The following is a 72,089-nucleotide window of genomic DNA, read 5'->3' on the forward strand; positions in this document are numbered from 1 at the left end:
GCGTTTCCGGTCAGTGCGCCGTCAGTCATCAAGCGATCTGAGCCTAAACGGAGGAATAATAACATATAAGAGACAATCGCACTGGTGTATCCTCCATCACCGGGGCTTATCGGGTACAAAGGGATTAAATACACAAACCCATGTAATTAATGTCTCATTTATAGCGCTATAATCAGGGGTCACAGCGGGCCGGACCGAATCCGTAAGTTATGCTCGCGGGACATAAACAGCTTAGCTAGCGCTACTGAAGAGGAGCGAGCATGAAGGGAGTAACGTGTGTCAGGTAAATGCAGCGTTTCTAAATGCTCAACAAATATCAGCAAACACACAAAGTGTGTGCAGTTTGTCACACAGTGTGTCTGCTAGCTAAAAGAAGAGCTGCTGCATTTCAGGGAGAGCAAAGAGAGAGAAGTTCACTCAGAGATGGAGAAAGAGGACAGGAGAGGAAGAAGAGAGGTTAGATTTAAAGGTAAGGACTGGAAAATAAACTGAAGTATGCTGACTTTGTGTTATTCAAAGATTGGATGAAAATACTGCAGTTTAGTACGTAATAAACAGGTTATCTTGTTGTACTGTATTTACAGTAAAGCTCTGTGTTGGTGCACTTTGTGTTGATGGTCAGAGTTACAGGTTACATCAGTGCAGCAGAGATGAGTTTGAATCAGAGCTGCTGATGCTGAGATTCATTCACTGAATCCAACATTTCTACAGCCTGTATGCTGTCAGTGTAGGGGATGGAGATCAGCTCAGAGAGCTGTGAAATACTGAGTTACATCTTTGTGAGTTCAGTTCATCCACACAGAGCAGTAAACCTCAGAGCAGCAGCAGCAGCAGGTCAGCTGATCACAGCCTGCACACCAACATCATTTACTGCAGCTCATAATAGAAAGCTGTGATTCTTCTCCCCATGCAGAGCCACTACAGCTGATCTTAGGGTTCCTCCAGCTTCTGAATCCCACTGTAACCACTGAGTATCCTCATGTTGGTGTTTAGGTGGAGGCACAGTCACCCTCTACTATGGAGGACACAGAGAACAGAGCTGTGTTTAAATTCCCTTTCACAGTTTGTGATTCAAGCTGAGGACATTCATTAGAATTAAAATTTAGATTGGAATAACGTTTGTGTTCTCATGTATTATTTTATATTATTACAATAATATATAATAAGGTTCAGTTAGCTTTACACAAAAATAGCAGGTAGAAACGTCCTCCAAAGAGCTACTTTTACTTTCTTACTTTGAGTAAATTTCAGAGCCTGTACTTTTTTACTTTTACTTAAGTAAAGAAGTTGAACCAGTACTTCGACTTTTACCAAAGTATTTTTTAACACAAGTACATGTACTTCTACTTAAGTACAGAATGTTAGTACTTTTGCCACCTCTGAACACTGTAATGGCAAACTTAACACTGAACCTTTTGTTCACAGCATTAGAGCAGTGAGGAGAGGTTTTACAAAACAAAACAGTGTTTTGTGACATCATGTCTACTTTTGTTACTTTGGGCTAATCTTATGTTGTAATCGCATGTTATGAGTAAAACAGTGGAGTGGAGTGAGTAAACCAGTGGTTGTACCTCATTAACAGAGGGCACACTGGCAGGGCTCTGTGCTGCAGGAGCAGTTGTGCGGCACTCTGCTGTCAGAAGCTCTTTTACTCGCTCCCTCCTACCTGCATCTCTCAGTGTGAATTTTGGACAACTGACAGCTGCAAGAAGGGCATCTTTGTCATCCAGCACACTGGAAAAATGAATCTGGATAGCCTGAAATATATAATTGACATTTTTATGCCTACAAGGCCTACTATTATGTCATTGAATTACTTGCAAACCATGCCTAATGTTGGATCAATATATTATGGATTGAATTGTCTTTTAGGTTACTTACTGACATTTGTATTTGTTTTAATATTCTTTTGCAATATTCTTTTTCTGCTCCATGTTCATGAATGGTGTGATACAAGAAATTTTAACTAGCTTAAAGATAGACCTGCACTATGGCATCTGGAAGGCCTGTAGTCATCCTGGAGAGAGCATCTTTCACAGCCAGGGTCTTCAGCATCAGAACATCAAGTGTGGGTAGTAAAGTCCCATAAGGACAGTCACCTTGTAAAATGTCCAGTGCTACAGTCAGAGGCTTCATGACGGTGCAGTACTCATGCAGGAACTGGTACTCTCTGTCTTTGAAGCACTTAACTCCCAGCTTGGTGCACAGAGTACTCAGCTCACTCATGAGGATTTCTCTTTTCTCTTTACAACATCAAAAAAAGGAATTCACACATCACACACAATTACAATTTAAGATCTCACACACATAATTATGACTAGTCAAAATTACGTTTTAGATATTTGAATTTAACGATTGCATGTAAGCCCCCTTGTGCTGTACTGAGCTGTCCAAACGATTGCCTGTGTAGAATTTCAGGTGGCTGCAATGGCGCTGGCTGTTGTGGACAAAATTGTAATAAAATGCAACAATATAGAAAGAGCACTTCAGTATGGGATATGCGGAGAGCGCGAGAATCGTGTACTTAAAGACTGCTTAAGAAATCTGCACAGTCTCTCTGATTTTATGGCAGGCCGTTGTAACAAACTGCCTTATAAACATAAAATGCTCCGTAATTCAAGATATCTCAGACGTCATTCTGACTAGTCAGAATGTTAATTTAAGATATCTTAAATAGAAAAGCCGTCTAATTCAAGATATCTAATTCATTTGGCGATATCTTAAAAGGCTTTTTGACTAGTCAAAATTACATTTCTAGATATCTCTAATTTAGTTTTGCCTAGTCATTATTTGCTTTCAAGATATCTAGAATTTAATTTGCACTAGTCAAAATTATATATCGCCTATCTAAAAATACATTTAAGATATCTTTAATTAGTATTATGAATAGTCAGAATAAAAAACAAGATATCTCAAATTCACTTTATGACTAGTCATAATTTAATTGTAGATATCTGAAATGTGTTTCAGATATTCAGTAATTCATTGAAGATATCTTGAATTGAAGCCGCCATACAACTCAATGGTAAATCTGACGTCATTTCGACTAGTCAGAATGTAATTAGCGATATCTCAAGTAGGTATTTTGTCTAGTCAAAATATAATTAGAGATATCTTAATTTACTAATACGTCTAGTCATAAATCAATTTTAGATATCTGGAATGTAAGTGTGGTGAATCAGATTTTATGCCTGCCATATACTCCCAAATAGCTTCTGTTGTTAGCAGTCCAAGTATCTGCGGTAGTTGACACAAAGTCGACCTCATTCAGCGCAGCCTTCAGCTTTCTCTCCATCTCTGCATGCTCCTTCTCCAGGTAAGAAGAAAAAAGCTGCTCTGTGAGGCAGCTCGGCATTGATGGTAGTAGGGATCTTGCTTATTATGGCACAAAACGAGGGCAAGTCAACTGTGTTTAAGAGCAGCATTTCCACTACTACATACAGTCTGCCCAACTTTTTCAGCTCTCCCCCACTTACTGGTTTTGCACCGAAGTCCAGCTTTTGTTGTTTGGGTGCTGGGGGGCCTCCTGCATTAGCCACAGCTCTGCTTCGGACCACCTGGTGGGACTTGCTCTGTAAGTTTGACTGCAGTGCTGCGACTCTAAATGTTTCTTCAAATTTGACGTAGTGTTTTTGAAGCTAGATAGCACTTTGTCACCAGCACAGAGTGCACAACTAACCTTGATATTGTCATCTTTAGCTGACACAAACTCACAATAGTGCCTGTATTTCCAGCTAGAAAATGTGCATATCTCTCCTCCCTCCATTGTTTGTTTGTGTCGCTGCGACATATTACACGTGAGTTGTCCTCATGCTGAAAACGTGACTTAATTGTCACATAGGCCAGACGTCACTCCCTGAGATGCAAGAAGAAAGCAAAAATATATCTTTTTACTAAGGAAAATGACAAAAATAGTAATGCACAGTGACTTGGATAAGTAACTTTATTCTGATTACTGGATTGGGAATAGTAACTCATTAGATTACTCGATACTGAAAAAGTGGTCAGATTATTGCCATATTGCCATATTTTTTGATTGGTTGATGCGGTGCAGTTTTCCACCAGTAGGAAAGATGATGTTGTGATTTTTTTTTTTTTTTTTTTGGAGGGGGGGTGGGGGGGGGGGGTCCAAATGCACATGTGAGGACTATATACAGGAAAAAAACATGATGTCAATTATTGATCATAACTCTGGTTTTCCTTGGTCTACACAATTACTTCCCCCAATTTATAAACTGGTATGTAGTTTGAAGTCTGCAGTTTTGACAAGTTGAAACAGAGGCTCACCGAGGTCGTGTCCTGCTGCTACATCATCTTAAATCGACAATATCATTGGACAAAAATGTAATCACGTGATCTAGGGGTCACTGACCATCTTTTGTGCAAATTTGGTTTGAATCGGACTGCTAGGTTTTCTGCAATATTGTTAACAAACAAAAATACCAAAAACAATAGGACAGGAGTGGGCGCTTGATTGGGGAAGCTGCCATGTTCCCTCGCCATGAATACAGTGGCTTTCACATTTTATGTATGTGGCTATAGACTGGCCACATACATATCTTATAAATCACAAATAGCACTTTCAAATATAAGATTATTTGACATTTTGTACATGTGTATTCGTCTCTTCTTCATTGTGCTCTCTCTCCTCCCTCATTTCCACCTCCTCCTCTTCCTACTCACCTCAAGCCCTGGAGACAGCTGACAACAAGTCGGCTAAACAACAACAGCAACAGCTGGTTATAGGCTAACATTATGGTAGTTAATGTTAGGCTTGAGCATCATAAAAATCACACTTTCCCTCTAATAAACAGATACACAGTGATTATGTTCTCACATCATATGAGGGTTTATTTGCTAAGTATCCAAGTCCAGCAATGTTAGATCCACTACAAAGACGGTGTCTCTAATGCTGGCTAACAGCAGCAGAAGAACAGTAGTGCTTACCGGCCAAAAGGTTCAGCATATCCGCAACAACTCACCTCCATATCACTTTCATCGGACAGAAGTGAGCATCACAGACTCATCGACTCGTATCTGACTCCTATCACAAAGGGGTGAGAAAACAGTTTTCAGTTGGCTGCTGGCCTCTAGCAGTGAGATTTTACACAGTGTACCTTTTAAAAAACTGCTTATTTAATATATATGCCTGTGTTTTTAGTACAAAGTGAACATGGGAAGTACTCAAGTCTGGTGGAAAAAGAAAAAATGTGATAAGGTTTGTGTTATTTAGTTTCAGGAAACATGTATAAATTTGTTTGTTATTGGCAAGGGAAATACAATGCTCAGCCAAGCATGTGTGCCGCATTCACAGCCATAAATAAAATACTGAGATTACACACAAATACAGAGACATTTACATTTGAACAGAAGAGTAAGATGCAGTCTTGCCAATAAGTAACAGACTTACACAGGTACTGCTGCACATTTTTATATTTCCACAACAGCTCATAAATAGTACATTTCCTTCCAGCATACTATTTAAATTCCAATTAGCGATGTGTGTAAATAGTGGAGGGTGCCATAATGGAAACCATGCAGGTCTCTAGTTGTTATAGCATCCAATATCAACATTGCCAATCTCTAAGCTTAGAGCATAGAGAATCAGAGAAAATTAAGAATTTTCTCAAATTGGCACAAAAATTTATTTTGGGCTCTATAGATAATTTAACACTGCTGCATCACAGAACGAAGGTCCTGGGTTCAAATCCATCCTCTAGCCTTTCTGTGCGGAGTTTGCATGTTCTCTCCGTGTCTGCATGGGTTCTCAATGGGCACTCTAGCTTCCTCCCACAGTCCAAAGACATGTACTTAGTGAGGTTAGGTTGACTGGTGATTCTAAATTGCTCATAGGTATGAATGTGAGTGTGAATGGTCGTCTGTCCCTCTGTGTTAACCCTGCGACAGACTGGCAACCAGTCCAGAGTGTACCCTGCCTCCTGCCCTAAGGTAGCTGTGTAGACTCCAGCCCCCCTGCAACCCTGAATTGGATAGGTGGAAGAAAATGGATGGATGGATGGATGGATGGATGGATGGATGGATAAAAATGTACCAGGCTGATTTTTTCCTTTTTTCAAATCCAACACATCACAACAGCTGTCGGGTAGGCTTTAATTTTCTTAATTCAAGTCACAAAACTGGACTTCTACAGTGTAGTTGTGTTATGGTGTTATGCTTATGACTGTTATTGTATTAGTAAGAGAAGTTCCAGTACTTTATTTGCAGGTTACTGCACACTGATAAGCAGGTATCTGTGTCTGTACAATATCATATCCATCATCCATGAATTCTATGAATGCAGTTTGCTAATCAAGCTAACTAGCTCATAATTTAGCACTCAAGCCTCCTGTCCAAATATGGTTACTTTAGCTCCATAAAAAATTAGCAGCTGCCAAAATGCTTACCCTGAGGCTTTTCAAACCAAGCAAACCAGTGGGCAAAGTTGTGGTGGCTTTGTCCATCTCCCAGACTTGTAGCCATCTTCTTTGTTCTTCATCACTGTGTAAAATGTGGTATTCTTTCTCTTTTAAAACAAGAAAAAACACTGTTGTAGCAGAACGTCAGGCTGAAGTTTGGACATAAATTATTTACCCATCAGACTGTGGGAACACAAGCTGATGGCTGTTTTGTTTTTTCTGAAAACCAATCACAGTGTGATAGAAAACAGCTGCGGTGTGTGTGTGTGTGTGTGTGTGTGTGTGTGTGTGTGTGTGTGTGTTTACCCCAGTAGAAATAAACCAAAGACAATGTCAAACTGTCTCAAAAGACAAGGACAGTACACAGATTGAGTGTTAAGTGAGTCCTTTGGATCATTTCGTATTGTATATGGTTTGGCATCATATCTGCATTTGTGTATAAAAGAAATGAAAGGTTTATGTGAGTGCATAAATACATGAGAGGAAGTGTGGGATGTATGTGTGCACGTGTGTTAAATCTCTGCAGGGGGGTTCACACATGAACACCAAAACATAAACACACAGAAACATCTGAATGGTTGATTTACAACTACGTCAGCTGTGAATATCACAGTGTCATAAACAATAAAAGACTGCAAGAACTGTCACTTTGTCGCATGCCTATCTAACAGTTACCACAAAAGAAAACTGTTTGGCAGTGAATGTAAAACAACTGCATGTAGTAACTCATGCTCTCTCACACACACACACACACACACACACACACACACACACACACACTTCTATGTGTAGTCAGACAGTGTGGGTGGGATGGCTGCAGGACCAGATTCACTCTTACAGTTTGATCACATCATCCAGTTGCCTGGCAGGATAAACACTATTAAAGGCATTCAGCCTTGGCCAATGCTCAGAATCCAAACCATTCTCTGTGCGTCTGTGCATGTGTGCATTTGTGTTCAGGCTTCAGCGTGAGACACTCAGCACTAGAATAATGTTGACTCTTGATCCATTTAGAAGCATTTTTATTTGCATTAGTGGGGTTTTGCTGTATCAGGTGATTTTTTTTTTTTTTTTTTTTTTTTAAATAGGCAATCAAAAATGATTTGAATATGCAGTATCTGTTACTACAAATCATTAAAGCTGCACGGCCTCCACGATCAGGCCCAGAATTGCACAACTGTAATAATGTTACCCCTCTAACAGTACCACCAATGTGTGTTTAGTGAGGTTTATATAAGCAGCCTCCAATGTTTATTCTTAAATTATACAGAATATACAACATTTGTATATGTATGCCAGAATGTCTATTAGCCACAGACATTAAGGTTCAGAAAGACTACCATTAAACCAGGCAATACTCAGAGGTGCTTGTTGCATTAACAAATCTGGTGACACTGTTCTACAATAAGTGAGAGTTAGAGCCCCAGGGTGCAGGAGAAATTAGGATCATAATTGTTTCCTTGCTTATTAATATGCAAAAGCTTCATTAGATGTACAATTTAGTAATGTATAAAAGAGTACTCCACCAGTTTAGTAATACATCCTCAGCTAGTGCCTACATTACCAAGGAAGCACTGAAGACATTTACTTTGTTAATTTAGTATCTCATCATCAGACATGAGGATGTCCAAGACCAGTTTTAAATAAACACATCACAGCAATGTTTGCCCACTTCAAAACAATAGTTTAGATTCATCCATATTTTTTTAATCACCCATTATATTAGCAGTGAGAAACACATTGAGAGAAACAGACAGTTGTTAGGTAAGTATGTCTGTATTTGTGTGCATATTTGTGTTAGTCTTCCAGTAACTTCCAGTAATTCATGAATGCTGCTGTATTCCTGTCATGAAGTCCACCGAAATCCACTCTGGCACGCATGCATGGATGCATCTATTGTATGCATGCAGTACACTCACAAGCAAATTGCCTCACAGATGAAATCATGAATGCACACATGCACATGTGCATGCACCCACAGCTGTGAAAGTTTAGTTTGGATTTCCATGAACATACAAGAGGCAAGACTCCAATCTCTTCTTCCAGTACAGGAGACAGCATCAGCCAAAACCAACACAGTTATTGTGTGTGTGTGTGTGTGTGTGCGCGCGCGCGTCTTTGTGTATGTGTGTATACATATGTGGTGGAAAATACCCTTTAGTATTTACATGTGAAATAATGCCATGCATTTGTGTATATGTTTGCACTTTTTTTTAAATGGGACAGCTTCCCGAACAGATGTGAAACATGTCTAATACAGCTGAGGATTCACCCCCACCCCCCACCCTTGTAATGCTCCCAGTCTCGTCCTCCGTCCTTGCTCTCTGCTGGCTCAATATTGCAATGCAATAATTACCCTCAGTGCAAGATTTATGGAGTGGCTTACACTAACTATGATGCTTATGAAGAGTGTTGGAGAGGGAGAGAGACTCATGTTACACAGCATGGTTCCACTTAATACCACCATCAACACATGAGTGAAAAATCATGCTGACTAAACAGTATATAAGTCATTAGCTGTAATCTGCTTAACAATGTACTACGTATGAGTTTATGCAAGACTTTGTGTCTGTGTGTTTTTTGTGTGTTGTCAGTAAGTGAAATTCCAGTATTTTATTTTACCTACTGTGCACTGAGTAGCAGGTGTCTGTGTCTGCAGCTGTGTGCAGCTACTGTATTGTCTCTGTATGTTTGACTGAATCTGATTCATAAAGATTAAGAGGAATTTTATTTTGTATAGTAAACAGCATTGTAACATGTTCATTTTATTATTATTATTGTTTCATTTTATTTCATTATTATAATCATTTGTTTTAAAAAATAATAATCATCATCACGAAGCCTCGGGATTAGTTAGGGACTGTTCATCATGTATGCAGTGCAAGTTATATTATGTAGCAAAACTAAACAAATATGGTTTAAAATAATAATTAAATTTAAATAGAACGGTTAGGAGATCCTCAGTAAAGGCCTGATATTTTGCACATACACAAAGGGAATCTCACATGAGGGGTTAATGATGTAACGAGGTTTCCTACCATGAGGAATGATGTCAGATGCTTTTGTTGGAGTTTGTTATTTTAATCCTTAATGTATATGCATATGGGCTGATACAGTTTGGGTGTGTTTGTTTTTTTTGTGTGTTTGGCATAATGAAGTTGATTAATGCCCTTTGCTTCAGCTAGAAAACAGACGGCATCTTGTGCACCAGGTTTTTTCCAGGACTCTGTCTTTTGTTTACTGTAATATTGAATTTTTTGAGCTTGTGCCTCTAACACAGAACCCAAATAGTGAGCATGGGAGGCAGCCAGTGGATCATTGTTTATAAGATTGAGATCTGATCCATACAGAGCTCCGCACGTCTGCTTTTCAAGAAACACTACTCAGTTTTCACAAAGCAGCTTCAGCATGTTTATATGTGCAGCCTACATGTTTTTGTCATGAAAATAAGGATGGAGATAGGAAAACTGTGAGTGACTTTGTCACACGATATGGTGTGGCCGTGTGACAAAGTCATGCAGAGTTAGCCTGTTTTTTGTCCGGTCTGCTAATGCTCTCTTTTATCTTCTTTCTTCTTTTATTTTTCCCCTCCAATTCACGGCACATGGCTGCCCCTCCCTGAGCCTGATTCTGCTGGAGGTTTCCACCACTGTAAAGTGCTTATTCTTAAAAATATTATGGTTAGGTTATATTATGAAATTGTCACCTAAGTGCTTTACAGTAAAATAAATAAATTAAAAATTAAAGGATTCCTAAGAATTCATGCTACACAAATAACACTATTTACATAAAATATCACAACACCTCCAGTTTCAGAGATCAGCTGCTTCCAAAAGCTTGACCAAAACAACATATACTATATTGCCAAAAGTATTCGCTCGTCTGCCTTCACATCCATATGAATTTGAGTGACATCCTGTTCTTAATCCATAGGGTTTAATATGATGTCGGCCCACCCTTTGCAGCTATAACTGCTTCAACTTTTCTGGGAAGTCTTTCCACAAGGTTCAGGAGTGTTTATGGGAATTTTTGACCATTCTTCCAGAAGCACATTTGTGAGGTCAGACACTGATGTTGGATGAGAAGGCCTGGCTAACAGTCTCTGCTCTAAATCTCCACTGCTCTCAAGTCCGGTGGTGGCATTCTTTACACCACTGCATCCGATGCTTATTGTTGTGTTTGGTGATGTAAGGCTTGGATGCTGCTGCTCGGCCATGGAAACCCATTCTATGAAGCTCTCTACACACTGTTCTTGAGCTAATCTGAAGGCCACATTAAGTTTGGAGGTCTGTAGAGACTGATTCTGCAGAAAGTTGGCAACCTCTGTGCACTATACGCCTTAGCATACCCCACTCTGACCCCACTCTGTGATATTATGTGGCCTACCACTTTCTGGCTGAGTTGCTGTCATTGCCAATCACTTCCACTCTGTTACAATACCACTGACAGTTGACTGTGGACTATTTAGTAGTGTGGAAAATTTATGACTGGACTTGTTGCATAGGTAGCATCCTACCACGGTACCACACTGGAATTCACTGAGATCCTGAGAGTGACCCATTCTTTCACAAATGTTTATAGAAGCAGTCTGCATGCCTAGGTGCTTGGTTTTATACACGGAAGTAATTGGAACACCTGAATTCAATGATTTGGATGGGTGAGTGAATATTTTTGGTAATATGGTGTAGGTCTCCAGCTTAGATTTAATGACAGTCACAGCTGCTTGTCCGATGTCACCTGGGAGATTATTCCCGAATGTTGGCGCAATGACACCAAAGGTACGGCCTCCTCTTGAAATGTACTTTGGGAAGCAGACCTTAATAATCTTGAGGGAGTGTATTAACACAACATAACTACCACATATGGAGGTGCGAGACCATTTAAGGCTTCAAATACAAACAGTGCAACTTTATACTGGATTCTGTAATCACAGGGAGCCACTGCAAGGCTGCCAAAACTGCAGTAATGTGATCTCTCCTTTTTGTCCCAATCAGTAATCTGGCCACAGAATTTTGGACTAATTGTAAACGAGCAAGAGGTAATTGGGTAACTTCAGTATGCGGTGCATTACAGTAGTCCATCTAGATGTAGCAACAGCAAGCATAGGTCTTTCCAGATTTGACTGATTTTAAAAAAGATCTTAGTCTGGAGATTGTTCTGAGCTATAAAGAACTGCTCTTGACCACAGCATTGAGTTGTTTGTCAAATTTGTGTCAAAGATTATTCCAGATTATTAACCTGTGTTTTAATAAAATAAGTTAAAGAGTGTGGGTTATCGTTCAACCTCTTTATAGGTTTCCAGGGTTTTTGGCAAGTTTACCACAATTACTTCAGTCTCTGTAATCCCAGTCTCACTCCATCACATTGATCATAAAATCTGTTGCACAATTCCAAGAATCTGATGACAGTTTTCTATGACTCTTGATGATGTTTAGGCTTATTGTCAAACCACAGAATGTATTTGGAACCAATTAAATGCCCCATTGGCCACACTGTGTGATGTATCCATATTTAAACATTTAAAAATGATTCTAATATCTGGTGGTTGCCCAAGTTACCCTCAGCTGTTTCTCAGTTTAGGCTGATTTTTGATTGATCATTAACTGGTGAATTGTAAGAAATGCAGAAATTGGACTTTGGCAAAACAAAATGATATCCTAATGTTTTGGTTGTCTAACAACATGCAGCTGTAAAACATTACAAATGCTTTAAGCACAAATTAACTAATTATCCATCAATCATTTAGATATGTTGATAATGACTATAAATGGCTTTTAAATGACTTACAGACATCAGTGATATAGCATTAGAATGTTTATTTATTAAGTATAATGTACTTAAATTATGTCAGTAAATGATTACTGTAGTATTAATTGTTTTTAAGAGATTTTCATTAAGAGGTTTTAGAAACTATATGCCACTATACTATACTCTTGGCATAATCACCATGCTTTATCCCATAATGGCTTCTGCCTCCTTTCGGCTTCACATCTTCACTTCTGACCTACTTTTTGCTTTACTTCCTTCAGTCTCATCAATCAGAGCCAACACACAGCTCTGTGGTGGTATCAGCTTTCACAGATCTACTCAGAAACACTCCCAACTATAGAAATTAGTCTTAAGGAGCTATAAAAAATAAAACAAATGGGAATATATGGCTACATAGCCAGGCATACAATGATTGTGCAATTCTTGTGTGCATTCTGCTGATGCAACATTCTGGATGTGCATGTATGCTTGCACACACATAGACACACCGATTTGCATTAATTCCCAAAAGATTTAATATACATTTTCCTAAAATATACCCTAGTCTAAAGCCTAAAACAAAGTCTGGATCCTAAAACCTAAAGGAGTAGTTCAACATTTTGAGAAATGTACATTTGGTTTTAAGTTAAATGTGATGAACACCACTTTCATTGCTCTTGTTTAAACATGTGTTAATTACAGGCCAGAATCAATGCATAACACACTACAGTACCTGAGTATTCATCATCAATATCTTCTACATAAATGTATTTATATATCATCAACAGAGTTGCCTTTTAGTTGAAAAAACAGTTTAAAATAAAAATAACACAACTCAGATTGTGTGAATCAGTTAAGAAAGAAACCTAAGTGTACACCCAGCTGAAGTGCCCTTGAGCACAACTCCCATGTAAATCAAACACAGGTTAACAGATGAGGCTGTCATGTGTACAGATCCTAACCTACAGTTTCAAAAAGACTATTTCTCTCCAGCTTTTTAGATTTTTCTCACAGTTATCCAGGAGAAACACCCTGGTGATTATCTTTCTGCCAGACCTCTACATATGCAGGCCAGACAGCAACACTCGTGTGTGCACACACACACAGACACCATGTAGTGGATGCAGTAAACCACACCCTGCAACTTAACCAGCTTGACAATAGATTAACCATACTCATGTTTTCACACGTTTTATGTTCGTACATCTAATTCAGTTTTATTTCTAAGTTAAATTACTTTTGCTATTGTAGCTCGCCTCCAGTAGTTGGTAGATGTAGGTTGAGATGACAACAGCAGACAACTGAAAGTGGTTTGAAGAGGTCAGGTCCAGGGTTAAAGACAGGCAGGGTGGGTCTGTTTTCCTCTGCCAGGAAAATTTCAGAACTCACATCTGGAAACTCTCCCTCAAAAAAAATCACAATCACCTCTATTCTGATTTAATTTTGTCATTTGAATTTCACACTGAAGGGAACCTCAACGGTTGTTGCCTATGGTATATAAGCCTTATCAGCTTCAATTGTTTAAGACAATTTGGTAGGTTCAGATTGTTGAGAGTCTGCTTATCATGATTCACATGAAATGTTCACCTGATCTTTAGTTAAAAAAAAAAAAAAAAAAAGGAGAAAAATCAGCCCCAGTCCTGAGGAATGATACAGATGTCAAAAAATGTCAGTTATGATAAAATAGCAAAAACAATTAAAGCCAAACGGTGGCCTCCGTGAAAAACAGGTTTTATCACCAGGGCCAGCTGTGAGGCGAGTGGTCTGAGCGAGCAGTCAACCATGATGATAAGGAGGGTAGCAGAAGATACAGTGGTTTGTTTGATTTGGCCTGACCTGGCTCTGGCTCCTGCTTATGGCTGGCCTGCTAAAATAAGGTTAAGGGAGCCAGCAAGATAAATGTTTGTGAGAAACAGACCAAGACAAACAGAATGATGATGACAGGAGTCAGCCACACCCAGGAAAGGTATACCTAGAGAGCCTCATGTCAGCCGGTACATATGTTGACCTTTTGGGTTTTAGAGTCTGCTGAATGTGTTTTTTCAGGCTTCCCTTCCAAAATCATTCTGTGGTGTATGATCTGTATGTGATCCACAATCTCTCAAAAGAAACCACTCACTCAATGGTAAAATCCCCCCCCTTTTTTTCATGATTACTTCCACGCATTACCATGCATCACATTTGCAAGCTGTTTAGAACTATTGAGAACAGTAACTGCACACAATCCCACCCACGTCTTGTGGGAATCCAGCCTGTGATGGTTCACTCTGCCTGGCACCCAGCCCAAAATAACTGACTGGACTGAGGATTACAAAGTTGTGTGAAATTTGAAAGAAATGAACAAATCAGCAGTGCAGCTGGACCAGCACTTAAATTATGGTTACTGCATTTTGGCCTTCGTGGTGATTGTGGTTCCAGGGCAGGTCCTGTGAACAGGATTACAGTGCGAACACTGAGGAAAATCTGGATAGACCTGTCCTGTGCAATAATGCGAAGATCAGCAAAAGGGTGGTGGGTTGATGTGCAGCACTTTGTGAGGTTGTGTGCCTACTGAACTGACATGGGTAGCTGATGTATCTGTTGTTGCCTTTTTTTAAACGTGGTCTTAATAGTTCTCCCAGCTTTCTGAAGGTCCTTCAGAGTTTTTCTTTGTACAGCCACTCACAAAAGTACTTCATTTGTTCCCATTTCAGTTGATTCTATGAAAACTGCCAATCATAACATGGTTTGACAAGCATATTTTTGCACCAACAAGGTGATTCCCCAAGGGTTATTAGCCAAAATCCTGGCATCTCTCAACATGATGCGCAGTGTGTCCTTGAAATAAATTTGAGTAAGCTGGACAAGTGGAGGGCAAAAGACTATGTGGCAGGCCAAAAAAAACATCTACAGCAGATGAACGGTGTCTGAAAGTCACATCCTTCAGAAGTAGGAAAAAATCCAGCAAAGACCTGAGAGATGCATCTGACCCCTCAGCTGATCCATCTACTGTTCAATGACCCTCAGCAGAAATGGTCTCAGTGGAAGGGTGGCTGTCAAAAAAGCCATTCTTAAGGAAGGGAAATGGGGAGAAAGGGCTGACGTATTAGACAAGCCAGCTCACACAAGAACTGGACTGAAAATCAATCGTACTGTCATGTAGGGCTGTGTAGCTGGCAGGATTTGGACCCAAATGCAGAACACAAGAGACAGGAATAAATTCAAAAAACAGCTTTCCGGGCTGTCCAGGAACAAGGAATCCCAAACTAGGGAAACAAAGAGCACAAAGACACGCAACCAAGAGGGAGGACACAACAATAAACCAAGACAAACGGAGGGAATAAATACACAAGATGATGAGAGCAAACTGGGAGGACAGCTGAACCTAATGCAGCTGAAACTAAATACAAAACATAAGAGACAAATGGCTAACAAAATAAAACAGGAAGTAACTGAACAAGGGAACAGAAATGTGGACTTGACACAGAGAACAGAGGAGTGCAGGAGAAATAAACTTATGGAATTAACTATATTTACAAATCACAAAAGGAGACTGAACCAGGACTGAAGATGGCCAGAACTAAGAACACACAAAGCAGAAAGATACAAATGTGCAAATCTAAACCAAAGGCAAACTAAGAAACAACCTGTGGATATTTAACAATAACAGAAATTGAAAGACCAAAAAACACAAAGCACTTGGAAAAACTCCCACAACCATGACAGGGGTCTGGTCCCGTGGAGTGATAAAATCTTTTTTTTTTTTTGCCTGGAGAACTATTCCTGAAGACTACTTAAAGAAATGACAAGAAACCTGCCTAAGAGAGTTCAGGTTGTGTTGAAGAATAATGGTGGTTACACCAAATATTTACTTTCAAACTTGCTAAAGTTGTACAAACTGTTTTTCCCTAATACTCTATTTCCATTTATGCTCACATATATTTCTGTCATGGTCCTGGGTCTTGGGCCCCGAATTTTCAACGCTCATGCAAACCATGATAGGTTCAATAAATCACTTTTATTTTATTTCCCATTTACCTGGCAAAATGTAAAGACATGAGGGGTGGCTCAAGGCTTTTGCACAACGTTTTATATCAGTATAATGATATTTTAATAGTTGTGGTGTTAAAGCTAGACAGTCTCATCCTTTGACCTCTTTCGAGGCTTTTCTTGACTTCTCACTTTGACTCCCTGCCAATCTTCTGACTTTGATGTATGTAGCTCTTTTTATAATACAAGACTTTTCCTGTTTACTTAAGCTTTAAGCAGACACTGTTGGGTATTTACAGACTATTAAAGGGCATTATGACACAGTTTCAGATTTACACCTAATGAAAGCACACCTTGGAGAGACACTGAAGTGGCAATCTTATCAAGCTTAGATGTCAGTCCTAACTAATTCAGCAAGACCTGTTGTTAATGGTTTTTCACAGCAAATGCAGTTGAATAGAAATAGAAAATGCAATAGAAAAACACAGGATTTTCTTTCATTTATGCAGGCTCACAGGCTCACAGACCAGCCTGCAACCCCCCCTGGCAACGTCAAAATAAAAGTTGTGCCTTCCCACTGAAACCAAAATGTTTTGAAAGGAGCAATCTTTACTTTGAACATGAATGTTCTCCATTTCCACTGTGCAACATGCTCCACAGTTTCACAAATGGGGAATACTCATTTTTCCCTAGTGACTGGTAGTTGTCATCAACTGACCTCCAGGCCTGTGTGCCTGGGCCTTAATCTCTTTCTCAGTAAGAAGGATCTAAAACTGGAGAAGACACAGTTAAAAAAGAAAATCAAATAAAATTTTATGCTCTTCATCTTTGTGTTGTTTTTTTTTTTTTTTTCACATTTTCCAAAGCCATCCAGTGGGTTGGACTCTGGCTGGCTGGTTCTGGCCATGTCAAAGCCATGCTGACAAGTTTCTTTGTTCTTCCCTGCTGCTCTTCATCTAGCAGCTCAGTGTGGGTGCTCCTTGTTACGGTCACTTGCTTCAATATTTCAGACTGATTTAAAAATGTCAAAAATGACATTTGCCTTTTTTTAATAAACTTTTTTTTCCCACATAATACGTGCTAAACACAATGAGAAACACATTGCATTTCTTAAAAAAAAACCCTGTTTTAATGTTCATTTATGTCCTGCTCGCATTAGCAGTAACTAGTTGATTTCTAAAAAAACAAAAAAAAAAATTGGTAGGCATGCAGTTAATAGTACTGCAAAAAATATAAATATTGTAATAAAACTCATCAAAGCTTCAGTAAACACTGTGAAGCTTAATTCAGCAATCGATAGCTTAACTTAACAGGCATGTATTTAAATGGAAATTTACTACTCTAAAGGAGAACAACACATAAAGACATCACAGGCTAAGCTAAGATTTTTTTTGCACTTGTTATGACTGATTAAAAGGACTCCACACTAAATTATTAAATCATTTTATTAAGAACAGTGGAAATATGAGAATTTACGCTCCAAATATTGTAAAGTATTGCAAATAAAGCTAAAGCAGGATAAAAAGAGACCTGCACCAGACTGCAAAACAAGTAGCGTAACAATCTGACAGCAATTAGAGGAGGAAGTCAGGTTTAAATACTGATGAGATATGGCCACGGCTCGCCAAGGTTTCCTGCGACCACACCCACCACTGAAAGCACCACGCCCTCACTCAGGAGAGAGGGAGAGAGTAGCCAGAGGGAAAGCAAGAGAGAAAGGCAGGTGCTTCACCTGGAGGAGAGGGGGAAACATGATATATGGCATATCTAGCCATCTGTTGAAAAGGAAAGCACTTCTTTTAGCCCTGTCAGAGTGTGTACTGGTGTGTGGGCGCTCTTTGGACCTATCAGACACAAACTTTATCACAGTGCTTTTGAAGTCACAATATCTCTCAAGGTTATTGTGATGTGTAAGTAATGGATGAGATAAAAACAGAAAGCAAGCAGAGCCAAATAGTGTCATGAAAGCTGGTTATCTGATGAATCTGCTGCTGGTTAGACAGACAGAAAAAAAAAAGAGAACCACCACAAACCTCAAGTGCTACTCTGTGTAATCTGACACAGCGTGTTGACCTTTGAGGCGAATTATCCTCCACCTTGTCATGATCAGATCATTATTCCCATCTTAGTAACTTGGCTCATATTTACAAAATCTGGGTTAACCGCCATCATGGAACATAGAGCAGGTATAGAAAGCAGCAAAATCCAATTTAATATGAGATGGAATGGCACGTGATGGAGAAACAGGGAGCAGGCCAACTGAAATTATGTGACAGAAAGAGGCAGTTACTTGTTAAGTGTGAATGTGGGGTGCTATAAAACAGACACAACAGTGCAACTGTATTTTGAGAAAGCAATCTTGTAATGATTCCCATGGTCATACCAATGAAACCAAATCCTGTCAGCCAAAGGGAGAGACTAAATATTAATGGGAAAGGAAAAGTCAGGTTATCATTTAACCTTGGTTATTTTTCAGGCCATTAGCTTTAAGTTCAACTGAAATACAAGTTCTCTTTCACTAAGAAATTACATTTTACATTTTACTGGTCCTGGTGTTTTATAGCAACTTTTTGGTCAGTTGCTGGCAATTGCTGGCCAGCTATTCACCTTCATTTCTAAAATTTAAGATTGAACAGCACTAATTCTAAGAGCACTGCCAGATCAAAGATAGAAAGAAGCATCTAGTGATCACCCTTAACATTACTAAGCTATGCTAACTAGCTCAACTCCTGAAAGATAATTAGCTAACATTCTTGAAACACAATAGAAACTCAATTACATCGATCCACCCATAGAAGGCAAACTGTATGTCTTAAAAAATTATACTACACAGCCAGTTCTACTGGATCTCATAAATTATCAAGCAATACAGGACTATCACATATCATGTAAAAAACACACGGCCACTGGACTCTAGATCAGTGGAGACGTGTTCTCTGGAGTGACAAATTATGCTTCTCTCTCTGGCAATTTGATGGATCAGTCTGGGTTTGGTGGTTGCCAGGAGAACAGTCCTTGTCTGACTGCACTGAGCCAAGTGTAAAGTTTGGTGGAGGGGGGATTATGGTGCAAAGCTGTTTTTCAGGAGTTGGGCTCGGCCTCTTAGTTCTGGAAGAATGGTCAAAAATTCCCATAAATACTCGTAAACCTTGTGGAAAGCCTTCCCTGAAGAGTTGAAGCTGTTATAGCTGCAAAGGGTGGGCCGACATCATATTAAACCCTATGAATTAAGAATGGGATGTCACTAAAGTTCATATGCGTTTGAAGGCAGATGAGTAAATACTTCTGGCAATGTAATGTATCATGCCTGGAGGGAGAAAGGTCTAATTTCAGTTGAGGATCTGTATGTAGATGGATGGTTTACATTGTTCAGTCTGCTGAAAGAGAAATTTGAGCTGTCTCACTTTGATTTTTTTTTTTTCATTTTTCTTTTTTTTTTCAACATACAAATTACACACTATGTCCAAGCCAAAAACCCTCCCAGAGAGGCATATTTTTCTGATGTTGTAAAGAACTCTCCTGATTCCAAACATCATATGTTTGATTATAAAGTTGTTTTATACAGTAGTCCCTACTGTAAGTTCAAGAAGGCCCAGAAAGGGTAACTGGTAGGTGAGCTACCGAAAAATGCATGGTACGAGAATCTGACTATGATACAAACCTCCTCTGTTCAGTCAGCTGTTAAACTGCAGCTGATCGAATTCAAAGTTGCCCAATGTCTTCACTATTCTAAATACATAGCAGTGCAAGATTGGCACTTCAATATCACCGATATATGACAGATGTCAACTTACAGAAGACACATTATCTCACACATCTGATTTTGCCGTTCATTGTCTTCATTGACCTCAAATACGTAACAGATACTCAAAAGTCTGTTAAAAAATATTTCTGTTGCTGGGTAAATTTTTCACAGTCCACAGCTAAATACACTTTTTCTTTTTAAAAAGGTCTTAATAAATGAAGCTATCCTCCATGCGGATGAGCACAGTGTCAGCAACATTCTCCTCACATAAACAAATATTTCAATGATCACTTGTACACTGGGCATTTGAAGCTATAATGCATTAAGCAGAGGGCTGGTTGCTTAAAGTAAATCGTACAGCGGAAAAATAGCAGTGGCAGAAAGTGAGATCAGAAATCTGTTTGCTTGGACAGATGAGGAGGTGGAATTTGTTGAGGCCATCATGGTGGGAGATTAGGAGTCACTGCAAAGAAAATATTAGAATGGTACTGGGAGGATTATCCTGGGAATGGAGAATGGAATGCCAACACAAGACGGATAAACCCACAAAAAGTACCTGAGCCCAGCTGTATTGTTGTAATTCCAATTTTATGCTTTGAAACAAAAATACAGTTTCCAAACTAAAATGTTTGGGTGTCTCTTAAATGGCAAAGCAATGTGTATGCTAGGCTTTAATATGGTGAGAGCTGCAGATTTAAAACAAAAGATAAATTAGTGTGGACAAACCCTTTGATCCGGGGGGTGATTGTCACCAAACCACTCACTGTGACGGAATGCAAATAACCCTCTGCCACTTTTTAAACATTTTGTACCACTTGCAGCTTATTAATGTTATTATTATTACTTATTATCACTTATCCAACTAGAGTCGCACAGGGTTTCCTGTCTAGGCCAGCTGACATTAGGCAGGAGGCATTATCTGTTTAAATGTTCTTGTTTAGCTTCTTGTCTATGAAAAACAATAATTATTAGAAAAAATAAGCACGATCATATCAGTCAACTGCCTGAACCCACCTCTAATTTAGCACTACATGTTGTAGAAAGTAGGCCAGCAGACCAAATGTTACATAACTGACAGGGACAAGCTCAGATTTATATTATGGAGCCAAAAAAAAAAAAAGTTTATTCTGCTTGGCTCTTTTCATCTTTTACGTTTTCATATCAAACTGCCACATTACACTTTCTGCATGCGGCTCTGCCTCAGTCTCCATGAAGGAAAACAATATTAGTGTACATTTGTTCCATAATAACTCTGCTTTACTGCCAAATATGACCTAGTTTTTCTTGTCATATCACTCTGTCGATCTAAAGGCCTGCCTGCATCGAGTTAGCAAGATTGACAGTCTGGTGTGTTTGGGGGGGCCTAAGCTGCCTTCTGTGTTACTGCACACCGTCAGGGCTGGCTTACATATCCTATTAGCGTAGCAAGAGAGATAAGCAAAGTGGGATAAGGGAGACTAGAGGGCCGGGAAGAGTTGCAAAATAGACAATTGTAGTGAAAATGGTTGTAAGGACTGCAAAAGGACTGCAAAAAATATGAAAGGAGGGACTGGTGTTAAGAAGAAACATTGAGTTCTGAGTAAAAAAGGTATGATGAGCTTTGGGAGAAGCGTTAAGAGGATATTACTGAGGTACAGGGAATGCTGGGACACAGGTAAACACGCGTATCCTGACATCACTTGGATTTTGGAATCGAGGACCTTTTTGACCTTGCATGTCTCTCTCTACGTAACCTGTCTTTATCTTCATCGTGATGTAATAAATTTAAAATATCCCAACATGGCTCAAGAATTCTCAGGAAGAGATGAAATAGAGTTAATTAAATAAAATAAACTGAGGAGGAAATTAATGAGGAAATGTTTATTGTCATTGGCATGTTGCTGCCTGGACCAAATACTGAAGCTAACGGTGGAAGTAGTGTGACATATTTTGTAGATGACCTCTTAGCATTACATCAAAAGGATCAAACCTGATGCAGCAGGACTCTGGCACCTGTACTGTCATAATTTGGGAAACTTTAAAGTTAAATCTCTTATTGTGATTATTACTTTCCTTATCTTATTTTATCATGTTTGAAATAAAGCCTCACAACAACTTTGTCATAAACCTAGCCACATTTTAACAGTCAAATCAGAAAACAGTATCATAAATATATTTTGCTGTAAATATAATTTGATGTAAATATATGTTTTAGAGAAGATATTAAAACCATTCTAGCCTGACAATAGACACTTAAAAAAATTATCATTATGCAGATTTTTGGATAGCCAGGGTTTATTATATCATTAGATCCTAAGACAATGACAGGAGTGAGTAGGAGACCATAGGTAGAAAGAAAAGTGGACTGGAACGGGGTAGCAGGGAAAAAAAAAAAAAAACAGGAGGAAGAGGGTGACACAAGGGAGACAAATGGGAAATGGGGCAAAGTCGACATGGAGACGCCAATGGGAGGTTGGGAGCTGAAGAAAGAAGGGGAAATGAAAACCATGTGCAGTTACATAAAATCTGTGTCAACCTCTCACTGTGAGATCGAAAAGGATGGTAGAAAGGAGAAGTACACCACTGCACCTATTGCAGTGGTGTGGTTCCTCTTATCGTCAAAGCCTCTTATTTTCTCTCAGCGAGATGCCTCCATCTGAAAGTAGGCCAAGGGGGAAAAACACACGTGGAGTTAATGTCTTTAATGATAAATAGTGCTTCTAGGCTTCTCTGGACTGCATTTCCAAAAGTAAAAACACACCCTAATAAAGACCACAGTGCCAGAATTATGTTTCTATATCTTCAGCCAATCACATTCATAAACATTAAAACTGATTCTGCCATGCCCTAGATTCCATTCTATATACTGTGTAACATGCTGATATAGATTGAGGATGAGCTCAGCAGGTATGATGGACGTTTAAGTGCTGCAGAAAACGGACATTATGTAAAATAAACAGAGAAAAATAGAGAGCAGTGTTTGCCTCCAGCGGTTGTAAAATGATTAATTTTTGTTCAAATCAACATTAGTGTCATATTACTTAACTTGTGCTCAGTGGCTGACTTCAAGCCTAATCTTATTTATTGTAAGAAAAACAGAAATTTGGGGAAATTTATATGCATCTCAGATTATGTTTTTCTTCTGTCTGTCTGATGGATGTTCATATTACAGTATACAAGCAATATTTTCCAGCTGGGTAAACCATCAATTACTGTGGCAACTAAAGCTCGCCTTTTCTTGGTCCAGCTGAGATGTTACATTGAGAGCGAAAGAATCTGTGTGGTGTGAGTACTCCCTGTGAACCTTGAAAATCAAAGAAATGTGTGCAACACAAAGCTCAAACAGTGCACCCAGTATAATGTGGTTATAGCCATAGCCGGCTACGAACCAGGTATGAGAGGAGCAGGGGATTTGAAAGCCAACCATCAAGCTCCTGTATTTGGTAAACTAATTGAATAAGATTATGTGTTTTCATTGTGCTAATCTCGGCCCTATCTCTGCAGGCTTTCCGGTTGAAGGACAGCCTTTTAACACATAATGGTAAGCAATGACACTTTTAATGTGGTGCTTTAATGATCTGCTTTAACCTTCTGACCTGTGAATGACCTGCTGAAGGATCTGACTTAACCACAAGGCATCTGTCATCTTTACTGATTCACTTCCACATGCTTGACATTGAAACCACTCCAGGATAGAGCCATGTGCGCCCTCTGAGGAAAAAAATGTTTACACCAAAAGGATTTTTTTTTTCTCATTTAAATTGAACTATTTTTATATTGCAGCTGCTACATTGTTATCTAAATTGTGTCCGGGAGTTTTCAGGAGTTGATCCCTAACCTCACAGGCCTTTGAATGACTTGTCTTATCCTTCATCCTGCACGATCCCGCATGCCATACCCCATCAGGTATCAGTTGTAGGTGTATGTCAGTGAGACATGACACCAAGAAAATAAGAGAAACAGCTTAATATAAAGACTGATAGAGCAACATACTGAGCGTTATCTCGACTTAAATCTCAAGTTCTATAAATGTTTTCATTTTGATACATCAAAAGCATAACAAAAGTTCAAATTTACATATAATGTCACCTTTGTTACAATGTTTATATATCGTACAGCATTTTGTGAGAGTTTCATGGGCTATAATCTGAACTTGACAACATAACAAAGGAGAATTTTGAAGTAATATGGTATTTGATTAATGTACTACATTTCCGTACATGACCCCTTCTCTGACTTTGCTAGTAAAAAAGAACCAAAACAAAGCAAGACAAAAAAAGAAACATTTACACAGTACAATTATTTCCAATTCACTGGCCAAATAATTTATCAATGTCTGACCACTGCTGGGAGGTGAAATGTGGAGACTGATCAGTCAGAGTCCCAGAGGGTTAATCTGTCGATTTAACCTTGCAGCCTTGTTACTCCTAAAACAATTTAGTTAAAGTGCAGCTTGGCTACATTTTCAACCTCCCTGTGATTCCAAAAAGCCAATAAATGTAAAAGAGAAGCTTTGGAATATAACGCAACTGCTTAAAATATAATACAACTGCTTTTATCATTTTTCAGTGACGTAGGCATTGCAGGAACAAAATGAAACCATGTTGGGTGCTCTTTATTTATTTGCCTACTTCTAGGTTTCACAAAATGTATTGTGCATTGCTCTTGCTGTTAGCGGTGGTGTTATTCCTGGAAATACTAAGTGTTACTCAACAACACTGGGAAACCACTCAAGGCTTCCTTGAAATACTTATTCTCTCATGCACAGAAGAGAAAAAAAACAAAAAAAAAAACAGCCTCTTCTTAAATCAGCTCACATGAAAAATTAATGGCAAGATAAAGTTGAGAAGATAAAAAGTAAATAAAGCCATTAAAATAAGCCACCTTTACAAAGTACACTAACTGATTACAACCCACACCCCCCTCCTGTAAATCTAAGATCTGTTTTTGACAGAAACTCTTAATCATCGAGGCACTTATTGGAGATCATCAGCGAGTTTAAGGAATTGGTTTGCATGACTTGAAGAATGTGTCTGGCAAGAAAGTGGAGCTCAAAGAACAGAGACCAGTGCTCTTCAGCATAAGCACCGAATAAATATTATGATCGGTTCAGTGACAAGCGGAATCAGGGAAGAGTGTGCTCTACTGTACAGGTCTTTAGTTGTGTGCATGCTACCCCACCCACATTTTACTGTGAAAATGTACGCAGCTGAGATATCTGTTAAAATGCTTCCACTGAAAGTGTGCTCTGTATATTTGCAATTTGTATTAAGATCTAATATCTCTGTATCTCTGTATCTCTGTATATTTGCAATTTGTATACTTGTATATTGTCTTATAGTTTTTATACTTATTTGGTTTTTTTTTTCTGTAAGCACGAAGTACCGCAGCAATTTCCTAATGCTGTGAACCTGTTCACCCATATGGCAATAAAAACCTTCTGATTCTGATTCTTTCAACCAGTTTGGTTACTGTTACTGCTTTCTGGAAACACACTGACTTTTCCTGTTTCCCTGTTGTCATGAGCATGTTTACTATTATATGTCATGGATAGGTTTGGTTCCAACTAATAAACTACAGTCATCGAATGGGTATTAGATATAATGCATTTAAGAGAGAATTTTAAACTGTGGAGACACTGCGTCTATGCTGTGCTGCTTCATGCTGATAATAAAGATGACACATAACATTAACTTTCTCCACCACTACTAGAATCAGGACTCCGTACAGCACAACAGCCATAATACTAGTTGACTGAAGAGGCCAAGCCCTTTCCTTGAACATTGATCCAAGACCAAGTGGAATTCATAAAAGAGAAACAAAACAAAAACTTTTTATTATGACTGCTTTTTAACTAGCCTGTCCCAATTAAAATATTGTCAGGGCAATGCGGCAATATTTGAGTTCTGACTAAAGCAATTTACTTAAATGATCCCAGGCACTGCCCTTCTACGTGGTCGAAATGAATCTTGTGTAAAACAAAGAGATTCAGCCTACATTCTCTTAGCACGCACCCTTTTGTCACCACAGTAGCAGCAATAAACAGACTTAGTCACAACTAAACTCATTAACCCTTTTGATGTTCTGACTCATCCTGACCTCCCTCAAACACAGAGGTAGCCACGAGAACTTGAGATGCAAGGCTGGTAATTTAAAGAATGCCCGCATCTAGTTGTATGTACAGCTGTAAGGAGATCTAAACAGCCTGTCCTCACCGAAAATATGGCCACCGTCATACTCTGTGACTCAGTAAATTGTTGTATACTAAGTACATCAAAAAATTATGCAGGTCAGCAGATTATTTTTCATGGCTTTGCATTTGTTTCCCCATTCTGTTTTTTTTTTTGTTTGTTTTTTTTACAAGTCACATGAATATGGAAGGATTTAACATAGATGTGCGTTAGTACAGTGAGTTATTGTAATATAAAATACTGTGCAAAAGTCTTGAGTCACTCCTCATTTCTTTATATTTTACTGGGTGAATGGGAAACCGTTGAAGTTAATTGTTATGTGTAGGCACAACACTGGTTTGGTTGAGTTAGATGCCTTTCTTTTGCTTGACTGATTCATAGTCCAGTGCTAAGTAGCTTAATAAAGAGAAAAACTTTCCTCTGAAAACAGTCAGGTATACTGTAAGTGCTGAACTAAAACCAAGTGAAAAAGCAGCCAATGTCCAAAGTAAAACTTTGACAGAACTTCAGAAAACCTGGAGACCTACAGTACTGCTCAGGACCACTTTAAAAGATTACAAGAAACTCTGGCTCCTTCGAAGCAAAATTGTCAAGAAATGAGGGGCGACTCATAATTTTTGCGCAGTACTGTAGATTTGCTCAATAATGGGGAAAGAAATATTAGTGAAACCATTATTATCAAGTGAAGAGAGGAACTCAGCATCTGAAATGGACACATTACCACAATAACACTGGGTGTATTTATCATTGAGCTTCATGGTTGGGGCATCATACTATTAATTAATAGTGGAATCCAAAACTGGCTAAACCATGTGTACACATTAGATTGATTTTAAATTAAAGAGCCCTTTTATGTGTGACTTTAACTATCACCCAGTGCTGTAGGATTTTCTGCTAGTCACCTTATAAAAACTTTGTTAACATACAATTTTCAAATGATTGTTGTTCTGCTAAAACAGCGAATAGGGACATGAGTGTTTGTGTTTTGATTTGTGTGTCTATACAGAGGTCATGGATTACAATTCAGGGAATCAAAACCTCCAACTTAGAAAATGTTGCAAGTCAAGTTTTCCTTCTGTGAAATCCTTTCTTTGAGTCAGTTTTGCTCCCAGATTGAAAGTTAGGGCTAAAAATGGAGCTGCACACCAAATGTCAGAAAAAGAAAGTTTCCCAACACCAGTACACAAAAAAATACCAATGGCTGAATATGTCAAAGGCAAAGATTCATTTACTGACTTCATGGGAGTGCCTGAGGTTTACAAAGAAGTAAATGGCTGGTAAAATCTCAATAGACCACAAACAAATAAAGTTAACATCACCTTGCAATCGCCTGTCCTTTACAGAGGCACTGAGAGATTTCAAACAGCATCTGTTCCTGTGGAAAATATGTTTTTAACTTTATCTTTGTGAGTTTTGCAGATTAATATGAGGTCTTTCTAAACATGGAGTAAAGGATGGATAATTACTGACAATCAGTAATCAGTCAGTAGCGAGTGGACAGCATGTTTTCTGGTGTTTGTTTTAAATTGAAGAAAAAGCCAGAAATTTTCTTTCATTACATCAATTTTCAAAGATGTCTTTGTACGTAGTATATGAAAAAACAAGAATGTATGAAAACCTTCACACAGACTTCTGAGACAGAGTTGTGTTGAGACACATTATAGGACGTATAAATTGCCAATCTTTTGAAAGTTTCCAGACATGCAGGGTGGTTTCAGTGTTTGGAACAAGTGTGAGCCTTCCTAAAGCTAATTACTGTGTGCCAACAGAAATAACCCTGTCACTTTGGTGCCAGCCCCCACACACATACATCTTATACACTCACTCACAAAACGCATTGTCCAATTTTGTCCCCTTTGCAGTCAAGTGGTATATCTGCTCAGGGTCACTGCAGCTCTTTCTTCCACCTACAGCCTTTGATAACCACCCTGGGAGCGAAACAAAAGCACATACACAACATACACTGCCATATCTTGTTGTGTGAGACATGAGATAGTGAGTAGCCGCTCTTCCATTGAGCTAATTGCTAAGTCTGTGCAGCTCTTTCAATGACACACAGCTGTTCACTGTACAAGGAGAGTCAGACAACTGCTAGCTGTGTTAAACTAAGGACCACGGTAAACACTGGAGGAGAACAGTGAGAAATTCTCTTAATTCCACTTAACCCTCAAATCTCACATAAAATGAGAAGGAAGAAATGATTATACTTAAATTTCCACTCAAAAAAGCATTCATAAGCATTCATATCATATTCATATTCATATCGCAGTACACTAGGAGCTAATTCACAAGAGTGCATAATGCACTGGGACATTAATTCTTATCATTGCACTAAAATCAGGGCATTGACAACCTGTCTGTGGTGTACCACAACTTTCTCATGTCAGGTGGGGTAAGCCCTGAGATCTCACTGCTCAGTGGGTCCCCTGGGGTCTTTTTGCCATTACTAAAAACAGGCTCATATTATTTAACGTCCCACTACTGTGATTTTTTATAAGTGTGTGTGTGTGTGTGTATATACGCATGCTAAGTGTTTGGCAATCTTATATAATTTCAGCTACTGTGAATTGTGGATACACTCAACTTTACTCACTCTAACTCTGTACTGTACTGCTCAGAGACAAAGGGGAATTACTATTACCACAATTACCTTTATGGGATGAAATTACACTGACTGTAGAGCAGTTTTGTGCTCATTTTCCTCAAACTGAACAGCATTCTGAGAACAATCTTTACCCAAAAGGCGCCTAACCAAAATTATATCATTAGGCTCAATGTCTTGTGAACTAAGTTGTCAGGTAAAAAAGTGAAAATGTATGGCTCTGTCTGCAGCAGACATCCCACATCCTGCACCTATAATGACTATAGCCTGATGCTGTAGATCCCTCCTTTAATTTTTATGGCTGTAATTTTCTGTGTGATTACTTCCTTTTTCTCTGAAGATGAAAATGGTTTTCATACACACCAAATGTCATCTCATCCATGGATAATAGAGCTCCCAGGCTGGAGAACCCTTCCATATGTTCACATGTGTATACAGTACATTAGTCTGTAGAGCATTATCACTCTTTTTTTTTCTTTTTTTTTTTTTTTTTTTGTTGTTGTGATGTTCAAGGAAACAGCTGCTCCTCAGGTGTGTCTGTTACTTTTGCTCTTTCTGCCTTCACACACAACCTGTTCAGAGTCAGATGACTTTTAAAATGGACATTTGAGTGTCCGGGTTTAAATCTGTGCAGTTAAAGTGTGTTTTTAACGTTCTTTGGCTGATGACTTAAAATGTGTTTTCTCCTTGAAAGCATATCAGTGTCTGTGATGTCAAGCAGCCCATCTACAGTTAGTTGAGCTGCCCAATGCAATAAATAATTCAATATGTACTGAATATGCATAACCTTTTGAAAAAAGAAGAAACCATGAGGTTTGGCTTTTCTTGGGATGTACAACAGATTTTCCATCTGTTTCATCCAATTTTTTTTAGCACAGTTTGGGAGACAAATATTAGGTCCCAATCAAATTACAATTTGATGGCAATACATTGTGTATGATGCAGGAGAAACAACTATAAACTGCTTTTAAATGATTATACCTGTAAACCATAGCTGATAGAGGGGTTTAGAAATTACACAGTACTGATTTAGTGTCACAGTTTTATTCAAACTGTTTTGTGTTTTGGTAATTTGGAAGCCTTGGCCCATAATGCCAGTCAAATTTATCAAGTTTTAGAATGTAGACCTGCATATTTTTGCCTAAAACGTGGAGAACCAAGTTGTTCAAGAAAAATGCAGATAACCCTCCGTAAAGTTGTAGTTTTTGCAAAGCTGACTGTTTTCACCACTTTGCTGTATTTGCTGCACCATCATATCACCTAGAATAGAATAGAACAGAATAGCACTAATCTTCTTATTTTAACTTCCTGAAGGTATTTCCCATAATGTTGGTTAGCACTTAAGCTGAGTCACTTTTCTATATATATCTGCAAAGGCTTAATTTGCAAAAATCTCACAGCCCCTCCTGTAAGCCATACTAGATTGTAGCATCGCTGCAAAACTGCAGGCACATTTGTCAAATCACTTTAAATCAATACGCATCTGTCAGCATTTTAAAAAGCCAGTTTTAGTCAGAGAATAACAATTCAAGTGCATAACAATGGCCAAAAATACCACTTAATATTTTTAAAGGTGACAGCAGATGGAGAGCAAAGAATAAAAAGAACTAGAAAGGGACAGCAAAGGAAAGGGAGGGTCTCTGTGACTGAAAGTGTGATTAGTCTTGGACTAGTTCCTGCAGTCATTTTGAGGGGATTTTCCCTCTGAGCCACACAATTGATTGCACAAGGCTTTCAAACATTAAAGGCCTATTAAGGAGAAAGCAAAATGGATAAGGGAGAAAATGATGTTGACAGGATAAGAGAAGATGATGTCTGAATAATGGCCATGGTGGTAGTGGTAAACTTGAAAGAGATAAAGAAAAATAAAAGCTTAAGACAAAAGAAGACTGGGGAGAGGGTTTGAATAAAGGTAAGGCAAAGGTTGCTCCCAGTTCTATGATCCAGTGCTGCATTTTTGCTTGAGGCATATTTGCAGTGTACTTGTCTGTCTTTTTGTAAAACTAAGACTAGGCAGATGTCCCAGATGTGGGTCGTACAGGTGTGTCAGAAATCCCACACTGTGTGCATGTGTGTATGTGCTCCTCTGTTACTTTGTGCTGGTCATCGTTGGTGGGTTAAGGATTTGGCTTCAGAACCTCACCTCCACACCTTCTACTGTAGCTCTAGCACATACAACTGAACACACACACGCATTCACATCATGCAAAGCTGCCCCCGCCCACCTCTCCACACATAGCAGCTGCGCTGGATCCGAGTGCCAGCTCTTGTCCCTGGCATCGTTGGCGGTAGTCCCCATACATGAACAAGCGGGAAAATATCAACAGTGAAATCTCTCTCCAGTGGGACAACTGCTGTCCAGCGCTCACACTGTACGCACACACTGTGCTGGCCAACACTGGCTGTGTTGTTCCCAGTGTTTTTGAAGTGTGAAATTGAGCCCAGATGCTCAATAAAGCAGTGGGAACAAGGAGTCTGTATGTGTGTGTGTGTGTGTGTGTGTGTGTGTGTGTGTGTGTGTGTGTGTGTGTGTGTGTGTGTGTGTGTGTGTGTGTGTGTGTGTGTGTGTGTGTGTGTGTGTGTTTGTGTATCTGAGATTTGCTGCCCAGACAACAGCATCATTCAACCATGTTTTTATTATATTGTATTAATTCTTATTCAAAATCAGTGATGATGGCCAGAAGTCAGAACAAATTTCCGTATTATCAGGTCTGACGAGATGCGATGGAGACATTAAAAGTGTGAGGTTGTTCGTCTGTGAATAAGTGAAAGATCAACCCCAGCACTCACACATGTATATTGTATCCAATCTAGTGGTTCACTGTTAGCTTTCCTTCTGATCCTGACCAGAAAGGAGTCAAAGACAAAAGAAGTGCTTCCACTGGAAAATTAGCTCATGAGACAGAAGTGTGTACGTAAAGAGACTCCGACATCATGTGAGTTTCCGCCTCTGCTAATCACCAGCTGGAACAAAATCACAATGGTTGTCTGCCACTATCTCTGTGTGTCTGTTATCCACTTCTGTCTGTAATGTAATTTTAGAAGGGGCCAGGATGGCTATCCTACAACCACAGACACTCACTTTGACACACGTGCATGCTTGTTTTTGTTTTGTTTTTTTTGATGGATGTAATGAAGAGGAACATGTCGTAGACACAAATAATTCACATTAAATTCTACTCTGAAGTATGAGCATCATGAAAAAACAGATACTATTTATACAATTTGGAATTTTTTATTTGTACTGTGATCATAGATGGAACACCTGATCTGTCTTGGCTATGACACAGTTAACACTGCTGGGTGTCAGCCATCACCGGTTTGCACAGATTTCTTATCCCAGGCTTCTCCCAGCCCAGAGTGGCTCCCTTTTATCACATCTGTTCCACTGGAGAAAACAGAAAGACCTTTAAGTCTTATCTGGCTGGCTGCTGCTTACTGAGATACAGGTGTCCTGCTTTGTGGAAAAGGGTTTATTTACGGCCTATCAACACTAATATGTGGCATGCTTTTCAAGTACACAGGATTTGATCTTTTGATGGGAACAAGCACAAAGTCTCTTCTGATGTTGAATAAAATTAGATAACAAGTGACCTTAAAAACTGGGTAATAAGGTGACTACTTTAAATCTGCCTGCAACTAACAGGTGGTTACCTCTCTGCACGTGCTTCGAAAGACTATGGCAAAAGTCCATCTTATAACAAAAAAAATAGCATAATAATGAATTAAGTAATTGTTGGAGGTATGAACAAGGTACCTGCATGCTAAAGCTAAGTTCCTCAGCTCCTACTAAGCCGTCTGTCTGTCTGTCATAAAAATCATGTTCTACACAGAACAAATGGGTGACATGTGATGTACAAACAGCGACCACTGGAAGGAGTGGGAGAGCACAATTGATTGTCCACTGCGCAACTGACACAGACATCACTGCTCCCTGGTGGAGCATCCATTTATTTGTCGATAACCTTGTCAGCAGGCAGTTTCTTGCTTTGCAATATTTTTATTCTGTTAAATGCAAAGGTCAGAAAACCATTAAAGTGCAGTTGCACATGCTTAAACCATTTTAAAACAGCTGTTTTTTAAGGTGCTCTTTATGCGGATTTGCTTTAATCCACCCACAAGCCATTATAAATGTAGAGAGTTGCATCAGGAAGGGCTAATATGCAGATCGGAAATTTTTATCCACTGTGGCAACCCCCCCCTTAAAGGTCAGCCGAAAGAGGAAGAAGGTGTGCGTTCGATCTACGGCCGCATTTTTATAGCTAAATAGCTCTTTTCAGACTGTCCATCAATCTGACGCTGTAGTGACGATAAGCTTCAGCGTGATCATGCACATTTTATCTCACAGCTCTGTTTCTGTTTTGCAGTTCATTTAGGACATTTGGCTGTGGTCCATTTTCACTATTACCAATCCAGAAGTGAGGCCTTTCTCTCTCAGCTTTTTACAAAGAATATGGTAAACCTCCAGAAAATTCATGTAAGTTGATATAATGTGCCATGAAGTGATGGAAACAAGGCTGTGTCAGAGAGAATGGAGAGAGATAAATTAGAAAACTTTGCAACCAGCATGACTTCACTGCTGGTTGTCAGCCTGCCTTTATTAGGTCTGCTGCCAGAATAGGGCTCAGGTCCCATCCAGGGCACGGGCCAGTCAGGAATGAGTAATCATTGTCGTGGAAATGTGCTGACAAATAGGCTAATGTAGTGGGAACAACTGTGATTATAATGAGGTCAAAGTCACTAGCTGAACCTAAATGACACTTCATTTTACTCGGCAGCACAGCACTGCACATGCACTGGGCATAAAAAAAAAAATAATTAATGTCTGTGCGATAGCTGCCGTGGTTCAGCTTTGAGTAATGCAATACAGAATCAGATGTCAACCTCATCAATGAAGCAAGCGCAAATGTTTTAGTTGTACCACAAAAACATTCGGACCTCGGCCAAGTAAATTGCAACTCATGTTTGGTAATTTCATCCTGGGAGAGTTGGATGTAACACTGTGTTTGTAATGGAGCTGATTTGGTTCTATATACAGAGTTTCATATTTTGCATGCTGCCTTTTCTGTAAAGAAAAGGCTTTGTGTCTCCTTCTGAAGGCATCTGATGCCAAAGACACCAGCATTGAGCAACAGCCAGAGTGGACTTATATTTGGCTGAGTGAAACACTAAACGCCACAAAATTGGTTTGTGAGGCAGAGCTGCAAGGCAGTCAGAATGGAGTCATTCTGCATGTTGACATAAATGTTTTTAAAAATGAGTGAACTGGATGACTCAAAACACACAATTCTGTGCCAGTTACATTTCAATAGAATAATCATTAAATAAATAACTTTAATGATGGAGTCGCACTTATGAATTGCATTTAGTGAACACTCCCTCAAACCCCCACAGTGATGTCATCACCTCACAAGAGCCTGGCAACCTGTCAGTCTGTAATGTAGAAATAAATTTATAAAATGCTGTGATTAACTATTATTCAATATCTACTTGATATGTTATGCTTCGTGAGGAAGAATTATGTCAGTTTTTTTGTTTTTGGCATTTTTATGCATTTAGCAAAGTGTTCCAGTGGTTAGCAGTGTCACCTCACAGCAAGAGGTCCGGGGTTTGAATCCACCAGCTGGCTCAGGCCTTTCTGTTTGGGTTCTCTCCAGGTACTCTGGTTTCCTCCTCAAGAGTATTATGTGACAAACTTCCCATGCATGTCCAAAGACATGCATGTTAGGTTAGTTGGTAATTCTAAATTAGCCATGAGTGTGAATGGTTGTCTGTCTCACTGTGTTAGCCCTGGCAACCTGTTTAGGGTGTATCCTGTTTTTCTGCCTGTGTCAGCTGGAACAGCTTCCAACCAACTGCAACCCTATATCAGTCAAGCAACAGTGGCAAAAAATAAGGGAAAGAGGCTACAGAAAAACCATTTAACAAAATCAGACCGTCTTGCTAATTAGGACGTTTGTGCATTTGGTGTGATATGCACCCTAACTATTCAGTTTGTTTGATTTCTCAGTGTTCTTTTTCTTATTCAGTGCGGTCTGATTGTGAATAAGTTTTTATATTTTACTGGAATCTTTAGGAAAATTGTGTCTAATTTTGTGCTACAAGAGAGTCTATCAAGAATTTATCCTCTGGATGTCATCTTTAACCACAAACTAGACCCAAAGAGCCAGCTCAGGACACCAATAGTAGGTTTACAGTTTTTACTGTAAAGTTAAGAATGACTATACTAGAGAGAGATCAGTGACATAGGTGGAAGCTTTCTCTACAGGAACAGAATTGAAGTCTCTGCCAGAGAGGAGAGAAGAAATTACAAACGGCTGAGGTGAATTTGGCACGATCCAGCAGCATTTGTGATTTGATTCTGAGGCTTTATTTGTTTGTATTTTGAGGGCTGGAAGTGACTGGTATGATGTGAGACATGTGGAAAGTGGGATAAATTCTCATAGAAACAGGCAACTTGAAATGAACTGCAGATGGGTTGATTAGTTTTCAATCTCAAAATAACCAATAAATTTGGGTGACAGTTTATTGGAAGAGTATTTTAAAGTAATGTTTTTGGAGGAGAACCAAACTTTCTGACATGGTTTGTACTGTGGGGCCAGAGTCCCCTGTCTATCCACCAAATGGTCATTCTGGTCAGCTGTTCTGAGGAGGGTGGCTTTAGCTTGTTTCCATATGCAGCAGGAGGATCATAGGTGGTGCTGGATGGAGTAAATGTCCACCTCTTCTTTTTGAACCAGGAAGTGGAGGCTGGTAACCAAGGGACACTTTAAAAGAAGTGAATGCAGTAGCTGCTGAGATCAGTGTATTATGAGCATATCCAATCCAGGGCAGTTGTGAGCTTCAAGTAGCTGGGTTGGAAGAATCAATACAATGCAAGGCAGCCACAAGCTTCTGATTTGCTCTCTCTGTCTGGCCATTGGATTGTGGATGAACACCAGAATTTAGAGTAACTTTGGCTCCTATGTGCCTCACAGAGAGCTTTCCAAACCTGAGAAATGAATTGTGGTCCTATGTCAGAAATAATGTCTGAGGGGATTCCACGCAACTGTAAAACATATTGAACAGGTGGGTTGTTTTGGTAGCTGTGGAAAGCTTAGGCCAGGCTATAAAATGCACTGCTTTTGAGATCCTGTCAAGTATGTCTGAGTATGACTGTGTTGCCTTCAGAGGGGCATCATGGGAACCCCCCCAGCAGCCTAGGGCTATTGCAGCATAATTAAGGGATGGCTTAGGGTCACTTTATCCAGCCCTAACTATAAGCTTGATAAAAAAAAAAAAAGTTTTAAGCCTATTCTTATAAACAGAGTGGGTGTCCATCTCCCAAATCCAAACTGGGAGCTGGTTCCAGAAGGGGCGTGAAAGCTTAAGGCTCTGACTCCCATTCTTACGGTGGCCCTGAAGTGCAAACCACAACAACATTAACTAAGCACAATTACAAATTACAAAAGCACAACAACATTAACGAAAGCACAATTACAAATTACAAAAGCACAACAACATTAACGAAAGCACAACAACATTAACGAAAGCACAACAACATTAACAAACCGGAAAAGGTAGGTCCCAGTGGGAAAACCTGGGAAATCGCTGATTGGACGACGCCACTTTTGGCTTTTAAACCAGAAGTTAGGCCACAGCTGCTGCAAAAGTTCGATGACAGCTCAGCCAGCTCTTTTCCGCAGCTAGGGTAATACATAGCGCTGTGACTAGCTGTGTCCAAATTCAGGGGCCGCATCCTGCGAAGGACCCGGCCCTCGTAAACTGGGTCTTTCACAGCCCACGAAGACCGCAAAGACCGGAAGTGAGTGGCTGTGAAATTGGACGGTCTAGCCTTCGTTTCTGCCACCTGCCCTTACATCTGCGTAGCTCATGTCGCCTAGCAACCGTGACAGTGTGAAGCACAGCTGTGTAAAAGCAGCTGGTTAAACTGAGAACGAACTTTTGATCTTTTTTGTGTTTTAATTTTAAGTCTTAATTCAAAATAAGCTGTTAAAACAAGCATAACACATTTCAACATCAACGAGCTGAGCAAATGATTAATTTCCAACTATATTAAGTGAGACATTAATGTTGAATAAAACTATCCAGTTATGAAGCTGAACTTTAATTTTCAGGCAAACCGATTTGCTCAGGAACAAATGAAATGCTGAAATAAACCAAACACCAGCCATTAGAGATCATCTGAGGGAGTTGTGTCTGTGTTTAACTTCCAATCTGCGGCGAAAGCCAGCAGGGCTTTGAAAAGGATGTGACATCTTAAAAGACATAAAAATCTTAAAACACATATTAAGTGAGACATCTTAATGTCTCACATCTTAATGATCATTAAAATCATTAAAACATACAAAAAACAAACATGTTCAAAAAAAAAAAAATTGCTCAAAGCATCATTGACTAAGACTGCAGAGGCGTTAGCTAAGCCAAAAGTCATGGCAAGGTACTCAAAGTGCCCTAAAGGTGTATTAAATGATGTCTTCTACTCATCTCCTTCTCTAATTTGGACCAAGTGATAAACATTTCAAAGGTCTAGCTTAGTAAGGATGGTAACACCATGCAGTGGCTCAAAGACAAGCAATCAAACTCCAGCTCTCAGTGCATCTTTTATTCCAACTGATGTAAGGATTATGTTGTCTAGCCAGGAGAAACCAAGGATTGTAGTTAAGTGAGGGCAAAAAAGATGAAAATTCCATGTACTCATGGTGGTTCCCAGAAATTACGCAAACTCGTGAGACTGACAGAGGAGTAGTGTGTGATTTAACAAGGATACCCAGTCCAGCTTTACCACTTAGTCATCAAGCAGGTTTTGCGCTGCACCGGAGAGTTAAACTGTCATGACTGAAATAGGGTCACGGGAAAACAACGTGCATAGAGGTAAATTTAACTGCGATCTGCCCACCAGCATCTGTCATGGTGTTGCTGTGTGGCAGATGAGGGTGGACCCCAGAATGCTGCAGAAGAATTGGAAGAATGACAGGAACACAGAATACAGGTAACTGCACCAGAACTAAACAAAACTAATGGGCAGGGTGACACACAACCTCGATGCATCGACAACACCACAACAAGGTACAGACACAGACTGAGGACTTAAATACACACTAGGTAACCAGGGAAAAGGCAACAGCTGAGGGGCACAACTGAACACAATTACACAGATGAGACAAAGTGAAGCAAGGGGACAAGGGGAAACTCAGCACATGGGACAAAGGACTATCAAAGTAAAGCAGGAAACAACGCAGACTTGACACACCACACAGGAAATAAACAACACAACAAAAACACATACATTAAGACCAGAGACATGACAGAGGGACAGGACAGACACTAGACCACAGAGACGCAGGGGAGACAGGAACAAAGGGAACTAAGAAATCAATATGAAAACAACAATAACTAATAACAGGACAGGAAACTATGATGGATAATCAAACCTAAAAACAAACTGGGAACATAACGGAGAACACAGTGAAAACAGAACCTAAAAAGAACTAAAACACAAAACGCTGGGCACATGGCCCAGGACCATGACAGCACCCTTACTTTTGCTGGCGGGCATGAGATCATCTAGGGATGCAGGCTCATACCACAAAGCTAGTTCATCTTTAAGCTGATTATTTAAGGAATGATGGAAAAGCCCCTTTTAGCACCTTTGTCTCCCACCTGGTTTCTGCTGGAATTCAATTGAAAACTCAGTCACACTCTCATTTCCCTGTTGTAAATTAAAGAGCTGCCTCTTTTCCATGAATCAAATGCTCGCTTAAACTCCTCTATGAACTTATATGTAGATGACTCAATTGGTAATTAAATAAGGCTCAGCCCACTGGAGAGTCCAAATCCAAAGCAAACCTAGTATACAGTACCAGTCAAAAGTTTGGACTCACTAGTGTGTTCAAACTGGTACTGTATGGGAAGTCATTCGGGAAAACACAGGGTGAAAAACGAAATAAAGAGCACTGCAACAACAACAACAAAAAAAAACCCTGCAGTGACCCAGCTCACCTCCAAAAGACTCAGGCGTGGGGGGTGCTGGGTCACAGATGGAGGGACGTGGTGAGGGAACAAAACCAGATCCTTTTACATGCATCTGAACTGGGGTTTGGGAAATAGGGGACTGAGGCAATTTAAAATTAATTGACTGAATGGTGTTATTCATTTGATCTGATGTAGCTGTTGGACAAGTAAAGTGAGAATCTAGTTGTGTTGACGTAACAAAACACCTTAGTGGGAGACAGCGGCTCGAACGGCTGCTGAGTCTTGTGGGTCCAAAGTTTGGCCACATTGTCCTGTCATGTTTTTCACAAATTGGACCCAAAGAGCAGACTGACAGCAGGTTTACAGTGTTCATTGTTAAATAAGAATGAGAAAACTGCAGACAGGTAAGTGGCACAGGTGGAAGATTTCTCTACAGGAACAAAACTGGAGTCTGTGCCAGACAGGAGATGAGAAATTATAAGATAAGCATGAACTTTATTATCCCATATAGGAAATTTGTCTTGGATAAACAGTGCTAAAATCCAACACACTAGCAAAAAAAAAAAAAACCCAAGCTGAATTTGACGCAATTCAGCAGTATACAAATTCTGAGAGCTCATGTTTTTGTATCTTGCACAGGTGATCGGTAGAGACAGCTGGCAGGCTGGGATTCCAGAGAGGCAAAAGAAACAGGAAAACAGGGTAATCACTCTGGCTTCAAGGGGGCAACTGGAGAACAGACAAGAAAGCAGAGTTACAGAGAAAAAAAAAACACAGAACTAGTTAGAGACACAGGAGGTCTAATTACCACCATAAAAACAGAGAATTAGCACAAGCCAGTCCTTAAATACCAAAGAGTTAATGCAGGATAGGTGCAGAGGAGAAAGCCCAGGAACGGGAAACTCCGCCCACAGGTGGGCCAGAGAGGAAAGGTCAGCCCACAACTCCACCTGAGAGTGAGATAGAGTGAGAGAAAGAGAGAGAGAGACTACAGAGAGAAGAGATAGAATGGAGGGAGGAAGAAATCCCAAGCCTGCCAGGTCCATAAGACTTGCAGCACAAACATGTAAGCCCTCAGTAGGTTTCACATCAAACTGAACAATAGATATTTAGACATTTTTACCTCTCTATGTTAGGGCATTAGAGGATTCATGTGGTGCTAGATGAGCAAAGGGGAAACGGGCCTTTATTTTCTGGTGACAAATAATTTTCAAAAGTCTTCTCATGGACATAAACCCATCAGATTTCATAAGGACCTGAGTGTGACTCAGGTCATTTTGAAAATGAAGGCAGCAACACATCAAAAAAGTTGGGACAGGACTATTGTAGCATCCCATCTTTTAACTGTAAAATCTGTAAACGTCTGGGAACTGATGCTGTCTGATAGAGGATTCCAGCTATTCAACAGTCCTGAGTCTTCTTTGTCATATTTTTCATTTCATGATGCATCAAATGTTTTCAGTTTGTGAAAGTTCTGGGCTGCAGGAAGGACCGTTCAGCACCCGGACTCTTCTTCTACAAAGCCACTTGGTTGTAATAGATGCAGTATGCAGTTTAGCATTCCCTTGCTGAAATATGGAAGGCCTGAAGGAAGTGTATGTTACTCTAAAACTTCTAGACACCTTTCAGCACTGATAGTGTCATTCTTCTTTAATTTAGTGGATGTGGCATCGGGGTTTTCCCAAATAGAATTTCAAATTTTGGCTTGTCTGACCACAGAACAGTTTTACTCTCTGTCTCAGTCCATTTTATATGAGCTTTGGCCCAGAGAAGACGGCGGTCTTTCTGGAGCACATTCACATATGGATTTCTTTCTTTGCATCATAAAGCTTTAACCTGCATTTGTGGATGGCACGACAAACTGTGCACAATAACAGGCAGTGATTTCTGGAAGTGTGCCTAAGTCCATGCGGTGACTTCCATTACAGGATCACACCTGTTTTTAGTACAGTGCTAAGGGCATGTAGCTCATGGACATCCACTACTGAGTTTCAACTTTGTCCCTTGTGCCACCCCCCCACCCCCTTAGATTTCTCCAGATTCTCTTTTGATGACATGATATATATATTGTAGATGATGTGATATTCAAAGCCTTTCATGATATTCATAACAGTCTTTTATCTTGAGGAACATTCTTCCGAAAAGTTTCCACAATTTGTAGAGGCAATTTTTTGCAGATTGGTGAACCTCAGCCCATCTTTACTTCTGAGAAACTCCTGTTACTGATCTGTTGCCCAACAACCAAATTAGCTGCAAAATGTTCCTCCAGATGTTTCCTTTCATTAACACTTTCCAGCCCTTTGTGTTGCTGGCATCAAATTCAAAATGAGCTAATATTTTTTATGAAATAGTAAATAGTTTCAGCTTAAACATTTGATATGTTTTCTATGTTCTACTGTGAATAATATATGGGGTTTTGGAATTTTAAATGACATTTTTATTTACATTTGCACAGCATCCTAAGGTTTTTGGTACTGGGGTTGTAATATCAGTATTATTTTAATAAAGCAGCAGTATCTGGGATGCATTTTTGGAAGAGTCCTTGTGGATGAACGATTAGAAGAAATCTGGGCTGTTCGTTAATAAAGGTACAGAGGCCATGTTTTGTTCATGTTTGTAGAGCATGGTATAAAGTTCTGTTTTCATTATAATACAAGAGAAACTAAGTTCACCTTTGACAAATGTATTTCTGCTTCAACATCATTTTCTATTTTTTTAGCGTGTTATACATCACTGTGGACTTTTCACAACAAATCCAAATAACCTAAACTATAAATAATCCAAATACTAACATGTGAACACTGCAAAGGTTTTTTTTTTTTTTTTTTTTGCTATTCTTATATTCTTAAAGCTATCTCAACAGTAAGGAAACAAACTGCCTGAATTCGCCCTTGTTTGGCATCACATGATAATCTCTGAATATCCTCCCACAGACACACTCACACACAAAAGCACACGTCAGCTGTCGTCATCAGCCCCGGGTGGCTGTGACACCTAATGAGTCAGGGTGACCAGAACACCCACAAAGCAGATACAAAGGAACCCTGGGAGACTATATCAGTGTGAGTGCGGGTTTCTGTATGTGTGAGTCTGAGTGAGGTGCTTTTGTGTGAGTCTTTGGGGGGATTAAGAGCTTGCCCAAACGATTGAGCAATCTGATCTTCGGGGGACTGATTGGAAAGAGAACTTCTTTTCTCTCTGCTGAAGTCTATGTGCAACTTCCCCTTCCTTATGTTATTATTTAAACCCAGTCCTGGGATCTGTGAATATGTACATGTGTTTATGTATGTGTGCAGTGTACTAGGAATGTTAGTGGAGAACATTTCATAATTTTTTTAATCTTGTTGTTTCTTTACATCATATATTTTGCATTAGAAGTTGCAATCAGAAACAATTCACAATTCTGTGCACAAAAACCCCCAAAATCTAACCTGATTTAAATTTAGCCGCTCACCCCTTCAAGGTTTGCATCTTTGTGCACCTCAGCATGTCTTAGATTTAACTTAGATTTGGTCCTCAAATTTGATGGTGAGCAAATATCAGCTTCTGTGTCAAATCCACCCAACCCTTATCAAGGGTTGGCATTTTGATGCAATGAAGGAGACCCTGTACACATTGTAGTTATGCATATAGTGGTCAAAATGAAGCTGCATGGCCTGAAGCATTCCAGATGTTCATTTGGACGCATGATCAAAATCAAACAAGCTTTTTAAGGGCGGTTTCACAGAACTTTTTGATCACATTGTGTGTAGACTGGTTGCACAGTTATGTCATTTTTGCTGAGGCTACAGTAACAATGGAAGCACAGAACATCAGTATCATTGCTCTCTGGAGTAACATTATGATTTGATTATCCCAAGTTTTCCTACAGAATTAGGCTTGATGTTCAACATAGAATAGAATAGAACTTCATTGATCCTGATACACAATTATATTGATACACAATATAAAAGCTATATACACAATATAAAAGCTATATACACATAAATATAAATCCTAAATACAACTGTGCATTAAGGTTAGTGGTTTGCATTAAAGAGTCTGCTTGCACCAAGTTGGTGTTAGTCTGTGGCTCAAGGTGCTTTCCTGAAGCACGTCCAGGTCATGCAGTGGGTGTGAGCTGTTGTTCAGTATGTTGTTCAGGTTCCTTAACATCCTCACCCCAGCCACCTGCTGAACAGAGTCCAGTTCAGCCCTGATTGTGGAGCTCACCCTCTGTGAGTTTATCCAGTCTGTTCCTGTCTCTAGAGCAGGCCCCCGCCCTCCCTAGCACACCACACCAAAGAGCAGTTCACCAACCACCACAGTCTGGTAGAAGGTAAGCAGGAGAGGTCTGCGGATGTTGAAGGATTTTAACCTTCTCAGGAAGTATAGTCTGCTTTGCCCCTTCTTGTACACTGCCTCCATGTGGCATGAACAGTCCAGCTTGTCGTCCAGCTGCACTCCCACGTACCTGTAGCTGGACAGAACCTCCACCTCCGTGCCTTGAATGGTGACTGGAGCTGGTGTGGGTCTCTTCCTCCCAAAGTCAATCACCATCTCCTTGGTTTTACTAATATTAATCTGAAGGCAGTTGAGGTTGCACCAGTATTCCTGTATTCCTCTTCCCATCCTTCACTGATTCAAACCACGATCTCTGGGGACAGGACAGTCCCTTGTGGAGTGCCTGTATTTGTCAGCAGCTTACAGGAGACACAGTTCCTCAGGCGAACATAATGTGGCCTGCAGGTTAAGTAGGTCCTTGGTCCAGGCAACCACGGCTGACACTACCTGCATCATCGTCATCTTCTCTCTGAGCAGCCATGGCTGGATTGTGTTGAAGGCACTCGTGAAGTTGAAGAACATGATTCTTAAAGTCGCATTCGAGGAGCCCAGGTGGAAATATGTCCTCTGCAGCATGTAGATGAAGGCGTCTTCCACTCCTATGCTTAGCTGGTACACAAACTGAAGGCAGTCTATGTGTCTTCCCACTCCAGGTTGCAGACATGAGAGGACCAGCCTTTCAAGGGCTGTCATAATGTGGGAAGTGATGGCTAAAGGCCTGTAGTCACTGTTATCAGCAGGGAGTCTGTTTTGGGGCATAAGAACTATGCACAATGCAGGGACCTTTTGTAGGTACAGGCTTAGGTTGAGGAGGTGTGTAAGGATGTAGCACAGTTGACTGAAGCAGGTCCTGAGAAGTTTGGGGCTAATTCCATCAGGACCAGTCACCTTTCCCACCTTCAGTCTGTTCTCTCTTCACATGTAATTGCTGGAGTGTTATGGGTGAGCAGATGGAGAGAGGGAGTGGGCCCCGCAGTGCGGCTGAGGGATGGGATGGCGAGGTTGGACTGGGAGGGTGATTTTGAGTTGGAGGAGGGTGTCTAATGTAGTGTGATGTTGGTGGCAGTGTCCAGGATCCATATAATTTAATACATACCAGGGTTCTAGCCAGACATTTTTTTCAGCCCAGCACCAATATTGACCAAGGTGAATGTGTAATCTACTGCAGGAGCTGTTTTTTTTGCTAACTTATTTTATAGCAGGCTCCAAATGCTGCTCAAATCATATGAATTTAACATGAAACTCTCACACGCACATGGTGTGGCTGCCAACATAGTATGCAACATTAATCTCCCCACTCCAGAAACCTCTGTCACCATTAAACAATCTGATTTTACCAAACAAAGCATCCTCATCCTCAGAGCACACCACATGGGTCTGCGTCCCCTGCACTCAGACACAAAAGCATAGCTCTTGAGGTAAATAAGCACATAATATAAACACAACTTTAGCTAAGGCACATTCAAGGTAAGACAAATTTCACAAGTGTCAGCATCTTTCACACAATCATTCAGTCCTCATGGTGTTGCAGCATCCTCTTCAGGTGGCAGAGGTTGAATCTCACTGACTTGCTTCCCGATTGTGACTATGGCTGAAACCAACTTATGGGCGTTTATCCTGTTACGTCAGTAGACCAAAAACCAGCCAGCAACCAGATGACACCTAAATCCAATTCTTGTACCAAACACTGGGCCAGCACCCTCTCATGTGTTTCCATGGTTTTACTGTAGTACAGGTGCTGGTCATAAAATTAGAATATCATGAAAAAGTTGATTTATTTCAGTAATTCCATTCAAAAAATTAAACGTGTATATTATATTCATTCATTACGAACAGACTGATATATTTCAAATGTTTATTTATTTTAATTTTGATGTTTTCTGGCCAATTAAGAACAGGGTTACCATGGTCCTTCAACCAGGTACTGGTAGCTTTGGCACTGTGTGCAGGTGCCAAGTCCTGTTGTAAAATGAAATCTGCATCTCCATAAAGTTGGTCAGCAGCAGGAAGCATGAAGTGCTCTAAAACGTCCTGGTAGACGGCTGCGTTGACCTTGGACCTCAGAAAACACAGAGGACCAACACCAGCAGATGACATGGCACCCCAAACCATCACTGACTGTGGAAACGTTACACTGGACCTCAAGCAAAGTGGATTCTGTGCCTCTCCTCTCTTCCTCCAGACTCTGGGACCTTGATTTCCAAAGGAAATGTAAAATTTACTTTGATCAGAGAACATAACTTTGGAGCACTCAGCAGCAGTCCAGTCCTTTTTGTCTTTAGCCCAGGCGAGACGCTTCTGATGCCATCTCTTGTTCAAGAGTGGCTTGACACAAGGACTGTGACAGCTGAAACCCATGTCTGCATACGTCTGTGTGTGTGGTGGTTCTTGAAGCACTGACTCCAGCTGCAGTCCACTCTTTGTGAATCTTCCCCACATTTTTGAATATATTTTGTTTCATAATCATCTCCAGGGTGCGGTTATCCCTATTGCTTGTACACTTTTTTTCTACCACATTTTTTCCTTCCCGTCGCCTCTCTATTAATGTGCTTGGACACAGAGCTCTGTGAACAGCCAGCCACTTTAGCAATGACCTTTTGTGTCTTGCCCTCCTTATGCAAGGTGTCAGTGGTCATCTTTTGGACAACTGTCAAGTCAGCAGTCTTCCCCATGATTGTGTAGCCTACAGAACTAGACTGAGAGACCATTTAAAGGTTTTTGAGTTAATTAGCTGATTAGAGTGTGGCACCAGGTGTCTTCAATATTGAACCTTTTCACAATATTCTATTTTTCTGAGATATTGAATTTGGGGGTTTTCATTAGTTGTCAGTTATAATCATCAAATTTAAAAGAAACAAACATTTCAAATATATCAGTCTGTGTATGTGAATGAATATAATATACAAGTTTCACTTTTTGAATGGAATTTCTGAAATAAATCAACTTTTTCATGATATTCTAATTTTATGACCAGCACCTGTATGGTAGTAGGAGATAAGCAATATCAATAATCAATAAACAGTGTTTATTGCAGTTTATAAGCAGTGACCCCTATTTTTTTCAAAAATAGGGGTCACTGTTTATATAGAGTTTAATCTGTCGCTCAATTAAATTTTTTTTTTTTTTTAATGCAAAGAAAACAATTATTTTGGCTTCTACAGGTTTGTAATTTTAATCCAGTCTGAGTCTTGTTGAAGTTTTATTTTGAAACTAGTCAATGTAAGGATGGATGTCAAAGATCATTTGTTTCTTTTAACTGATACGGGGTCAAGGATGTAACCTTCTTGCTTCCTTGCTTTTGCTTCCCCTTCACATGTGTCTCTGTGACTGCATCTGATCTAATTTAAGTGCTGCTGGTAACTCTTAAATGAGCATTCGATTAGGTGTGCTTTCAGTATTCGCTCACACGCTGTTTATTATTGACACTGAGCATCTGGTCTTGGCCCCAGTGCCACCCAGATGCCACTTGGGTGGGTGGGGGAAATCACAGGGCTGTGCTATAACATACAGTCAGTGGATTTTAAACCCACAGTTTGTTTTCCAATTGAAGCAGCTGTTATTTAAAAGAAAAAAGTTGTCATGGTAACAACAATGTTTAGATCTATGTTTAAGAATACCTGGTGATGTCACAGTCTTCTGGAATGTCACCACAATTCAAACCTGAACAGTGATGTGAGCTGAGAGGTCACACATTATTAAGATCAAAAGATCCCATCATCAAAAAGGCCTTAATATGTTGTTGGTAACCATTGATCTTAAATTCTTTAAGTAGGCCTGAATCTTGAAAACACATACACAAAATCTCTCCTGGTTTACACAACGCAGTCTTCTAAAGAATTCTAAAGAATCCCAAAGAATTCGATTGCAGATTTAGTGTAATATCATCTGGACTTGCTTGATACACAAAGATGCCACTCAGGGTTTTTAGAAGAGCTGCACAGTTCATCAGATCACACCTGGGACAATCTCAGTCACCAGATTCTACGCAAGGTTTGGAGTCCCAGACTGAAATTCACCAGAACACAGCCAAACAACCCACCTCTGCGACTGGGAGAAATGCCTCTGAGTTATCGTCGATAAAATCTGATCGAACTCAAGCCAAGTCACTGAGTTTCATTCAGTTGTTCAGTTGTTGTTTTAGAGGCTCGGAAGAACTGGATGAAACTCAGGACACAGAAGACCAACCCACCTCTACAACTGAGGAAAATGCCTCTGAGTTATTGGTGCTAGAATCTGATCCACCTCAAGGTGAGTTAGATGATGATCATCCTGAGCCCAGAGGCTTGGAGGAACTGGGAGAAACTCAGAACATGGCAGAACAACCCACCTCTGTGACTGAGGGAAATGTCTCTGAGTTATCGGCAGTAGAATCTGATCCACCTCAAGCCGAGTTAGATGATGATCATCCTGAGCCCAGAGCCTTGAAAGAACTGGGAGAAACTCAGAACATGGCAGAACAACCTACCTCTGCGACTGAGGCAAATGTCTCTGAGTTTTCAGCACCAGAATCTGATCCACCTCAGGGGGAGTTAGATGATGATCATCCTGAGCCCAGAGCCTTGAAAGAACTGGGAGAAACTCAGAACATGGCAGAACAACCCACCTCTGTGACTGAGGGAAATGTCTCTGAGTTATCTGCTCCAGAATCTGATCCACCTCAAGGTGAGTTAGATGATGATTATCCTGAGCCCAGAGGCTTGGAACAAGTGGAAGAAACTCAGAACATGGCAGAACAACCCACCTCTGTGACTGAGGGAAATGTCTCTGAGTTATCGGCAGTAGAATCTGATCCACCTCAAGCCGAGTTAGATGATGATCATCCTGAGCCCAGAGCCTTGGAAGAACTGGGAGAAACTCAGAACATGGCAGAACAACCCACCTCTGCAACTGAGAGAAATTCCTGTGAGACACAGGAGCTCTCTGGGAGTACATCCTTGGCCTCTCGCACAGTTAAAATTCAGAAAAGGAAAGAAGCACAGAGGCTCGAAACAACTGAAAAAACAAAAGGAAAAAACAGAAAGAAGAAGGAAAGTAGAAAGTCAGAAAAAAATAACCATGAGGTCTTCAGATCACAACGGGGAAAATCTCAGGCAGCATATTCTATACAAGATCTGGGAAAGTCCCTGATTAAAATTCAGCAGAAGAGGGCAGACCAACCCACCTCTTCAACTGAGAGAAATGCCTGTGAGACACAGGAGCTCTCTAGAAGTACATCCTCTCTGACAGGTGAAAATCAGAAGAGGAAAGAAGAAAAAAGAAAGAAGAAGCAAAGAAGAAGAGAGGAAGAAAATCCTGGCCTCAGGCTTGTTCCCAGACATTTGAGAGGAGATACTACAATTTATAGTTTTCTAACTGAAACAGAAGCTCCTTAAAAAGTTTATTCTGGAGCCAGCCTGTTGTCCTGTGCGTTGTCTGATCAACTGCAGGACTGCAATTCTACAAAAATCTTCCATGGTCTGGCAAAGAAGTGCAGCTCTCATACAGAGATTGTTGGCTCCAGAAGACCTCAGAATAGCTGCTAAAATTTGTATTTAAATTATTGGTAGTAGAAGACCTATTTCAATTGGTTTGGATTCTTAATTTTAACATGTAGTTTTTATATAACCAAAACAGCAATTGCCCCAAGTACATTAACCCAACCAGTCACGACAGATGGCTGCCCCTCCCTGAGCCTGGTTCTGTCAAAGGTTTCTTCCTGTTAAAGGGGAGTTTTTCCTTCCCACTGTCGCCAAGTGCTTGCTCATAGGGGGTCAGTGGATTGTTGGGCTCCTCTATAATACTGCTGGGACTTTGCAGTATTATAGAGGCTTGGGGAAATTGCTGTTTTAAACAAATTTACATAAATAAACTTAAAAAACAAAACATATGCAAGAGAGAACAGTCTTTTTTTTTCTCACTCCTCCTGGAGATTGGCCACATGTATTGAAATCTAAGGAAATGGGAACAAATGAAAGTGCACAGGGAACATCTTTTTGAAGGCAAAAAGAGGAAGGGGGGAAAAAAACCCTAAATAGTTTTGCCATGGTAACCAGAAAAAAGATGGAGCATGGAGCGCTGCTGTTTCTGCTTCTTCAGGATGGAACTTCAGACTACTAAAACATCCTCAGACTTTTAAATATTCCCCCAGACATGTTTCAATGTGGTTTCATTCTCTCTCTCCTGTTGGTCTCCTTACCTACATTCATTGTGTTTCATCAGTAAAAGAACCAGCTACTGTGAAATGCTGGCTGAAGAATTTATACAATTTATCCCCTGCTTATCTATGTTATAAAAACACAGGTGGGTCTGCAGAACTCCACTTTTGGAGCCCGCCTGTCATAAAACTTCCTAAAATACAACATGAGGTTACAAAGTCAAAGTGAGTGACAGGGTCTACATATTTAACCAGAAAGCACCTCTGAAGCCTAGGCAGTAATCACAGTTTTTGTGGACGTGTAGTTACATTTCTCAAAGTGCATGTTAAGTTAGGTTCAGAGAGGATTTTTGGTTGTGTACGTAGGACTGACGCAGAATGCTAAACCAGGCCTTATTAGATCGAGAGTGATAATTTTTGCATATAATTCAGAAGAGTTACACTTATATATCATGCATTTAATGTGTCCAAGATCAAGTGCTGTTTACTTTCACTAATGGGTTTGCAGAAATCATGTAAAAAGCATACCCAATAAAAACATAATACAGATGTTTTAAGGATCAGCTGCTAAAAGCATTTTCTATGTTCAAATATCAGTCACCATGTTGCAAGCATAAATTATCACAATTTTAATGCAACAACAGGAAGTGACATCATCTTGCTGGGAACTGTAGTTTTTTCTTGAAGGCCTTTTACAGCTCCACTGGTGCTGAAAAGTAATGTTTGACTCTGGCTTTCTGAATTCAAGTAGGGCTGCAACTATCAGTTATTTCAGTAATCGAGTATTCTATCGATTACTCCATCAATTAATCAAGTAATCAGATAAGAAATAATTTTTCTTATTAACAATTCATCTGCATGGTTTAACTTCTGTACTACAGTTTTTCTGTGTGAAACAAACAGTGGTGGATGGAGCAGCAACAAAGTTCTCTTTTCTTCATGTTCCTGATCAGGTGGTTGATTAAGGACCTCCAGCTGTTTCCCAGTAAATGTTTTAGGGTGGTTACAGGAGTAAGCCCTGCTGCTTTGGACATCTCCTTTCTCTCCACCTGACCGCACCCAGTGTTGCCAGATTTCAATAGAAACAAGCAACCAGCTCTATGAAAACAAGCCCCAAAAAAGCCCAACTGGCAACCCACCACACTGCGTAAAACTGAGGCCACATTTAAACAGTATAGCTCTATACTGTAGCAGTATTTTTTGTTTTGTCTCATTGTGTTTTGGAGCAGTGAAACCCATGTTTCTTAGCCTCATAGAAGAGAAGGGTGCACAGTTTTTTTTGTGTGCTTCTCAGTATTAGCATGTTGAATTAACCCCTTAACTGGCAGCAAAAAATCACCTGACAAAAACTACATAACACCCTCTGGTTATTATTGGCTCTGAACAACCCATTTCATAGCCTATTAATCGGCTGCGTCTGGTCCGCCGGCCGAATGAAGTGCATTTATATGGCAGGCTAGACCCGCCCATTTTGACTGACACCTCATTCGGCCAATCATGTTAAGAAATGGGTTTCCCAGAGCCAATAATACTCAGAGGGCGTCACGTAGCTTTGTCAGGTGATTTGGTGCAGCCAGTTACATGATTGGCCGAATGACGTGTCAATAAAAATGGGAGGGTCTAGCCTGCCATATAAAAGGGACTACAAACGGCCCGTCACCGGGCCCTTGCCAGTTAAGGGGCTAAATCAGCATGGTGAGCACATATTTCACACTTGCAAAATCTGCAGAATGCCTTTGATACGTCTCCCATCGTATTTCTGAGGTGTATGCGGGGACACACACAACACACCCTCTCAAGGTTTACTGTGTTCATGCCTGCAGATCTCACTCATTCATGGACTTATAAAATATAAGACTTACAGGCTTTTATTTTCTATCAACCACAAACAAAAAAAATGTGTGTGTGTAGAGGGGGCAGGAGGAAGGGAGGTGAAGGAGCACAGGGGCGCCTAATCAGCGCCGTCCCTCTGTTATTGATCATATCATATGCACAGCCGTTAAATACAGAAAATGCCGAATGGAGAAATATTTTCCCCGCATCGCTTTGGCGCCCCCCTCATGTTAAACTGTCTTTAACACAGGGGGGACTGTGCCCCCTGTGCTTGACCTTTCACGGTGTTTGTAGTTCTCTTGCAGCGCATGTAAGCACTGAACAAGCACGCGCGTTCTTTGCCGCGTGGGCGACGAGGAGACGCCAGGGAAACAGTATCTGATGGGGAAACGCGAATCGACCAAACATTTCGATTTCCCTCGAAATCAAGCACGTGCACGACCGTAGGGAGATCAAACGTGCACATTGTGAACTTTCTGTGCTCTGTGGTAGATTGCAAATTGCAGTGAAATAATACAGGTGCAAGCAGCGATAAAAGCAGCGATCTAGCCAGGGCGGAGTCCGCGGGGCGGGGTCCCGTTTGCTAAATGCAGCGACAGCAGAGCTCCGAAAGTGAAGTGGTGAAATCCTCAGCCCGGCACCAGGGCGTCTTAGCTCGGCACAGCGCCTGGCGATCAACCACTAGCTAGAACACTGCATACTGAACATATACAGTAATCTAAATGTAAGCCACTTGTAAAAGATTTTCCTGTCTTGGATGGTTTAGAGCACTGTGAGCCACAGACATCCATACTGCAAACTTTTTTTGGGGGACTCCTCTTTGTTTAGACACAGGGTATTGCACAACACTCAGAGCCTGAGTATCGAGCATCAATAATGACAGTAATTCATGAGTCAAAACTCTTAGCTTATGACCATGTTTGTGTCATAATAAGCGTAGTCAAGAGGCTTTCTGTTCAGATTAATTAGATAAAGCAATTTTGTTCACTAAGCAATGACAGCCATTTAACTCATCAGCCTTCTTTTTATCCATGTGCATGCTTTCATGAAGGTGTCTGTTAAATATGAAAAGGCTGATCATATAAGCACATCCGTGGCGCTCAAAGGGATTTGTAGATTAAAGCTGAGGGAACGTAAATCCTCTGCATGAATCAAAAGTTTACTAAAATAGTGTTGGTCTGTGGTTTCCGGAAACACAGTGAGCAAACCACAGACTGGCCCTGTTTGGTAAACCTCACACAGCAGAACACAGATGGGAAAATCTATTCCTCCCAAGGGGATCTCTTTTGCAGCAGTAAAGGAAGTGACCATTGTTGCACATTAAGGATCAAGAAAATAGCTTGTGTTGATTTTGGCTTTGGTGCTGCCATTTTATCACAATATCATGCCCAGAAGCAAATCTTAATGGCAACTGCTTTCTCGTTATTAACATATCAGTCCATTGGAACTTTTGCTATTTCTTAATAGATTAAACTTCAGAAAATATGTCCGCTTTGTTTACAGACTGCAGCTGGCAGGTTTCTTTTTCTGGAAAGCAGCGCTGGTTTGGTTATATATGCAGAGCACCCTGGTTAAAGTCATTTTACATAATTTTACATCTGTAGCTCAGGAGGTAGAGTAGGTCAGAAGGTTGATGGTTCAATCCTACGTTGTTCCAGTTGGCATGCCAATGTATCTGTAGGGAAAACACTGAAGTGCTTGTATGAATGAAGAAGGTTGTATAAAGGGCTTTGTGTGCTCAAGTACAGTAGAAAAACACTATCTAAGAACCAGTCTATTTATTGTCTGAACTTTTCTGGTTGCATCTAATGCCATTTAGTCCTCAAAGACTTTTCAGAAATCTGAGAAAATCCATATATTTATGTATTTCTTCAAGATTTGCATGTTATTCGCACGCCAAGTGCTAGAGGTTGCTTAATTATATTTTAAAATGTATATATTGGTCATAAAACGTGAATGCAAAAATGACCTATGAGGTTGTTTTTTAAAGAATAAAATAGATAGGTGGTTTATCCATAGACTTATAATATTCCAGATAGAAGTGCTATAAAAAAAAAAGAGAGAGAGAGTGAAAAAAAAAAATCACCTACCAACCCCCATATAGATGCTCTGAAGTGGGAAACTATCCATTCATATCAGGCTGTAAACATGGGTTTTTAAATCCTGTTCAGTGGGTTGAGCAATTTTAACATGAGCGTCTATGGAGATTGACCTGTTCTGGTCAGCCTCCAGTGGTCATTGACAGAAATGCAGTTTGTGTTACTTCTATTTTGGCCCCCGGAGGTTAAATCTTGGTTAGGCTACATCCCTGACCTATATTCTGCAATTACTGCTGTATGTCTTCGTCTTACAAGTTAAAGCCAGTTTGTTCTCAAAGAGTTTATTATGTGGGGCGTAATGTGAAAAGGGGCCAGACATGAACTCTGGATAATCCCTGTGCCTGGTACACGCCCCGGGACACCAAGCTGGCAGGACACCCAGAGCAGAGCTTCATCCATCTGATAAGATGGATCAGGGTGCAGAGTGCCTCAGAACTTATATTTAGTTTAGATTCTAAACAAACCTCTCAGTTAAACCCCGTGCGTGAAAATCGATGCATGAGAAACATGTGGAGGACTGCTGCAGTCAGTGGGCATCAGTGCACCTAAGAAGGACCTTCTGAGAGGAAATCAGATTTCATTAGCAGAACGTTGCAACATCCTGTCAGTTGGATAAGCATGACCAAATTCAGTGATATCTGATCATTCTTAACAGAAATATAGGTTAGGGTCTAAGCAATGACCTATATCAATGCTGTAAAAAAAATAATAAATAGAAACTTTCTTTAGGGGTCCAGTGCCAAAAAATAAAAATAAAAAACTATTTTGCAGTATTTAATTTTGTTCTTTTTTTTTTCCTGAGCTGTTCATCTGAACTTGTCAGTTTCATTTTGAGGTAAACAGTGACTAAAATAAGGAGTCATTTTAATATCACGCCATATCATTTCTGGCCACCATGTTTATAGAATCTTTTTAGATAAATTTAATCCACATCAATGATCCATACTATACAAAGAGGAACTGTAAAGAAATCTGAGAGTTTAATGCAAGCACAACAGCAGTCCAACGCAATTCAAACTCACTTTAGTGCCACATCAACAATTTGAAGGAAGCAACGCGAACCGTGTGCCTTTTTTTGAATGACACGTTAAGTTCAGACAGGAAAAATGAAAATGCGCTCCATGTGCTTTTCACATTAGTGTTTCATGGTTCATTCCTTTATGCTACACATAATCTGAAACAGTACCCCCCGTAAGAGCATTTTTTAAAACAATAATTATAATAATAAAATCAAGAGTTATACTGAAAATGAGGGGAAAATAACTTAGAATTAGTGTCTTTTTACTTCAAATTCAGACTGAATGTTACTTAAAGAATTAAAAAGTTGTAAAATATTAGAACTGTTCTGCTAGCCCAAAGGGGTAAATAAAAAAAAAAAGAGTATGAAAAAAATGCAAGAATAAAATATTTTTGTCCACTTTCTGTTATGGATATTGTTATGGATTTTTGGGTTTATAGTTTGGACTGCTGCCAATTGTTTTGTCTTCTCTAAAACAGACACACTAAAAACAGAGGCTGTTTGGAAATGGAACTTAAAGAGCTATTTTTTTTAGAGCCCTGAATATCCTGAATATCAAAACCATATGGCCCAGGTTCATTAACAACAAATCTGAAGTAATTTAATATAGTTATATAACTAAATCTTGTTTATGTTGTTTCCAGGTTGAAGTGTGTTTTTTTTTTTTTTTTTTTTTTTGCATTCATCTGAATATTTGGCAAACCAAAATTGAATTTCCTCCATGGAAACTAATTTATAAACAGAATGATTCAGCTTTTAGTTGTCAGCCTCCGTTACCACAGGTAGTGATTACAAGATTCAGGTACATTAAATTCTAATGCCACCTACACTCACATTTTTAGGTGCACCTGTTCAACTGCTCGTTAATACAAATATCTAATCAGCCAATCATATGGCGGCATCCCAGCAGGAAAGAAATGTGATTTAAGTGACTTGTGACATGGTTGTTGGTGCCAGACAGGTTGGTCTGAGTATTTCAGAAACTGCAGTTTCATAAACATGACAATGAGTTAATTGTACTTAAATGGCCTCCACAGTCACCAGATTTCAATCCAATAGAGCACCTTTGGGACGTGGTGAAACAAGAGATTCACATCATGGATGTGAAGCTGGCAAATCTAAGAGAAATGTTCCCAGCACCTTGTTAAGTCTATGCAATTAAGAATTAAGACAATTCTGAAGGCAAAAAGGGAGTCCGACTCAGTATGAGCAAAGTGTACTTAGTAAAATGTCTGGTAAGTCTAAGTGGTGAAAGGTACAGTCTACCAAATACTCCTGTATAAACACAAAGCCATCATCTGAATATAATCATGCTTTCACTGATTAAAACCCATTAGCTTAAATACAGTGAGTTCACGTTGTACCAGTCACTTTCCCGACTTCAGAATATTGAGTCACTACTTCAAACAGCGTAAAAAAAGAAAAAGAAAAAGAAAGTGATATCAACACCAGCCTGCCATTTCAGTCCACTTTTCAGTATAAAGTAGGAGGCAGTGTCAGATTAGTAGATGAGAACAATGGCCAGATGTTGCGTATGTATTTTATGTGACTATATTCCCCTGACTCAAATTACAGCCTTATAAATAGTAATGACAGGAGAGACTGTTGGCAAGCACTTACATTTATTTTTCTGTCTTTGTCATTTTTTTTTTTTTTTTTGGAACCTTTCTTTAAGTCAGTGTCTCTTATTTCAACTAAGAGACCAAAACATGACAAACATAAATATTTATCATATGAATGGAGGAAATCATACATATTCATTCATAAGTTCTCATGTCAGAGATGTCAGCATGCAAACATTCCTGCACTTCCAATTACAAATAAAACCACACCATTCCCAAAAGCCTTCATAGACTTACAGACAGTGATAATGTTACAGACAGAGAGGTTGAGACGCGCTGGCAGATATGTCAAGATTATTTTCTCATGTGATGTCTAATACAGGAAAGGCGAGAGGGAGAAATTCATCAAAGAAGAGGCAAGGAAAAGGATGTGATGGTGCAGAAAAACAAGTCAAAGTGATTTCAAAATCGTGAAAGCATGCAGATTTTTTGTGTACAGGCTGTGATCAGCTGACCTGTGCTGCTGCTCGTTGTGGATTTAGCTAACCGAATTCAGCAAGATATAACCAGATGTTCCATAAGACTACAGTCACTTTAGGGAAAACAGTTGGTTGGAGACCGCGGCGCAACCACAATTATTGTGACCGTGTGCAATCAACTTGCAATCTTCTTGTCTTTGAAGTGGTTGCTTCAAAGAAGGAGGCCGAGTCTGTGACGACTCTCACTTGGTTTCCGCCTTCAAAGCAACATAGGTGCATCAAGGCAGCAATAAAACAGGGATAAAACAGCAATAAGACAGAGACGTGTGATATCAAGGGTCAAGTTGGCACTTATATGCGCTCTGTTTGCTAATACTGCATTTAACTGTGATAAATCTCAAATCTGTTGCCATCTGGATCAGACCTGTGGTGTCCGGCAGACTGCGTAGAATTCACATATCAGGCGTGAATCTCTCAGCCACAGTCTGGACCAGATTTGTGATGTATAAACCTATAACCAAACAGATTCAGCTAGATCATTTCAGTTTTCTACCAAGAGCAGCATAAAAAAAAAAAAAAAAATGCGAGTAATGTACTAACAAAATAATACAGTGTAAGCACAAGTTTTATGGATGTGATTCTCTCAGAAAACAATGAGTGGAAGCTGAAGAAGATAGAAGATAATGAGGATACTGTTACTGTGTCACATGCATAAATGCATCACTCTAGGCCTTTCTGCAATGTGTGGAACTAAATCAGGGCTATCAGGAGCTGCTGTCTCACACCCCATGAAAGCCTCACTATGAAGGCATCTCTGAAGAAACGCACACAGATTGTTGGTGTTGCAGCTGATGATGCAGCTGCTGTGATGGGCCGATAGAGAGGAGCCGCCACACTCCTGAGTGAAAAGATCAACCCTAAACCGATTGTCATTCACAGTTAGAACTTATGGGCCATGATGCTGTAAAACACGTTTCAGAGCTGAGCAATTTTCATATATTTATTAACTGTCAAACTCCAAAAGTCTGCTGTTGATTTCAATAAATGGAACAAGATGCTTCCCTGTACAGAGATTTACAGATGTGGGGTTTAAAAAAAAAAAAAAAAAAAGCTCTACAGGAAAGCAGAAAAAAATCCCTCATCAAAGCAGGCTGTTTTGTTAGGAATCTACTGAGTATATTAATTGATTATTTCTTTGAACTGACAGCAAGCTAAACAGCACTAAGTGGACGGGGAATTTAATTCTACCATGTTAAACCGTTTGTCTTGTTGGGTTTAACTGTCTCAGGAGGAAAGCGTGAGACTGGGAACATTGCACATATTAATTTAACGAACCCTAATCCTTACACATTAAAACATTCAGACATTTGCTAACATACTAACACAATCACGTCAGTGGCTGCGTTTTGACAGACAACAGTGCCTATCAACGGAAGCAAAAGAAACAAAGAAGCAAGAACGTTGCTCTGTGTGTAGAAATTTGACTAAAAGCCTGAAACACTCACTTTAAAAAGGAAAACAGGATGTATTATTGTGTGCGTTTTACATTGGCATTCTCCTCCTCCTTCTATCTAGCGCTCTGTTCAGTTCAGTTTTGCTCAGTTTCGATAAGTATTACTGAAGAGCAGACATAGGCGGGGCTCAGTGCCGAACACTCACTTTGAGTGTTCGGCACAGAGCCAGAGTTTTGGCACTGTGCTCACAGCGTTGAGTAAAGCAGCCATGCCAATTGCGCACTCATTCTGATAACCCCACACACACACACACAAATAAACACTTCTATCTACACCTATCGCATACACGCATATCAGTGGTACATTTAGTGCAATTTGCAGTAAATTGCCCACCACACACTTTAGTAACTTAAGTTTTTGTGATTCATTGCATTACTCATTCAGAGAAATAAATAGTGGAGCAGATGAATTGCTCATCGGTGCAAACTGACTACAACCGATTGCAACATGTTGGCAGTGTGTCTGCTGTTTATAAATTGGATAGCACTTCTTCGCACATCTTTGCAGTCAGTCTGAGTCGGGCTGAGATAGTTCTGCAATCGCCTTGCATCAAAAATTATTTGTTCAGAGATTGAGGGTGCTGCACGCTCAGCCTCTGGGTGACCAATTGGTTGTAGCAAACACGTGCAATCGGCCCCATACAACAAAAACATTCAATGCAATCAGTTTCCAACCAACCGTTTTTCATGGTTCCTGTGATGGCCAAACCTATGGCCACACTCCAGCAAAGTCGGTAACTCCCTTATGCACTATTCACACAAATACCATTATTTTAGTTTGCAATACATTGGTTGGTTTAAATGCATTTGTTCTGTTTGTAAGCGCACACATTTAGTTCACTTGTATTTTTCTCAACCCATGGTTCATTTTTGTTTATGCTCATAATTAGTGTTTTCTTTACCGGTACTTACCTGCTCTGATCCTGGGTTGTTGCCTGACAAGATGTTGGCCAGGGCTGACCACACCTGTACACACTGGATAAATTGGACTGCACCACCAGTTCTTGTAGAGGGAAGGGACTTAGTTTCTTTAGCTAAATAAAGCTTTCCGTTTAAGTGAATAATTTGTATATGGGAGCTTTAAGATTTTGCTTTTAGTGTTTTTTTTTTTGGTGTTTAGTTTATTAACAAACCTAGCTGTATTGTGGTGTTTGGTGTAATTGGTGTATTCTGTTTAGTTACCCCTATTGTGTGTCAGTGGTCTGATCAGCCAGCATATATACCCCTGTGTGTCATTTCTTAGGTGGGTCAGTTATGTTTTGTTTGTGCAGCGCGTTTGTTTGTGCACATTTTTGCCTGAGTTCAGTTTTGTTTCTTTGACCTCTTTTATGAGCTCAGCATTTTGTAATTTTGATTTTTTTGGGTTAAAATAAAAAACCCTATTTTTCTAATATTTCCTGTGACTCCTCTTGGTTTTTGACTCGGTCCCCCACAGTTCCACAGAGGGGACTTAAAAATGTTACTTTCTTTATGCTCGCTCCTCTTCTGTTGTGCTAGCTAGATGCTGAAGTGCAGCGACCACAGCTTATTGACATCTACACCAAAAATGCTGTCCTGGATCCTTCCAGCTCACTTTAACCCCTGAGTATAGTGTTATAAATGATGCATAAATTATATATTTCTGTCTTTTTCATCTCTTTGTATTCAATATGCACTGTTGATGAATACACACAAAGGATTGTCTTTTTGTGTGATTGTTCTCTCTACTTAGGTTCAAATGAGTTTAATGTCTAAAAGGCGCATGGGTGGGAAATAACTCACCTCAAAGGCATGAGGAGTAGAGTGTAGAGATACTTGTGTTAAAATGTACAGAGTAAAAGTTAAAAGTTGTCAAAAAGTAAAGTACATATACCTAAAAATTGTACTTATGTACAGTAACAAAGTATTTGTACTTCACTTCTGCTGCTGTACCGTGATGAGACTGATGTACTGGCTGGCAGTTCTTTTCTGTACCCACAGGCAAATTTCTCCTCCACTTATGTTCTTAATTTCTTTTTTCCTGTAGTTCACTCAATCTACACTCATCTGCTTTTCTCTCTGTTCAGTTTGTTAGACTCTTTCCCTTTTTCCGCTATTCATTAGTTTTTATTGTTATTATTATTTATGGTGGGAGTCACCAGCAAGCAAAATGCTCACATCTGGACCTCTGCAAGATCTCTGTGTGCATACAAATAAACTGGAAACATCTTAAAGTGCACACAACTCAAAGCCTAAAAGTTCACAAGTTCACTGAAAGCGTATCGAGTACACAGCAATAAAGGGTACAGATGCATAGAGATTACTGCACATACACCCACATCCGAATCTTTCCACCATACAGTAAACACATCTCCATTTATTTCCATAACAACAATCAATAACATTCCCACCCTTCTTCTCTGTAGTGCGACTTCCCCGAAGTCAGTCACACAGAAGGTTGGAGTTTGGAGTGTGGAGAATGAAACAGACCACAACACAGACAGAAGATTCTGAACAAGAAAAACACACCATCATTGTTTTTGTGCTTTTCACGCCATAGCTGCAGTTATAATGAGTTATGTGTATGACAGGTTAAAAATGGCATAAGCTGAGGAAACAGAGTTGAGCTGGCATTTCTGTTACAGGCAGGGCACTACACAACACCTACACTGTTGTTTTAGATCTGACACCCATCTGAATCGGCAGTGCTGGCTAGGCTCTGAGCTCATCACGCCCCAAAAATATTCAGTGGACCACAGCAATCAGTTGGCCACAGCAAACCTATGTAGGAAATCAGATTTCATTAGTCCTGTCGGCAGAGGCGGAAAGTAACTAAGTGCAAATTCTTCATTATTGTACTTAAGTAGAATTTTCAGGTATCTGTACTTTACTTGAGTATTTATTTTTTTGACAACTTTTTTACTTTTACTCCCTACATTTTTACACAAATATTTGTACTTTCTACTCCTTACTTTTTCAAAACAAACTTGTTACTTTAGGCTTAACACATCTGTGGGAAGTTTTTGTATCATATGTATCATACGCCTTCAAACATCAAACAGATCTGACCCTAAATGGAGTAACAATAACACATTAAGGGACAGTTGTACTGGTGTATCCATTCCCGGTCATTTATAGCTGTACTCAGGGATTTGCAGCTGGGCAAAACAATCCCAAACAACATTTTTGGTCTATAAGTTGTGGTCGCAGTTCTTCAGCATCTTCAGATCTCGGATCTATATGATGTTCCCACAGATGTGAAGTTATTTTTTTTTTTTTTTTTATCCTGTGTTATTCAAAGGTTGCATGAAAATACTACAGTTTAGTGCAGGATAAGCAGGCTAGTTTGCTGTACTGGGGTGAATTTACAGTAAAGCTCTGTGTTGGACTGGTGCACAGCAGCTGTGGTGTTCATGCTCATTGTTAGGTAACATCAAGTGTAGCAGAGATTAGTTTGAATCAAAGCTGAGATGATGCTGAGATTCATTCACTCAATTCAACTTTTGTACCAACTGCATACTGTCAGTATAAAGAAAGTATAAACTGTATACTGTCAGTGTAGGGGATGTAAATCAGCTATGCTTGCTCATGAAATACTGGGTTACATCTTGTTGAATTCAGTTGTGTAAATCCACAAAGAGCAGTAAACCTCAGAGCAGCAGCTGATCACAGCCTGCACACAAAGAAAATCTACTGGAGCTCACAATAGAAATAATTGTGAGTTGTGATTATTTTCCCCACTACAACCAATCTTGGGGTTCCCCCACCTGCTGAATCCCAGCATTTAGGTGATGAGGCAGAGTCACCCTGTATAATGTAGGCAACAGAAAATAGAGCTTTTTTAAAAATTCTCTTTTTCTCTGCTTCATTAGAATTAGAATTTAGATTGGAACAGAGTTTGTATTCTCATACAATAATATTTTATTATTACATTAATATAGCACAATGTTCAGTTAGCTTTGCACAAGCATAGCAGGTAAAAACATCCTGCTTTTACTTTTTTACTCTGAGTACATTTCAGAGCCTGTACTTTTTCACTTTTACTCGAGTAAAGAAGTTGAATCAGTACTTCAACTTTTACCAGAGTATTTTTAACACAAGTATCTGTACTTCTACTTAAGTACAGAATGTCTGTACTTTTGCCACCTCTGCCTGTTGGTCAGATGAGCTTGACCAAATTCTTAAAGTCAGAGTTTTCTGTGTAACCAAAATGAAATTTGGGAGTGATGAGTAAACATCCCTCAGAGGCTACAGCTGGATGCTCGGGAGGTGGAAAGATTGAAACAGTGGAACTATCTTTGAAAACTGAAAAACTGAGAAATTTCAGTCTGGACAGAAACCAAAAGAAACTATCATCCCCTGATAGGCTAATATTTTACAAAAGTTGGAAGGTTGGAAAGAACCATTCTTAAAGTACTTGTTCTTAGGGACTAATTAACTTCTAGGGAGTTGTGCCTTTTTTTTTTTTTCTTTTGGCCTGTCATGTCTGGCAGGTTTTGCAATCAGAATGATGATTCGGATGCACTGTTGTACAAAACATATTTGCTTTTACAAAACGAGCACTGTAAGTTTTCTATAGGCTATTCTTGTTAATGGCAAAAAGCCGCATATACCCCCCTCGGGATCCAGAGGCAAGCAGGGAAAGACCCAGGGGACCTAAGCCAGCCACGGCCCACCAGGAGCTCAGAAGACCCGAGGCCACACATCCCGATGGCAACCGTGCGCACACCCTAAAGGAGGAAGAAGGGAGACCCCAGACAGAGCCCCCACGATCAACGGGCGAAAGCCCAGAGAGCCAGAGGCAACAAGCCACACACCCCAGGACCCACAGGCACCCACATCCCCGGGGCAGCAGTGACGATCAATGGGGAGCGGCAGGGAGGGGTAATTCCCACCCTCCGCAATCGTATCCCACAGGTGACTCAGGGCAAGCCACAGACCCAGGCCCAGCTGTCCATACATGCGCGCGCACACACACACACACACACACACACACACACACACACACACACACACACACACACACACACACACACACACGTGTCATATACTCATACACACAGGGAGGGAGGGAGTTGTGCCTTTAATGGTAATTAATAATGAAAAGACTGCGTGCACATCATGCTTCTGTGTTATGTTAGTATACTTGTAGAGCAATTACACGTCTGCATTTCTTTGCATCACTAAATAATTGCTTTTATTAGTTGGTAAGTGTGTAGTAATTATTGGACCAAACTTACACTGGCACAGGCACAATGCGCATTAAGCTTGGTGCTTTTTATGCTTTTTTTTTGTCAAATTTCTACAAGTCAGTATCAATATGCAAAAAATATCACATTTCTAGTCTGTAATTGTACAGTCATGTTTGGTCATACAGTGTAGTGGTTTCACAGAGTCACTGCAAGTTAGCAACTTGAACTCAGTTCAGCTCATTTCAGCAGCACTTTTCTGTAGGTGTGTGAAACGCAGGCTGACACTCAAACATCCCCCACCCTGCCACTTTCTTTGTTTTAACATCCGTTTTGCTGTCTCCCGGTGTTTCTCTTCATTTTCAGTGTTTTCCTGACATTTGGATTCAGCACTTCCATAACAAATACACATTGTTGCCATAGTTACATTTCTCAGTGTCCTAGAAAACCCCAACAATGCATCACTTCTGAGAAGGAGGACTTCTTCAAATCCCTGAGCTACAGATGTTGCTTAATGCTATATGATTCTTAATATTGAGTGTAAAAGACCTAATATTTTAGGGGTTTTGTTGTTGTTTTTGTCAATGTGGTGAGGATGAGATTTGGCTGTGTCACTGTAATCTTCACTAAGGTGTTACAACAAGTCATTTTTTCTCATGAGCAGAGTCCTTAATGTTTTTTCTGTTATTTTCCCAGATGAGCTCACCTATTTTCTGTCTGCTTTCTGACACCATCCGACCAAGGCTGACATCTGGTTAACGTAACATAATGTCAAGTGCTGTTAGTGGCTGTTATGAGGCGTCAGGGCAAACCCAAGAGAAAGACTCGGTTGCAGACAGGGAGGAGCCAGATTCTCAAGAAACTGAAACTTTATTTACAAACTCAAACTAAGTCACACCCAAGCACAATAAAGCAAACTTCAAGTTATTGAATGATCTTATACTGTATACCCGATTAGGGTTCAAGACTGAAAGCTTAAACTATTTTCTAGGAGCACTGGCTTACTTGTTAGAGTGTGAGGGTCTGTCCAGAGGGGGATATGGGCAAAGCGCTGGTGAGGACGTGGGCTCGGCTTTTGGGAGGGCAGGCAGGTGAATAGTGGCAGAGGAAAAGAGCTCTGTTTCCTGAAGAAGAGGCAAGTGATGGGAAAGGTTAATCCATCCTTTAGCCAGGAGGCACTTTCACTGGAACAGGTAAAATAATAATCGAAACACAAAACAATTCGCTGAAGTGATTACAAAGTAGGCCTAGTTACCACTGAATGGTAGTTGATTCTCTGGTGAGGAGCAAAGGCTTCCACAGTTCCTCAAATACAGGAAGTTGATGCGCTTAATGAAGCACAGGTGCACCAGGCTGCTGCACAGGAACTGGACTCCGCCTTGAGGGGAAGTGAACTAGCCCGACCCACCCAAACCAGAGGAATCCCAAGACATGACAGAGGTGTGTGTGTGTGTGTGTGTGTGTGTGTGTGTGTGTGTGTGTGTGTGTGTGTGTGTGTGTGTGTGTGTGTGTGTGTGTGTGAATCCCAAGACACCAGCACGAGCCATGACAGAGGTCTGTGTGTGTGTGTGTGTGTGTGTGTGTGTGTGTGTGTGTGTGTGTGCGAAGGAATCCGCTCCTTTGAGGTGCAGAGGTGCGGCAGGGTAAAAAGGTTAAAGGTGGCTTCATATTGTAGTCTGCTCCTGTTACTTCCACAGTACTACACATGGCTAAATAATACTTCACTTAAAGTTTCCATAGTAGCAAAAGATGACTAAACAGACTGGAGCAACATAAATACTGTACCCATCATTTTCACTGTCATCTCTGTTTAAGCCTTTGTAAGTAGAAGTAACTCACATCCTCACTTGCTGTTGGGTTTTACTGTCTGCTAGAGTTTTTGGGGTAGTTTGCATAACCTTGTGTCAGGTTCCCCCCACTGATTACATATGAGCACTCCAGCTCCCTGTTTTCGTACGTTGCTAAGAGAGTTGCTAAGAGAATCTGCGTACATGTTTGTGTGAATGTTAAAGTATTAGTTTCAAGGGTTCACTCTTTTGTTTATGTGGATAGTTACAATTTATTTCTGTGTTACATTTCATGCAGCATAAGCATAAAACATTTGGGTTTTTCCTCAGTAGGTTAATTTGGTAAAGTCTCTGATTTAAAGCCTTAAAGGGAATGAGTGGTATTTTAAAATCACCATCATGGTGGATGGAAAACAATAATTTTCCCTTTTTTATAGAGTACCTAGAGAGGTAGCCTGTCAGATTTTTACACATCAAAGGTACAGCATCATCATGATATCACTTAAAAAACTGTGTTATATTCTTTTATAAGTGTTGGGCCTTTATAAATATTCCTTCATCTGAAAGAAGCTTCCATCTAAAGAGACATCAGAAGAGGTACAAAGTGGAAAGTACTCAACAAGAGCATGTTAACCAAGTCTGATAGGCGATAAGATTTCAAGTTATTTTTGAAGATGAAAAAGATTAAAAATTCAAGGGTTTGGTATCGTACATAGACAACAGTGTGTTACACGATGCAGTGAAATTCCTACTCTGCAAATCCACTCAGCAACATCAGACAAGACACTAAAATGCAATATAAAAATCAGGCCCACTGTGTGAATTTAAGCAGTGAGCAGGATGGAGTGAATCTTAGCACCTCTCAGGATAGGAGGGCAAATTGTGTCTGCACTGTTGGGCTGTTTTCGGTTTCACACTCTTGTGGGTTCTTCCTCACAGGAGTGTGAATAGGCTTTGTAGAGCTCGTTATTGTGCTTAATGACTTCACTGGCCTTCCTGATGACTTTGGTCTTGGTGGATATTTTGTTGTGATGGTAAAGCGGTTTCCCTACAGAACAGCAGCATTTATCAACAAGTTAATTAGAGGCAGAAAATAAAGTCGATATAAGCTTGCAAACTAGTTCAATTTAGGTTAAGGTAGGGGAGATTTAATTGTCTCGATACATGTATCTTCACTGTTGTGTTTTTGAACATCAAAGAATTTGAATGTGCTTGCTCTCTTCACCTCTGTCTCACCAATGTGCAGTGATGAGTGCTGTCTGGCTGGGATCATTAGGAGTTCAGTGAAAATCAGCTGAGATAATTATGTAGGACTCAAACAAAGTTGTACTGTACCGAAGACGTGCAGCTCGTGTATTATGGACTAGAGGATTTCGTGGTTCACCATTTTAAAGACCACCAGAGATATAAGAGGCTATAAGAAACACCAAGTTACAGTATTTTAGTGGTAAAGAGTGCGGCCTGGATTGTATCATGGCTATGCAGTTGTAACTTTTCATACATGGTCACTAAGGAGGTGAGGAATTAGTCTGTCGTTGCCCACCCATGTTTTCCAAAGAGTTTCTCATTGGGGCCTCTTGGCTGAGGCTGTCCAGGTTCAAAATGACACACATACACGCAGAAGCACGAGTGTGCTAATGCATATCACTAAGTTCACACACGGCCATTTGGATCTCTCAAGGATTCTGTAAAAGTGCACGTGCACCCTCTCTCAAGCCAGTCGAAATGATGTAAATGAAAGTATAGAAACACTAACCCCCCCCTTCCCATTCTCCTCTCCGGTTAAACCAATAAAATTTGATATGTCCTTTAACACACTTAGCTGAAGCTGTGTTAAACGGGGACAGTCCAAAGCTGTGTTTCCATTGGGGCTTAAACAAAAATTTTACTGCAGCAGTAAAACGCTTTAAATTATTAACCCATTTCAACACCAGAAGTAAGCTGCTCAAGCCTCTTCTAAAGTTAGCGCTCTCACATTTAATATTGAACACAGAACGCAATAATCAAAGTTACAGTTCAGTAAACACGGGGTTGTATTTTCCTAACCTAAGCCTTGAAATAAGAGAATGGGTGCAAGGAAAAGTGGATACACTGAGCTTGTGTGATGTTACAGGGTTGACAGAAGACTTTTACTTCAAGCATATCCTGGAAAGACTGGTGAGCTCATGGAAAACCTTGATCTTTTACAAAGTGTCTGCAGGTTCCAGCTGTTTTTCTGGCTTCCCTTTAAGGACTGAATCACAGGATGGCAACGCATTACTGAGGGTAGCAGTAGCCAAATGATTAGTAGAAGAGACATTTACGTGGAATGTTGCTGGCTTCAAGAAAGCCGGAAAAATCAGCAGCGAGTGTGTCTGCCCAGAGGTGTGAATGTGAGTGCGAATGGTCTCTCTCCAGAAATCACTGTCTATGAACACAGTTTGCTGCACAGTCCACAAATGCAGGTTAACCCTTTTACTACCACAGGGGTCAAGGCCACCAGTGACCCCTGTGGTAGTAGAAGGGTTAAGGCTTTTTGGAAAACACTGCATCCTCTGAACTAAAGAGGAGAGAGACCATACCAGTCATTATCACCACTCAGTTTAAAAGCCTGCATCTCTGATGGTATGGGGGTGCATTAATGCTCATGGAATTGGCAGCTTGCACATCTGGAAAGACCGCTGTCCTCTTTTTGGCCAAAGCTCCTTTAAAATGGACTGAGACAAAGTGGAAAACTGTTCTGTGGTCAGATGAACCATGTATATAGAAGAAAGTGATTAACTGATAGGACACAAAAAGAGGCAGGAAGCAGAACTAACTAAACTGTATGACAAATGATTTTCAAAATAAAATAGGAAGTGACTAAACTGAAACCTAACTTAATGGCAAAATCTTAACATGTACCTGCAGTGCTTTCACATTACACTGTTTGTCATCATCTCTACTTATGTCAACAGATTGCTATGAACTCAAAATCCCTGTTTATCAATTTAACTTTAAATCAAGTGAGCATGTTGTGTGGCAAGGAATTATTTCTGCATGAGACAGAGGTCATTGCAAATATCAGTGTCTGGAAAGAATGGTCTGTTTTCCTTCTTTTTGGGAGTGTCACGTCCTTGTTAGGTCATAAAGGCAAATCCAAAGCATTTAGTAGCTCTTCTTCAGATTTATACATGTAGAAGTGTGCGGTTAGACAAATGGAAGTGAGGTGTTTACGGGTTTCTTATCATTTATCATTAAAGCTTTGAAGTATGTTTTGGTAATTTTGAAGACAAATTGATCAGACTGTTTACTGCTTGGCACAATCTGGGGCCCTGACACACTGACCCAGAGCAGAGGATATGAGAAGATGAAGATGAGAAGATTGGGGAGTGATGACAAAGAGGAACTTAGTGCGATGTTTTAGTCAACCTAACGGAGTTACAAACAGTGAATACCCCATTACAACTCACTATTCTGCAGCCACGTAAAGCAGAGCCAAACTGTGCAATGTGTTATCTAATCTAACAGCAACAGTACAATAATCAACACATTGTTCAAGTGTGTTTCTACTAAAATGCCATGTGTATAAACCTGCTTCAGCTGATTTATAAGAGTTTTTCATTCTGTTTGTTCTGTTTGCAGTTATTTGGAATCGGGAGATCCAGAGGTTCTCTGCAGGAGGATGCAAAGACTACTTTTAGGGCTTTCTCTGAGTCCTCACAATGAAGCAAACTGATTTGGGGGTTAATGGTGGGATTAGGAAAGAGCTGGGGTTTGTTTATGTTTCTGTCTGTGGCTATGTGTGAGTTTCCACTACTTCAAAGGCCTTCTGTGCCCCCTGAGGTGCTCATTGACACCATGCAGGTGTTTCCTTTGAGTAGAGACACACTGTCAACATTTGGGTCAGGAGGCAAAACTTAACAAACTATAAACTCTGGAAGGCTAGCCGTTTAGTGAAGAATAATAGTGCTTCTTCCACCAATCACTCACGTTTTAGCTCGAAGCTATTAACATCTGCTTGAGTGAAGTGCTATGTGTGGCTCCTGCTGGTGCTAGAACATGTGAAAAGCTCTTTAAAGAGGTCGTTGCTTTGGGTTTTTCACTTTCACAGCTTGTTGCTATGACAAGAAAAGCATGCTAAGGTCACACATGCACACCGCTCTAACTGATCATCTAGAAAGAAACAACTCCAGTATTTGAAAGCCCCTGGTTAAAACCAAGAACCTTTTTCTTTTTTTTTTCAGTCTGAGAATCTGCAGCAGAAAGATTTCCCTAAAAGTTTTTTTTTCTGGTCCAAGTGAAGAACAGATCTTTAGATAGACAATATAGACGCCTGTGACAACACCACACTGTCTGTTGCTCAGTCAACAGCAAGGTCCTCCAGATGCTGCCTCTCAGGAGAGCCTCTGTGAAGCACACACTAGCACTGACCTCTTTCACCTGAAGGGTGAGCAGCAACAGGGCACGCTGTCCGTCTGGCAGTCTAGATGGATGATTGTATGCCTGGCCGGTTTGCAGACTGTCTGCCCACCTCTGACTCTCTCACACTCTGTCCTAGTCTGCCTATCTGACCATGAGCTTTCCATCGCATGGTGCATTTGTTACATGGGATGGATGAAGGAGATGGTATCCTCATCAGTGTCAGAGGAAAGATAAACAGCTGCATTTTCAGTCTCAGTCCATCTTTTATATCTCTTTTAAAAGCAGCTGTGGAAAGATGTTTAAGCATGTATTCCATATCCTTGTTATCAGAAGTCACTTCCTTCTGTTAGTTTGGTCTTTTTCCAACATGCCCTCTAGTTACCAGTTTACTAGCAGTCTGCATCAGAACAAAACCTTCTTTTGGCATCCTATAAGCAGCAATTTAATGTACAAGTATAGATACTGGTGCCACCTTCCATCTCTCCCAGATCCTTTTAAGAGGTAACACAATATGTGCAACTGTACCATTTCAGCTGAATGTGTTTTGCTGTCATTTACAGTTACACAAGTTTTTCTTCGGTGCTTCCTATTTCACAGCTGCTGGATGGCCCGGCAAAACCACACATGACTGGTATCTTTGCAGCAGGTCCTGACAGTTTGGTAAATTATTTGTTTCATTCAGTTTACCCATTTTACCACAGAAATACTGTAGGAATCGCTCAGAGGATTTGCACTTGACCACACCACAGACACTGAGCTACACGAGTCTAGCTTTGATGAGACAGCATGCTTTCTTATGAGCTCGCCATAGGGTAACCAGTCAAAAATAAGATAACCATTCTAAATTTCGCCTTCATGAAAGTTTACTTCTTACTGTGTCAAATGGTTAATGGAAGCAGTTGTCATGTAGAGCTAGCCTAAAAACAAAGCCTTGACTATGTGAAACGAGACGAACAACCCCAAGTGCTCCGAGTGCACCACATAATTTCTCTGCATTTCTTTTTTTAAACTTGTATAAACTTCAATATGGTAAATGAGCCGTGGTATGATGCAATATTCCCTTGGCAGCAAAGTCAGTTTATTCTCTAACATTCAAGCTCAACACTGAGACAAGAGCAACATGACACAGTAATGATAGGTCTGTCTCTACTGTTTTTGCTGGTGCTTTAGTAGTTTTCTCTCTCGAAGTGAATATCCAATACTTGTTAAGGGCAGTAAAGCAGAGAACAGCTGTCCAGTAATATTCCTGGAGAAGCTGCTGCTAAAAGCACTGAAGTCCAGTGTGTAAAATCAAGTAGCCTGAAATGCCAGTACAATGGACTGCACCTCAGGTCTTGCAGTGGGAAAATCAATTCTTACTGAAATACTGGAAAAGAAATACAGTACCAGTCAAAAGTTTGGACACACTGAGTGTGTCCAAACTTTTGACTGGTACTGTAGGTGAAAATATTCCTGAGATCTACTTAGAAAAGACAACAAATCTTTTCCTAAACATAGCTAATGACAAATGTAAAAGCCACACTGTACATTCCTATTCTGTTTTCCACCACAACAATAAGAGCTTTGTTCTTGTTGTGCTGAGGTTTGACCACAGAATGCCGTGTTTACCTGCAGGGTCTTGCACAGCATAAGCACCATGTTCTTTTATCAGAGTCACCGTGCATAAAACCGTGGAGTGACATCAATGCCAAAATGTGGCCTGTATTCCTGTTTTGGTTTGGATCAAAACTCCTCGGTAGTGAATACAACTTGGAGACCAAAGAGAGAAGTGGGGTGTGTGGAAATTTGTGAAATGAAAAAAGAACATTTTGACTTTATGTTCCAGGATTTATCATTCAGATAAATTGCATTTGACTGAGAACATATGTATATTTTATGATAGCGAGGTTACAAAGAGAGGACGAGGCAGAGAGAACAAGTTTCCACGGACAGATGACTTACAAATTGTGACACATGGGTTATGTACACATCAAAAATAATAAGATGAACAACAAGACAAAGCTATGAATGGCAGGTGATCATGGCTTGCCAACAAAGAGAAAATGATTTCACACTCTTCTCTTGCTAATTACAGTGACTGAGCGTGTATATATATATATGTGTGCAGAGTGAAACAGACCATGAAGTCTGGAACTACTCATCCAGCTGTGAAGGCTATTGTGCACTCCAGAGTTTCCATATGTTCCTCACTACTGACAAGATGTGACAGCTCATGACTGATATTTTCACAGAACAGAAAGGGTGTGTTTGTGTACTTGCATTTGTGATTGCATGCACATGTATTACCCACACCTGTAAATAATGTCATTTTTCACATGTTGATGTAGCAGAGATGTAACAGGACAGGTGGTGTATGTTGCATGATACACTGTTTTAAATATACACTATTTTGTGTACTGTGTTTTTATAAGAAGAAGGATGTCATACAGACTGTATCTAAAAGTAATGACATCACTTATCAAGTGATCTGTGAGGGAACCCAACTCAAGACCCTAGACTCTTTGGGCCTTTGTTTATAGGCCTTACAAAATCTACCATGTGAGGCGTAACCTTAGCCAACATTAGAAATGGTAAAGAATAGAAAAATAATGTGATGATAGAATAAAAAAAAAAAAAAAGTGAAAGGGCTCTATCTACTGCAGTTTAAGGTCATGCCTTACCATAAAGATGCTGGCACTGTAGTGGGTTGCAGCATCACACCCCTCAGCCTGTGTCATGGTCTGGGTGGGCTTAATGGGTGGAGGTGGAGCAGTGAGCTAAAGTTGTTTCCTTGAGCCGCCCTCGGGTGTGGCTCCCGCTTGTGGCCTCCACACCTGTCCTGAATCCATTCATTGTTCTGAGTATTTAGTGGCTGGGAAAATGGCAGATCATTCCACCTCCTTCAGTGGTATGAGGTTCCCCGTGAAAACCTTTGTTGCTGGTTTAGAGTGTGGACTTTTTTAAGTAAGGCAACCTCAGTCTCTCTCTCTAAGGCAACATTTACATTCAGTCCTTGGCCTGCAATAACCCTGCCTCACCTTTCACATGGATACCTCACCAGTCCCCCAAGCCCCCTCTTATCCAGTTCAAAAAAACCATTTAAACTGTTGTCTGTGTGCCGAGTCTGTCTGTTGAGTCCGACCTCTGTGGTAATTATGACAGCCTGTTGTCTTGAATATTGCCAATGTGCTCAAAATCTCACCTTAGT

This window comes from Archocentrus centrarchus, chromosome 16 (assembly GCF_007364275.1).
Source record: "Archocentrus centrarchus isolate MPI-CPG fArcCen1 chromosome 16, fArcCen1, whole genome shotgun sequence".
In the NCBI taxonomy this organism is placed as follows: Eukaryota; Metazoa; Chordata; class Actinopteri; order Cichliformes; family Cichlidae; genus Archocentrus; species Archocentrus centrarchus.